At 39.3% G+C, this 59,826-nt stretch overlaps 2 protein-coding genes, 1 long non-coding RNA gene and 4 other non-coding genes across 7 annotated transcripts; 1 reads left to right on the top strand and 6 right to left on the bottom strand.

Moving 5' to 3' along the window:
- Positions 1 to 21,712: 21,712 nt before the first annotated feature.
- LOC145798439 (small nucleolar RNA Z196/R39/R59 family) lies at positions 21,713 to 21,803 on the bottom strand. Its single transcript, XR_014339296.1, has one exon. It is a non-coding gene; the product is annotated as a small nucleolar RNA Z196/R39/R59 family (small nucleolar RNA).
- A 44-nt stretch (positions 21,804 to 21,847) lies between these two features.
- Positions 21,848 to 21,931, bottom strand: LOC114311026 (small nucleolar RNA Z195/SNORD33/SNORD32 family). The gene has a single exon (XR_003646361.1). It is a non-coding gene; the product is annotated as a small nucleolar RNA Z195/SNORD33/SNORD32 family (small nucleolar RNA).
- Positions 21,932 to 22,041: 110 nt separating this feature from the next.
- On the bottom strand, positions 22,042 to 22,127 carry LOC114311027 (small nucleolar RNA U31b). Its single transcript, XR_003646362.1, has one exon. It is a non-coding gene; the product is annotated as a small nucleolar RNA U31b (small nucleolar RNA).
- Positions 22,128 to 22,320: 193 nt separating this feature from the next.
- TRNAH-GUG (transfer RNA histidin (anticodon GUG)) lies at positions 22,321 to 22,392 on the bottom strand. The gene has a single exon. It is a non-coding gene; the product is annotated as a tRNA-His (tRNA).
- Positions 22,393 to 25,880: 3,488 nt separating this feature from the next.
- On the top strand, positions 25,881 to 27,728 carry LOC114311020 (uncharacterized). The gene is made up of 2 exons (XR_003646358.2): positions 25,881 to 26,170; positions 27,370 to 27,728. It is a non-coding gene; the product is annotated as an uncharacterized LOC114311020 (long non-coding RNA).
- Positions 27,729 to 28,392: 664 nt separating this feature from the next.
- LOC114311019 (uncharacterized) lies at positions 28,393 to 32,689 on the bottom strand. The gene has a single exon (XM_028257108.2). It carries the CDS (start codon positions 30,436 to 30,438, stop codon positions 28,735 to 28,737), a length of 1,704 nt encoding a protein of 567 aa, XP_028112909.2. The 5' UTR covers positions 30,439 to 32,689; the 3' UTR covers positions 28,393 to 28,734.
- Positions 32,690 to 32,780: 91 nt separating this feature from the next.
- Positions 32,781 to 56,579, bottom strand: LOC114311021 (Transducin/WD40 repeat-like superfamily protein). The gene is made up of 16 exons (XM_082884543.1): positions 56,257 to 56,579; positions 55,984 to 56,169; positions 55,449 to 55,628; positions 51,983 to 52,391; positions 51,665 to 51,783; positions 51,497 to 51,574; positions 50,891 to 51,031; positions 50,249 to 50,293; positions 48,726 to 48,892; positions 48,442 to 48,520; positions 48,287 to 48,372; positions 47,543 to 47,672; positions 46,942 to 47,074; positions 35,761 to 35,927; positions 33,989 to 34,190; positions 32,781 to 33,447 (listed from the first exon to the last, which is right to left on the bottom strand). Exons 1-16 carry the CDS (start codon positions 56,374 to 56,376, stop codon positions 33,239 to 33,241), a joined length of 2,451 nt encoding a protein of 816 aa, XP_082740669.1. The 5' UTR covers positions 56,377 to 56,579; the 3' UTR covers positions 32,781 to 33,238.
- Positions 56,580 to 59,826: the final 3,247 nt, after the last annotated feature.

Below are 59,826 nucleotides of genomic sequence, written 5' to 3' on the forward strand. Positions count from 1 at the left end.
GTGGACTTCACTGCTGGGCATGCACTGCTCTCGTTCATGGATGGATTCTCAGGCTACAATCAGATTCTGATGGCACCCGAAGACCGGGAGAAGACTGGTTTCACCACCCCGTGGGGGACATATTGTTACAGGGTGATGCCATTTGGGTTAAAGAATGCTGGAGCTACATATCAATGGGTTGCGACCACGATATTGCACAACATGATCTACAAAGAGGTTGAGGTGTACGTAGACGACATGATTGTCAAGTCCAAGGAAAGAGAGGGCCACTACACTGCCTTGCAAAAGTTCTTCCAAAGGATCAAAGAATTTCGGTTGCGGCTGAATCCTTAGAAATGTACGTTCGGTGTTACAGCAGGGAAAATGCTGGGGTTCTTGATCACACAGAGAGGTATCGAAGTCGACCCTTCCAAAATCAAGGCCATCTTAGAAATGCCACCACCAAGGACTGAAAAGGAGGTGCGAGGCTTTCTGGGTAAAGTGCAATTCATAAGACGGTTTATCGCAAAATTGACCTGGACTTGTGAACCACTTTTTGGTCTCCTCAAGAAAGGAAAGAAGTTTCAATGGGACAGCCGATGCCAAGCTGCTTTCGAACAGATTAAGCAATATTTACAAAACCCACCTGTGTTGTCACCGCCTGAGTTGGGGAAACCGTTGATTTTGTATCTTTCAGTGACTGAAACTACAATGGGCTGCATGCTCACACAGGAGTCTGAGGACAAAGTGGAGAAAGCTATCTACTACCTGAGCAAGAAGATGTTGGATTACGAGACCCGTTACACTCCGCTGGAAAAGGCTTGCTTAGCCTTGGTATGGGCTACCAGGAAGCTGCGGCACTACCTGTTAGCTCACTCTGTAATGTTGGTTTCGAGATTAGATCCCATCAAATATCTCTTCGAGAAACCGGCACTTACGGGTAGGCTAGTTCGTTGGTTGCTTCTGCTTTCCGAATTTGATTTGAAGTATGTGACGCGTAAGTCAGTAAAGGGGAGAGCGGTAACGGAGTTCCTAGCCGATCACCCACTTGAAGGGGATGAAGCAGTTGAGTACCTATTCCCAGACGAGGCCATTCTGCATGTCGAAGAAGAATTTTGGACGATGTACTTTGACGGAGCATCAAACCAATACGGGTATGGAATAGGGGTGTTGCTGATAGTACCCGACAATTCCTGTATCCCTTTAGCATTCAAACTCCGGTTCAAAGTATCGAACAATAAGGTAGAGTATGAGGCGTGTATTGCTGGACTAGAAACGGCTCTAGAATTAGGGGCAAAACGATTAGACGTCATCGGGGACTCGAACCTTGTTGTATCTCAAGCAAAAGGAGATTGAAAAGTCAAATAAGAAAAGATGAGAATATACCACCAGACCTTGGACTTGTTGATTCCTCGGTTAGAGAAACTGAACTTCACTCATCTACTAAGAGAGAACAATAGGTTCGCAGATTCACTAGCAACTCTATCTTCTATGATAGACATCCCTTTCGGAGTCCGGATGCGTCCGATCATCATCGAACAAAAATTCGCACTGGCCTACGAGCTGATTGCTGCCATAGATGAGGTACAAGATGAGAACCCCTAGTATTACGATGTTTGGAACTTCTTGGAAAAAGAGGCGTATCCACCAGGGGCAAATGCCAAAGACAAGAGGGCAATCCGAAGAATGGCTGCTCAGTTCATCGTCTGTGAGGGTAAACTATACAAGAGAGGTCATCTAGGAATGCATAAGCTGACTGTTGATGCTAAAGAGTCGAAGCGCCTAATGGAGGCCATCCATGGAGGAGTGTGCGAAGCACACATGAACGGGGTGATGCTAGCCCGAAAGATCCTCAGACAGAGTTATTACTGGTCCACCATGGAGGAGGATTGTATTGGCTTTGTCCGGCGATACCACAAATGCCAGATCCATGCAAACCGCATGAATATTCCACCGTCGAAACTGTACAACATGACTTCGCCATGGCCATTTTCAATCTGGGGGATTGATATGGTTGGGGCTGTCACTCCAAAGGGGTCCAATAGGCATGCATTCATTCTGGTCGCGATAGATTATTTCATAAAGTGGGTTGAGGCCCAATCTTATGCGTTGTTGAAGGCATCGCATGTTGCAAAATTCATCAGGAACAACATCATCTGTTGCTATGGGGTCCCGAACGAGATCATTTCAGATAATGGTTCCCACTTCAAGAAGGAAGTGATCGACTTGTTGGAAAAATACAATGTGGATTTTTACAAGTCATCTACGTATCGGCCACAGACCAACGGAGCAGTCGAGGCCGCCAACAAGAACATCAAACACATTTTGCAGAAGATGGTGGAAACCTACCGGGACTGGCCAGATAAGCTGCCATTTGCTCTGTGGGGCTACCGGACTTCAATTCAAACTTCTACTGAGGCGACTCTGTATTCTTTGGTTTATGGGATGGAGGCTGTTCTACCTATCGAAGTTGAGGTTCCGTCTTTGCGAGTGCTGGCTGAGTGTCAAATAACTGAAGCAGATTGGCAGCAGAGCAGATTCGAAGAACTCATGCTCTTTGATGAAAGAAGACTAAAAGCACTGTACCATGTTCAGGGTTATCAACGAAGAATTGCAGAGGCTTTCAACAAGAAGGTTAAGTCCAAGAATTTGAAAAAAAGAGATCTTGTGCTCAAAGACAACCGAGCTCCCATCCACGACCCTAGGGGCAAGTTCAGACCCAATTGGACTAGTCCTTACATCATCAAGTCTATCTGGTCAGGTGGAGTTGTCGTCCTGATGGACCTGGATGGCCTAGAGTTCTCACAGCCGATCAACATGGACAAGTTGAAAAAATATTACCCCTGAGTGGCTCGCTAGGCCGAAAACCCGAAAGGGCAACCTAGGCAAAAGTTAGAGCATAGAAAAATTTGAAATTATAAAAACTGAGCTCGCAAGGTTGAAAACCCGCAAAGGGCGGCCTTGGCAAAAGTTAGAGCGTAAAAGGTGAGGGTTAATACACGAGTGAACCTGAGCTGAACTACGTAAGGCTTGATTCCCATGTTTGGGATACGTAGGCAACTTCGTCCTGAAGTCCAGCCATAATCACTTCCCCGATCAACTTTGTCCACTTGATCATCTCGGTCATCTTTGTCTATTCTACACTCAAGAGCTCGGTTGTGATCTCCAGTGTAGTGCTATTTAACTAGGGGCAACTTTCCAGTTGCTAGGATCCGGGGTTGTACATCTCAGTGACAGATCTCAGGCGTGTCCAGTTCTGATCCATATCGAAAATGGTTTTGAAAAGTTTTAATAAAAGTTGATTTTGCTCAAATTAATCTTTTTGTAACTTACACCATTTTTGGACCAAACGAAAAATTTTCAGTACCCACAATCTTCAATTATATTGATTTCAGTACAGAGTTCTCCTACTCTTGAATACAAATTGAAGTTGTTTTTATTCTTACATTCGTAAAGAAAACTTGAAAGTACTGATTAAAGCAATAACTTCGGGGCATAGTCAGGTGCTCCTGCGTCCCCTTCCCAAGCTGGTGGAAGCCTCTGATGACAAAGTGGGCCCTACCTGTGCCTCTTCATTGAGCCAACCTATGCACTCATCAGAGAGGGTGTAACTAAAAATGGGAGCGGGAGCCAGGAGCTCTCTCGTCCCCCATGCTGTGGCATACCGAGCTAGCTATGCTCCTCGGATCGGAAATGCAGCAGGATACTCTATCCCCTCTGCCAAGCAAGTCTGATCATGTCCGAACTGACGCTGGAACTGGAACGAAAAATAGAAGACACAGTAAATCAGGCTGATCAACTGAATCCCGGTCGTTCGGGACATGCTGTAGCTCATCACTGGTAGATTGAGCCAAGGGCACCGCCAAGCAATGCGGTCTGTGGACAAACTGCACATCTAATCGAACCATCATCCCTCATCAAGGGCATCGACCAGACGCCGTCGGAAGAAATAGCCGCGAGCTGAATACGCTGGGCATGAGTCCACAACCTGCAACTTATCCATCAACCACACCTGGAGAAGGATAAAAAATGAGAGATTAAAGAATAGAGAGATGTACGCTGAGAGGAAAAGTGAGAAAAGGGTTTTGAGAGAAAAATCGAGCCTGAGGGCTGAGTGATGTGAGCAATATATATGTGAGGCAGGGTGGGAAACATTACCTGCAGCAGTAGTGGACTCCCCGCGAATCTGGTCGTCTCCCGGCGATGGAAAGCGTCCAAGGCCATCAATGTCTCGGCCAGTGTCATGGCAATGCAGCTCTTGCCCTCTTTTAAGCCTTGGGTATCTTCGATCAAACAAGTGCTAAACCCTCCCGAGCCTTGGGCAAGTAAGAAATGGGACAGCATGCACAAACAAAGCTCATGTCGTCGATAACCTTGCCAATGATGGTCACCGCGATTACCAGCATCAGAAAACCGACAAACCAAGCTCGGAGTGTCCAACTCTCCATCATGAACCAATGACCGAGCGTCATGCACAGTAAGGACGCACATCCGTCCTAAGGCTTGGACGTGGCCGAACCAAAACTGAGGCAAGATTTCCTCGTCGCGCTTGGATTCCATTAAAGCTTGGAAATCCTCAAAAGTGGGACACATTTCTTGCCCGCTAAAACTAAAGACATGTGTTACCAGATTCCAAAACCTTGCCGCGGCATGGAGAAATTGAAAGTGCAGCGGGGTGCGACTCAACGTGAATAGTGCATTTATGCCGATACCCTGGAAGTTCAACTTTTCCGAGCCGTCTAAGGTAGCAATCCAAGTTGTGAGATTTTGGACGAGAAATGCCTCCATTTTGATGCAAAACTGAGATGGAATGAGAAAACCACAAAGCTGGAACCTTTATGGAGGATAAGGCACTATTGGGAGGACAAGTGTCAAAAATCTGGAGGTCACCAGGCCAACTGGTCGGCCGACCACTTTTTCTGGTTGGCCAGCAAGATTTTCTGGTCGACCGGCCATATAACTGGTTTGCAGAAAAAAAACTAGTCGGCCAGCCACTTTTGGTGGTCGGCCATGGAGAAAAACTGGTTTTCAGCCTTTTCCTAGCCTCTAGAAAAGAGCTCCTAGCCTTTCCATGTGTTGGGAGTGCTAAAGGCCCAAGTTTACCTCTGTTTCGGATGTGTTCCTTCGCTCTGCTTGTCCAAAATGCGTTTGCTTATCGAGTTGTTGCTATTTGTTTATCGAGTTGTCGCTCTTTATTTATCGAGTTGTTAAGTTTTGCTTATCGAGTTGTTGAGTTTGCTTATCGAGTTGTTGCTCTCCGTTTATCATGTTGTCAAGTTTTGCCTATCGAGTTGTAAACTTGCTATGGTTTTGTTGTTTCGTAGTGAGTTAAGTTGTTTATTTCGCTATGTTGGCTCACAACCTGACTTGGCAATACATAATGTTCAATTTCCATTCAATCTCATTTTTATGCAAAATGATGCGATGCGATGCTAAGAGTACAAAATATAACACTTTTTGAGCAAAAAGCTATTTCATTCCGACATAGCTTCTTTTTACAACATCTTACAACAGGGTACAAGTTTTAAAGAAAATAAAACTGCCTAACGCTGTACAATGTGGTACAACTACATGTAAAAAGAAAAATAAAGCAGGAATATCTGCATAAGTGATGTCGGGCACAAGATCGGGAGGCTCTCTTCATCCTCTTCGGCTGAGTAGCCTCTGCACCACCCCCACCAGCACCACCATCTGAATCGGAGCCACCGTCCTCGGAATCCTCCTCGGCATCACCTCTGCTCTCAGAATCGGAACCAGAGTCATCTTCTCTGTCTGCGGATGTCTCTGACTGAGGATGCGCAAATTCCTCCTCCTCGCTAGACTCCTCATCATCTCTAATAGGCACTCTACGTCTGCCTCAGCTGCGAGTCGAGTCCCCTCTCCCAGCTCCTCGAGAAGGCCTGGATGGCCTGGTCTGTAGTGGCGGGACTTGAAAAAGGCATTTTAAATACATCAGCCAAAGTATGTACATCAGATGCAGATGCGAGAATGCTGCATAGAGTGTGTGCATGCAGATACAGTATGGGAATGTGGTGTGTCAGATGTGCTCTACACATGCAGTCAATCAATGTAGTGAAATGTTCAATTTCAGTATGTTATCAGAAGTATGATAAATGCAAGGAAATTGAAAAGTACTAAGACGCCGGAGGCGAACAGCAGCGTCTCCCTCCGTAGGACCATACTCTCGAGTGAAGCCACCACTCTGAGTAGCCCCTCAGTATACACTCTGGGAGGCTGCAGATATAAGTGCAAGTCATCAGTGAAGGAATGGATGTCTAAATATCTGAGTGATAAATCAAGACTGTAAAACATACCGGTGGTGAGTCAAGGTCACTGATGTATCGGTGATCCGGCCGCGGAGGCTCTAGCGAGATCTGGTATGGTGTCCCATACTCCCAACCTGTCAGCTCGGTCGGGAGATCCGACCACCCAGCATACTGGCAAATCGAGGGCATCTCTCTAGCCCTGCCCCTCGATATGCTAGCCCTGCTAGTGGAAGGGATATCTGTAGCTCGAGCGCGACTCAATGATGGAACGTCAGCAGCTCTCCTCGTGGGGGTACGGATACCTGTCAATGGGGGCATCAAGTACGTATGGTGGTAGGTCACGTACTCCCTCTCCTCCAGCAACAGAACCGCATCAGTATCCAACATAAGGACCTCGACCTCCTGGGGAGTGAGTCTCTCAATGGACCGCATGTCCTCTGGAGGTGCTGAGGGGATATCCTGAGCAGGGCTGCCCATCGTCTGACGCAAAAAGCGATCCCCCAGAAACTAGGCCCTGCCAGCTGGCCCCTCAAATAAAACCCTGTATTAAGAAGTGGCCCACGCCCCAAGGAACTAGAACCGGGCATCTCCTGACAAGGGTGCCCATGGCTGCCAAGTAATCTGCGGATGGCAAGTGCATAAACGGATTAAATGTCATGAATATGCAAGATGAATTAAAGCTGAAAGCATGAAGAACTGAGAGTTCTTGATTACCTGTGTCGCCCGTACAGTGTCGAAGAACCGCTGGAGGTATAGCAGAGTCTCCCGAGGCCTCGGCCGGCACCGACCCTCAAATCTGCGAGAGAAGGGGATCTCTAGAGGTACCTTAACCTCGAGCTCAGGAGCCAGCATCGGGAAGTAGGCGTAAATCCATAGTTGTGAAAGACAAGACAGTAGCTGTCAGTATATAGAATGTATAAGGGAGTACAGAATGCTTAGTGCAAAATGTAGAATACAGAAAGTAATGTGTGTCGTGTGCAGTGTACAGGTAATGAAAAGCAGAAATGTAAATCAAAGAGGGCAGAACATACCTCCCAGGCTCGCCAATAGCCACCTATTATGTTCCCCCGCCTGCGGGAGGTCACGCTCATGTAGCAATAAAGGGTAGCGAGGCCAGCGCCACCCCAATCATACTGACTGACCTGTGATAGGTCTACCAAAGCACTAAGCAGATAAATTCCAACTGTGTTCCCCCTGTCGGAAAACAGAGTGGTCCCGATGAGGAACATCAAAAATCCCCGAGCATACTGCTGTATGGCCTCGATGGTCTCGGGCAAAGTCCTCCTGAACCGCTCAGAAAACCAGGTATACCTGACCCTACCTGATGATCTGTCGATCGATGGGCGGGCTCCCAGCAGATAAATCCAAGCGGCCTCTCACTTGCCCATATCTGCATCATAGGGGATCGGTCGGCCTGCCACGTCAAGGGCCGTTAGCATGGAGAAATCATATGGGGTCATCATCATGTCCCCAGTAGTTGAAAAATGGAACGAGTTAGTGGTGTCCCACCATCTCTCCACAAGTGCCCCCATGAGAGTCCTATTTGCCGGATGACGCGATAAGCCCGCACAGAAAGGTCCAAATCCTGCCTCGTCCACGATATGGCGAACAGTATCTGGGAGCTCCATATACCGCCCCCTAGCAATAATCGATCCATAACCCCGTGTGGAACGGGAAGATACCTGCATTTAGAATGAACAAATATATTCAGTTTCAGAATAGAAATGTGTGAGCCGCGTGTTCAAAGTGGAATATAGAGCTGCGTGCAAACGAAGTGAATGAGCTGTGTGTTCAGAAATGAAAATGTATGGGCTGCGTGTTCAGAGTTGGAACGTGTGAGCTGCGTGTTCAAAGTGAAATGTATGAGCTGCGTGCAAATGAAGTGAATGAGCTGTGTGTTTAGAAATGAAAATGAGTTGTGCGCCCGAAAAGCGAGCTGTGTGCCTGAAAACGAGCTGTGTGCCCGAAAAGCGAGCTGTGTGCCCGAAAAACGAGTTGTGTGCCTGAAAATGAGCTGTGTGCCCGAAAAGCGAGCTGTGTGCCCGAAAAATGAGCTGTGTGCCTGAAAACGATCTGTGTGCCCAAAAAATGAGTTGTGTGCCCGAGAATGAGCGGCGTGCCCGAAAAATTAGTTGTGTGCCCGAGAATGAGCTGTGTGCCCAAAAACGAGCTGTGTGCCGGAAAAGAATGAGCTGTGTGCCCGAGAATGAGCTGTGCGCCCGAAAATGAGCTGTGCGCCCGAGAATGAGCCGTGTGCCCCAAGAACGAGCTGTGTGCCCAAAAATGTGCTGTGTGCCCGAAATGAACTGTGTAGTCAGAATGAATCGTGTGTTCAGAGTGAGCTGTGTGCCAAATTAACAGAATATTGTGGTGAACTGTGTGCCAAGTCAACATCATATCCTAAATGAGCTGCGTGCCAAATCAATATTGTGCTATGTGCAAGCTGTATGCCAAAACAAGCAGAAGTACTGTGCATATGAATGTGTTCAGAACGAGCATAGCAAAAACATGAAATGTTCAAGAAATGCATAATACATTGCAGACAATGTAAAAGTGAACTGCGTACCTCTCGTGCCTAGTGAGATAGGTGAGACTCTGGCTCTCGTAACAGTAGGTCCACGGGTGCTCGCCGCGCGAAGTCGGTAAAGTGATAGAAGGTGCTAGGAGGAAGAATGTGCTCCCCCGGATGGTATACTGTAGGATCAAACGGTCGTATCCTCGGAGGCAATGACATAATGTCTGGCTCGTCCTCGGTGTGTGGAGAACCTCTGTCGTGATAAAAGTGATCCGCCATCCGAAGAAATCTGCAAAATTGAGCAAGAATGAGCAAAATGAGCCAAAATTGCAAAAAGTCAACAAAAGTCAACTCTCGTGAAGAGAAAAAGTCAACAAAAGTCAACGCATGAGAAAAAGTGCCAAACTTCAAGACAAACATAACTCAAGTGGTGAAAATGGAGAAAGAAGCACCGAAATCAAATTTTAATCGGTTCAAAACGAAAAGAATCGAAAGTTTTCGCGAAACAACTTCGCGTGGGGCATTGGAAAATGCGTATAAAGTGCAGATCTGAGAGAGGTCCAGGAAGGAAGAGGGATGTATTTCGGCCTTAGAGTTGTGTGCAAGAATGATTTGGATGTGTGAACTTAAAGGGTCGAACCTTAAAAGACAAAACTGCCCCGAATTATGTAAACTGGTCGGCCGACCAGTTTTTCTAGCTGGCCAACCACTTGCTGGTCAACAACTGGTCGGCGGCTGTTCTAGGTGATCGATGGCCCTCATGGGTGGTCTCCAAAGTCCCTTTGTTCTCCCTATGTATTTTGGTGATGATTGGAGTCCTCGGCTCTCAAGAAAGTACAAGAAAAGTACACTTTTCGGCACGAAATTGTCTCCGCGGGAACTTCAAATTCGAATCTTCAATGCGTGGCTCATCGTTACTCGTCATCGGCAAGGTGTATCCTTTTGGAATACGGTGTAACCCCTCCGAGAGGTAAATCGGAGGTCACGGTTGAATTGCTCTCTTTAAGGCATGAACTTCTTTACTCGTCATTTTGTTCCAAACATGCTATTGAAGTTGCACTTTTCTTGCATTGTTATGCACACCTTGTTTGCGTTGTTGCGCACATTTCCTGCATTTTTATGCACTTTCTTTACTTGCGTGATCTTTACTTGCGTTGTCACGCATGTTACTCGCATTGTTATGCGCGTCTGCCTTGCGTTATTACGCACGTTACTTGCATTGTCATGCACCCCTCCACTTGCGTTGTCACGCGCTTTTCACTTACCTTGCCATGCATGTATCTAACGATATTGTACCTATTGAGTTTCATCCTTTTGTAGGCACGATATTGTATGTACGGTTCATTTGAAGCTGGCACGACCAGACGAGCCGAACGGTATTGTGATACCCCTGTTCCGTAGTATGCTAATTGGTCCTTAATTTGAGTATGATTATGTGTTTAGCATGATTTTATGTGCCATTATATAAATATATGTGATTTTGAAGTTTTATCTGTTCACTGTAGGAATATCTGTTTGAATAATCTGCTTTGGAAATTAAATTGAAGGCTTTATCGGCCACAGAACCCAAAATTAATTACGCCATTGTGATTAGCGTAATTTTTAGAGCCTATGGTGAAATTTAATTGAAAAAATTGATTCGGGTCAGATTAAGTCAATTTAATTGATAAATTAAAGCCCAATTACTTTATTAATATTATTTGGCCTTAGTGGGTTTTGTTGTAAGTCTCTATACTCCCTACTCTCTCTTATTCACCTCATTTGACTGAACTTGGGACTCAAAAACATAGAGAGAGCCGGCTGTAGAGACGGGGGAGGAGAGAATTGTGTAATTGTTGGCCCAATCTTTGGAATTTGAAGATTTAGCTCAAGAATTGACTAAAGCTTAGAAGATCAAAGCTTTTAGGGTCAAGCTCCAGGGCGAATTCACAAGCCGATCACAGTGATTAATATCGATATTTGAAAGCTTATCAATGTCTAATTGTGCATTCCCTTATAAGCTTTATGAGTTGCTAATTGGGATTGTGGACAAAAGTTTGACATGAATGGATAATTGGACCAAAGGTCGTTTTGATAATGATAAATGGACCAAAGGTCGTTCTGAAAATGACAAATGGACCAGAGGTCGTTTTGATAGAAATGAACGGACCGAAGGTCGTTCTGACATATATGAATGGACCGAAAGTCGTTTTGACATGAATGAGTGGGCCGAAGGCCGTTTTGACATGAAGAAGTGGGCCGAAGGCCGTTTTGACATGAACGAGTGGGCCGAAGGCTGTTTGACACAAACGAATGGGCCGAAGGCCATTTTGACAGAAATGAATGGGCCGAAGGCCGTTTCGACATAAGTGAATGGGCCGAATGCCGTTTTGCCATGAATGGAAACCTGAATGGGCCAAAGGCCAGAATGTTTAGAACCACAGTTACTTGATTGAATTTCGCATAGTTATATATATCTGTTAAATAGAAGTATGAATTGGGCCCAAGGCCGTTTGGAGCATGTTGTTCTACATATTGTTATGTAACTTCTGTATTTGATATTATTCACTGGGCTATCACTCACGCTCATTCATGTGTTTGTAGGTGAGCCAAGGGGAACCTAAACCCAGCCCCAGTGAAGTCTGTCAGGAACAACAAAGGTTTTTGGAGAGTCAGCCGTTGTGTCTCACGCATGAGACCCATTCTTGCCATTTTGTTATATATATTGTATTTTGTCATGTTGGCGAGGGCTTGGGTATATTTGTATATATTCTGTTATGGGTTGACTCAGTTTGAGTGATCCTATCTGTAAAGAATTTTATGGCATTGTACTTTTGATGTGGGTTATTAACGTATATGTAAGTGGTTTATTTTGATGTGCATATAAGCACGGCTCTGTGGACAAAGTTTTAAATTTGTGCTTCCGTTTGGCCCCTTTACTCTGTTGAGTTACGTTTGTTTTAGTTGAGGCCTTAGGTAATCTCAGGATTACTGGCCGGTTGTGTCCTTAACCCATAGGGGCGGGTTCGGGTCATGACAGGTATTGTATTCTCCGCGTGAGACATAACGAGAATTGTATAATTCTCTCACATTCTTTCTGCATGAAATGTAGTTTGATTTGTATTCGTTTGGTTAAAACTGTCGCATTTATTGTGCATGAATGCTTCATTACAGCTCTCTTTGCATGAGCATAAGTTATGTTCGGCATCGTGCATGTCCTCTGCATTTTGCCCCTGCCTGCGGGCACATCTCTTTATTATCTTGACTGTTTGTCTAAGTCTTCGGCCTTGTCAAAAATGGGTCGTCTTTGGGCTTTGACATTCACTCACGTCACTTCTTGACTTCCGAGTTTTGTCAAAGAGGGGCAACTGTAGACACCCCATTTTTTACCGACCTTAAGACTCAGACATCATCGATTGAGCGCTAGGTGATCGTGCATGTTTGAGCTCGTTTCGAGTTTTCGGAGTTTTTGGCTGAGAGCCTTGCCTCTAGGCCTCTAAACTCTTTGTGTTTTGGCTCGGTTTGTGGACCGAACCTTGTTTTCTCTCCCCTGGAGGGAGGGAGAGGTCTTGTAGACCATCATTTTGTGGTTGTAGACCACTTTTTGCAGTCGTAGACCACTTTTCTCGCTTGGAGACTAGTTTTCAATTTTTTGAGCCTTCGGTCGTGTGCCTTGTCTCGGGACCGCTTAACGTTCTCTGTTTGGCCTGGTTTTTGAACCACACCTTGCTTCCTCTCCCTAGAGGGACACTGTGGTCCGAGAGACCGCTTTTTGTAGTCGTGTACCACTTTTGGTGCTCAACAGCTGGGTTTCGAGGCTCTCGGCTGCGCATTTTGCCTCCCGAACTCTTATTTTGCATCCGTGTTGGTTTGTTTTTGGTACAAACCTTGTTTTCCTTGCTTGGAAGGTGGTACGAGGATGGGAGACCAGTTTTTCCCCTTAGAGACCACTTTCCTTCCTGCCAGCCGATTTTCTGGTCGGGAAACTAGTTTTCTTGGTCTTTAGGCCACCTTTTCTGGTCTTCCCCCCACCATTGGCTTGCTTTCAGTGTGGAGACCACCATTTCCCCTGCCAACCACTTTTTTTCTGAGAGACCACTTGAAGTGGTCAACCGACCAGTGCAAGTAGCAGGCTGACCACTTTAAGTGATCGGCACCTCTCCCCCTGTTTTGGCAAACTGTGTGGATGCCAGCTGTGCCAGCTGGAGGGCACAGACTGTATCCTCTATACACGTGTATGGAGGGATGGCATCCAAGTTTTAGCTTCTCCAAGAAGCTTTAACCTTGGTTTTTCTATAAGAGAGGGGCCCTCTCTCCATTGCAAGGGTTCTAATTTTAGGCTGAGGAGATAGGCTTACACTCTCTCTATATCCCTCTCTTTCTCTCTTTATATTGGTGCTTTACTTCACACTTGTGCACACAACCTCTCTTACCTTGTTGCTGAGTTGCTGGAGGGTCTTGAGGGAGCTCAAGAGGTTGTTTTGGCTCAAGAAATCTACTGGTTTTGCAGTGCTTCAAGGGTAACCTCTTTTCTCCCTTTTAAGCTTAATTTTGGTTGCTCTCCTGGTCTCATTTGCATGCTTATTTAGGCCTTGCTTTCAACTGAAAAAAGTTTTGTATTTAAGTTTTTTTGGTGTTTGTTTAAGGCCTCTTGGGTGTTGAGGGTCTTCTACCCTCTTACATGTCTTGTTTGGCCTTGTCTTGTGCCATGGTTTAAGGCCTTTGAGCTAGTCCTTGCTTGGCCTTCTAGCCACTGAAATCCAGTGGATTTTCAGTGGTAGGCATGTCATTTTGAGGCCTCAAATCAGAGGGGGGGTGATCCCATCTCTTCTTGTTTTGTTTGCTTGCATTTTTGGCCTATCAAAGGAGCATGCACCTTCATACTTTCAAGGCATGGTTCAGGCAATTTTTCATGACTTTTAGGGCCATCCTTAGCTCTGTCTATGGCTGGTTTGGCCACCTTGTGTTTTCTTGTTGTATGTGTAGTGTATTCCCGTTTGTGACTCATCAAAGTAGCATGTCTTTCTAGCATGTATTGGCTCCATTTCAGTAGATTTTTGGCCATCATTTGACATGCCATGAATATTTTTTTGGCCGGTTTGGTAGCCTCTTGCATGCTCCATATGCTTGTAGTGTAAATCTTGTTAACTAGCTTTATATGCATGATGTTCTAGCTCATTATTCTAGCATATTTTGGCTATGTTCTAGCATGATTTTGTTCTTATTTTGGGCTATCTTAGCTCTTTTTTGAGGCTTCTTGGTCAATTGAGGCTTGTCATGCATGCTTGTAGTGTAATAGCCTTGACTAGCTTTGAGTTTTGAGGTCTCTTGCATGCTTAACTTGAGGTATTTTCATGTTTTGGCATCATTGAGAATGATATTTTAGAGCATGTAGGGCTGTTACACTTCCATATTTTCCACTCTTTAAGTGCTCTTGAGGGTTGTGCTTTTGTGCCCCATTTGCGAGCCATTGCATGAGCCTCATTTTCATGCCTTTCAAGCCATCATCCCAACTCATTTTTGCTACTGTTTTGGCCTGCATAGGGTCTGTTTGGGGTTGGTTTGGTCATTTGAGCATTATCTTGCAGGCCTCTAGGGTAATCCATTTTACTAGCTTTGGCACTTGAGCTTTTTAACATGCATTACATGGGTTGTTGGCATAATTCTAAGTCATTTTGTATGTCATTTCAGTGCTGGAGCATATGTCATTGTACTCCATGTTTCATCCTTTCAATGCCTTTGGAGAGTTGTATTTTTGCGCCTTGAGCTTGGGCCAACATGCATGCATGTTTGTATAGCATTTTGAGTTTCCATCTTAGCATGTATGGCCACTGATTTGGGCATGACTGAGGTCAGTCCATTTCGGTTTAAGTCCATCGAGCATTGTGTATGCCATGTGGTTTATTGCGTTGTGTATGCCATATCCATTTGCATTGTGTATGCTAGTTGTTGTTCACATTGATTACATGCCTGTGTTGCCTTGCATTGAGTATGTGCGCATGTGCATTGAGCATGCCATTAGCCTTGTTAGGTTGTTCATGTTGCATTGCATGTTTTCATGCTTGTCCCTTATATCTTGTTCACATGCTTGTTTCATTGCATTGTATGTTCGCATGCTTATGCCGCATTGTATATGACATGCCATGTCATTTGTTGCATTGTGTTTGGAATAGGAGTTAGTCCAAATACGGGAAACGAGGGACATTTCATACTCGAAGTGATGAAACGTGCCTCAATTCTCGGTCTCCGACACTCTTGACTATACATGATGGAGTTTTAGGCTTTATGTGTTCGTGTGTACATTCATTTCATATTGAGTTGTGCAATTTGGCTCCTCGTCCATCATGCATCGAGATGCGTGATTGGTAGCCCGAGAGTCGAGAACCATACTCCATTGAGCTTACGTAATGATAGGGTGGGTGGTTGTGCATACATATGTTACAAATACTTTGCCATGCCCCTTTCTTGCTCTCTGTTGCAGCAAACTGAAGTCTGGCAGCAGAAACTGGTTGGCCGACCAAATAAAGTGGCTGGCCGACCACTTTTTCTGGTTTTCAGCACAAAAAGTGGTCAGCAGGTGGTCTCCAATGCCAACAACTGGTCGGCATCCCTCCTACAGATTCCCATGATGGAGTTTCAGCCTTCTGGAGCTTTTTACAATGTTCCGAGACCAGTTGCAAACAGAGGCGAATCGGGGCATCACGATGGATTTTCGCACGAGGTTACCGGGTACACATCTTTCGTCATCCAAGGCAGAGTTGAGGCAGCCTATTTCATATAGTTTACATGCTTATTCAATTGCTAACTTAGTTAATTTGTTAATTGGTTAGAGTTGTGTAATAATTAGCCGTAGCTCGTTATTCATTTTGTTGTGTAATAACTAGTTTAATTAGATTAGCTTAGATTAGCTAGTTGGTTCTGTATTATTCATTCGGACCCTCCGCCGAGAGGGCACAACTGTTGTAAATAAGTGTGCGTGTATGTGATGCATGTCTTCCAACCCCCCATTTCTTTTTCCCTATATTTACCAACTTACGATGGTTAGTTTTAGGGCATGTTTCAATTAGCATCCTTATGCTCGCATGTTTGCATCCATTCATCTGTCTTGCATGCACCGGGCTCGATCATACTAACTGCATTGTATTTCAATTCCTGTTTGAATACATGTATCAAATTGCATTTCACATGACATTTTAGAATAGCCGAGCCTATCTTAGTTGCATTTTGGATGTGTTACATTAGGCATTCTTGACATAGCTAAGATCATGAATTGATTTCTAACATAGCTTTTGTTTTGGCTCGGAGTACTCGGTGAGTGTTTATGCTTTAGCATCCTTACATGTGTGTGAGTGACTGCCATGATAGCATGCTTGCCATGAGGCTAATTGCTTATGTAATATAACTGCCTGAATGCCTGTGGGTGAAGGTTGGATTACTTGAATTGGAACAATTCAATGATTGCGAGTTTTAAGCCCATTTGAGAGTGGCAAATCACCATGTTTTCTATGCCCACTTGTGGGTGGCAAAATCCGCATTTTAGCCTACTTGCGAGTAGCAAACCGCTTTCAAAAACAAACATGAGATGTTTTGTTCCAACTTAGGCGATCCAGTCTATACTTGTATGTTGTGCACATCACATAGTAATTCTAGGTTAATAACCGGAATAAGAGCACATGTGTTTTCAAAAACAAGATGTCATGTTAATAAAGGTCGATCTTTGATCGGGCGAGCGGGGGGTGCTCATTGCATGACCTTCCCCTCTCGTACCCAATTTCTCGAGCCGAGGCAACTTTGGTGATAACGGACACGTGGCCTTAGGCACGAGTCAAGGTTTCCTAAATTTCTCAAAAATAAAATATTTAGGTGGCGACTCTGTATCTGGCGAAGCAGTCCATGTTTGGCACTTCTTTCTAAAAATCAATTTTTCAAAACGATTTGCCGAATTTGGACTCTTTGGTGATTTATCAATCTCGCATTGCACTTTGCAAGATCAAATTAAGAACCGTGACATTTGAGTCCGAACTGTAGTGAGCCTAATGAACAAAACGGGATTTTCTCGGGACGTTCGGGCGTGTCTATAGTTGTTTATCTCTAGCCAATCTTTGCTGAGAAACATTTGAATTCTCCTCCATATGCCTTGTGTTGGTTGAAGGGAATTCATCCGATCCATAAAGGATATTGCCTATATTTCCATTGTATTCATTAACTACTGTCTCATGGCATCTACGAGGCCTCTCCATGGATTTATTGGCTGATTTGATGGAACAGTGGATGGTCCAATTCCATGGCCTCATCCAATATTTTGAACATGTGGTGCATGTTCTGAATTATTGGTCTGCTCGATCATAGGTTCTGATGAGATAGGTGCTTCCATAGGATATGTTATCACATTATCCTCTAGATCAGATACCTCTACCTCTCCTTCCACACCTTCTTCCAAGCGTTCATTTTCTCCTTGTCTCCTACGTCTAGCCATTTCAATTAGTCTCACTGGGCGTGCCAAAAATATATGTTGGCTTTTTTGGCTTTCTAAGATTAATATTATAATTTTAAGCGTGCCAGCAAGGATCAATCAGTCGTTACAGAAGATTAATTGTTAACCAATTATCAGACGATTGTGTTTTAGTTCTCTCAGCCTTAATGAAGAGGACTTTTACTGGTGATTTGTTTAGGAGAATTTAGTAAATAACAATTAATGAAGAATAATTTCAGAATTTCAATAGGTAAAATGAAAAACTTATAATGATCTGACCCAGTCTCGTAGAGGTCTACAGCAACAAACTATTTGAAACTACTCCTATGAATGAAGTACAGTGCAGAAATTTGAAGTACAAAAATGTAAAGAACTGTAAAAATTGGAAGGGAAACAAAGTAAATAAAACTGATTTTTTACTCTGAGTCTGGCTCCTTCATTCTGGGGCCTTCTTTGCTCTTCTCAATGATAACCGTCGAAATGGGTTTCTAACCGTCGAAATGTCTTGCTGAACATGCTCTCTCACAGTCAATCCCACTACGCCATATTTGTAGTTAGGCTTCCCTCCTGATTTTGAATTTGAACTTTGTAAGTAACCGTTAGGCCACATCACCTTATATCCCTTGATTGTTCCAGTGCTACGCAGATTCATTATTATCAATACAGGCTGACACGTGCCTGATTTTGATTAGCAACTTGTATTAACTCCCTAAATTGCCCTCTTCATGCACGTGTTGAATTGTGATTGGTTTTTATAATTTATATAGCCAATAATATGTATTAACTATAGCGGAGCAGAACAATTCGGTTAACGGCTTATAAATTTTAAAGTTTAAATCGAAGTTAGCGATTTGTACGAATTGATACAAATCGATGGAATTTTAGCGAATTAAGCGATATTTTACACAACCTAACAAGGACTAAGGTAGTTTGGCTTGGTATTATGTCATGCCACTTGTTCAAGTTCAATGTTTAATTTCATTTTCAAGATTCCAGTGTAAAAATTTATTAAAAAAATGGATTAATGTAAAAAATGCAGATGCTTAATTTATCATATAAAATTGACATGAATAATTTGAAAAATATTTTACAAAGTGAATATAATTAGAAGTAATTTAATTTTTTTTAATGAATTATTCAATTACCAAGGCTCGAAGGATGCAGAAGCTGATTCAAATTTGAAAAAAGAGCGTCGCGAATTTGACGGTGGTGTTATATACACCAATTAATATATTACTACATTATTATTGACCCTACTCATTAATCACATTATAAATTCTAAAAACCTCTTCAATTATGTCACATTAATTGATACACTAGTTAGTGTATCAATTGATGCATATAACATTATTCCGAATTTGCAATCCAAAACTTGAGTATCGTTTAAATAAATGTCATATGCGAGTCTGGATCCTCTGCAATCCCTTCCTGCAATCCCTTCCTGCAGTGCCCCAAAACGACATCGTTTTGGGGCAAAACTTGAAAAAAAAAAACAAACAGCATCAGGAGATAAAACACATCCACAACCAAAGCCCCATTGTTGGCCACCTCCCCCACCAGCTCCGGCAACCCCCAATCCCTTCAACGACCCTCCCTCAATCGTTCTCCTCTTCTGGCGGTCCTCCACAGCCGCACCTCCCCCTCCTTCCTTTTCCTCTTCCTTTCTTTCTTTCTTTCTTTCTTTTCCTTCTAGATCTAGACAAACATAGAGAATATATATATATATATATATATCAAAACAAACAAATATACAAACGATTTGACCAAAAAAAAATTGAAATCACAAAAGTAGATTTAGTTGAGAATAGAAAAGAGATGAGTTTGCTTTATATAGTGGCTACAATTAAAAAATGGTTTAATGTGGGTTTGCTTTGTGGGTTTAGAAGTTAGAGAAGTGGGTTCAATCAGAGAAGTGGAATTGCTTTGTAGTTTTTAGGGAAGGATTGTGATTTGCATCATCATCAACTACAAAAATTATATCTAAAGATATATGTGTGAAAATTATACACCATAGTCAGTCCAGATACTCTGCAAAAATATATAATAATTAATTATACAAGTTATATTTTGTATAATTATACATCATAGTGAGTCCAGATCTAGAAATCAAGTTATTATATATTGTAGTGAAAGTTATACACCATAGTGAGTCCAGATCCTCTGCAAAAACTTGTATAGTAATTTTATATACATCTTGTAATTTTGTATATAATTATCGTAGTGAGTCCAGATCCTCTGCAAATCAATAAGATGTATGTTTAGAATTGAAAGAACTGAGAGAAATTAGGAAGGAAGAAGACGAAAATCTCTGTGTAAACAAGAAGAGAGAAGACAATGGAGGGTTTATCTGCTACTGCTGATTATATATTTTTTTTTTAAGTTTTGCCCCAAAACGATGTCGTTTTGGGGCACTACAGGAAAGAATTGCAGAAAAGAATTGCAGAGGATCTGAACTCTGTCATATGCAGTTACTTTTACAATCAATTTAATTTGCTACAAAAATTAATAATATCACCACGGTAAATTTGATAATTTCTCATTGGTTTTTTATCATAAAATTATAAGAGTTAGATTTATCTAGAAAATATTTTGTATTTTGAATAAACTATAATTTTAACTCTTACAATTTGATTTAAGCTATATTTTATTATTTATTATTTTAATTTAAACAATTTAATTGATCAACTTATCATTCGATTTGACCATTCTAATCAATTTTGCCGCTATTTGTATTTATTTAATTTAAAACTATTTTTAAAAATTACAAAACAAATTACCAGATATTTAAAACTATTACTACACATCATCATAATAGCTCATTTTTTAAGAACAGATTTTAAGTTTTCGACCCTCAATTTCTGGGTCAATCTATGGTACAAAATCACTCTAGTTTTTTTTTTTTCTAATTCAAAAAACAATATCTACAGATAAACTATTCAAACATATCACTAAAAAATATCCCCATTAACATCTACGGCATATCTAGAGATAGCATCTACTGCATATCTGGAGAAGGCGAAGTCCCTTAGCATCTAACGAAGTCCCTTAGCATCTAAAGCAAATCTACAGAAAACTTTACCGCACCTATGTTAAGGCCGTAACTTAAGCTCTGCGTGTTTCAGGAGAAAAAATCCCAACTCTTAAAATCCTTTCCAAAGACCCGCAGAATGGCATCACAATCTGTTAAATTTTTAATGTTACTTTTGTTCTCGGCTAAGCTAAACATTTTCCTTCTGCTAAATGATAAGGTCATCACAAACTTGAATAAAATTTTACTAGATATTTAATTTGATATAAATATTTCAATGGACAATTTTAGATTTAAGTATAAATTTGAGTAAAAACTTTAATAACGGCACAATATTGGTCTTTAAAATATTAATCTTTATTGATTTGGAAAAAAAACAAGGTAAACTAGACTCACACCTGTTGAGATTTATTTTTATTATAGTTTTTCCTCTCACATTTTGGGGACTGTTATGTAACTTTAAAGCTCATGGGACAATCTATAATGAAACTTAAAACCTCAAAGAGGGAGATTACAGCATGTTTGATTTGAATTTGTAGAGTGATTTTGAAAAAAAAAAAATTTAAAACATTTGTTTGGTTTGTAAATTTTTCAAAACAATTTTCAAATCACTCTCTCTTACCTATCAATCAATCACTTTTTCTCTTAATCTCTTTCCTTCTCAATTACTTTTTTTCTCACACACATCGACTCAATTATAACAAAATAATCATTCTAAATTTCCAAACTCTAAAACTACTTTCGAAATACATAACCAAACAAATCAAAAAAATTTCTAAACTCTCCCCAAAACAATTTTTAAACATTACTCTCCCAAAACCAAACCAAACATATCCGTAATTTCTAAAAGGTAAAAAAAAAACTGTAATAAATATAAACCTCAAGGATGTCAATGTAATTTACACAAAAAACAAAAACTCAATTTCATATTAAAAAAAACCACAGCGATAATGTGCCTGTTTGGTGCAACTTAGAAGCTATTTATTTCAACTTTCAGCTTAATTTAAACTATTTTGATGTGTTTAGTTTAACTTATAACTTATAAGTTATAACTTTTTGAAAGTCAAAAATCAACTTATTTTTTGAGTAGGACAGGAAATGCTTAATTTATAAGTCAGAAATCAGCTTATATTTATAGTTATAAGTTATAAACTATTTAAACATAAGCTATAAATACTTTCCCACAACTCTACCAAACAGGCTAATAGATCAACTCTACCAAACAGGCTAATAGATCAGATTACATTAGAGTGTAAACAGGGTAAAAGTAACAGTAAGCTGATATACCTAAAGCACAAAGCAAACTGCGTCGCAAGTCCTGTTTTTGAAAAACACTTTCAATTTTTGCCCATTTAACGAGATGCATAGCCATTGATATATTATAGTCTAGGCATTAGATACCTTGGGCAATGAAAAACAACAATAGATACAAACAAATCATAAAAAATAACTAAAATTCTAAATCAGTTCTCCGCAATCTCAGCCGAAAGATGGTGAATGAATATGTTCATGCGTTAATCACTGAAAAATCAGCACAATTAACATCTTTCATCACAGATTGCAAAGATCGAATTAAAAAACAAAAAACAAAAAAAAAAATCGAGGAAGAGAGGTCAGATGGTAGTGCATGTTAGGAATCATCATCCAATATTTTGCAGAATTGATTGGGTTAAAACATCATCACACCTCTCTTTTTTATTATTGTTAATGATAAATTATACTATATATACACGAGTATAAACACAGAAAAGCAAAGTGAAAAACCAGATTTGAGGAAAATTGAAAGGAGAAGATGGAATGAGAATCAGATCATAATCAAGTGTCGATCACCATCAAGCGTCTACAGATGCTTGTAAGACTGGGGCGACAACAATAATCATCATATTCAACACCATAAACAGATCAGAGATATAGATAGATAGAGAGAGAGAGAGAGAGAGAGGGGCGGAGAAGGAAGTATTTAAAGAAGGTTTTTAGGGTTTTGCCAAAAAAAATGTTGGGTTGGATCTCGATTTGGGCCAGAGTAGCCCAACTAGATATCACCCTTGCAAGGCCCATCAAAGAGTCAAAAAGCGCTGGGTGTGGCTGCTGGGATTCGAGCCCAGGTCTCCACGGCCACAACGTGGAATTCTTACCACTAAACTACAGCCACCAGTTGTTGATACTGGTAAAATTAAATTTATAACTACATTAAAACACAGTATTAGTGGAGATTGGCAAGTATAAAGAAATAGCAACAATTTGATTAGTGATCCACCTATTAATTGACTAATAATATTTTAGTTCGATCTAAAGCTTATTTTAGAATTCGTAACGTATATATTATTTTATTTTCTCATGTGGTTTAAATTTTTTGAACTATAATGCAAATATTGTTTTAGCTCCCGTACATGAAAATCTGATGTTAATAGCTCATAAATGATAGTTGTTGGATTTTAATATTCTAAATTCATACTTAACTACTCATAAATTATTTAAAATTGTAATTTTGTAGTTTAGATAAATTCAATCTCAATCAAGAGTGATTTAGAGGGAAGCTAAATAAGTAGCTTATTTGGCTTCGTTTGATAAATGGGTTGATTTAATGGGTTGATTTTTTAACTTTTTGGCTGCATGGGGCTAAAAAGCCTTATATGGATTAAGCTTTTTGATTTTTTTTATTTTTATGAGAGAAAAAATAAAATAATTATAATTTGAATGTGATATTTTCACCTTATTTGGGAACATGCTATATTAGTAAGTTTTTGACTTTTTGACTAAAATATGAGGTAAAAAAAAAAAGTAGTATGTTTGGGGTGGCTTTTTGAATTTTTACGAAAAGATGTACAAAAAGTAAAGAGAAAAAATAATCTTTGACTTTTTGATATAGGTTATAGGTTTTTGACTTTTTTAGTAATTTTTTGACTTTCTTGTTAAAATGTTAACTTGCCAAACGAGGCCTTTGTCACATTGACTTTGTAATCGTATTTTTGTGACTTCTATAACCTGGTAGTCCCATGCCAAATGAGAATTTTATTATAAGTTATCACATTGTTTCTCTACTTTAATGTATATTTTTTTGTAAAAAACCAATAAATAAAAAAAATAAGCAAATCCCAAATCACTTACACTAGTCTAATTTAAGATAAATATTGAAGGCAGTGGCTTTGGCCCAGTCCAAGATCAAACTGGACCGTGTTGTTGGGCCTGTGTGGGCGCACCACGGGTCCCGTTTTGATAATCTGAACCGTTCAATGTGTAGAACTCGTCGAGTACTATATGCCTGTAAAAAATCACGTTGATTGAATATCGATAGCTATGTGAACAAAATAGTTTTTTTATCAACCGTTAATTGTTTCACCGTCAATTTTTTTTTATATAAAACTGATTTGATTACATAGCTATTGATATCTGATCAACGTGATTTTTTACAATTATGTAGTGCTCGACGAGTTCTACACATTGAACGGTTCGAATTATCAAAACGAGCCCAAAAAATAGACCCCATAAGCCGAACTAGACAGGTCCAGTCTTCTTCTCAACTTAAGACAAGCTGGACCCAATATTGAATGGGTTGATAAACATTTTTTCAAATGTGTGTTTGGTAACGTTTACGTTTTCAGTTTATATTTATAAAAATTTTATAAACTGGTTTTTGTTTATTTTTAGAAAAATATAAACTACAAACGCGTTTGGTAATTGACAAAATGTTTAAAAAATTTTAAAAATATAAAAAAAATGAGAAATGGCAAGTGGTGGCAAGTGGCGGCGGAAGACGGTGGTGGAAAGTGGTGACTGTGGGTGGTGGGTAGCTGGTGGTGGCGGGTGGGTGGTGGTGGTGGTGGGTGGCTCGGTGACGGTGGCGGGTGGTGGGTGGTGAGTGGCCGATGGCGGGTGGTGGTGGGTGACGGGTAGGTGGCGGATGGTGGTGGTGGGTGGGTGACGGTGGCGGGTGGTGGGTGGTAGCGAGTGGGTGGTAGTGGTGGTGGCGGATGGCGGGTGGGTAGTGGATGACGGGTGGGTGGCGATGATGGGTGGGTGGGTGGGTGACGGTGGCGGGTGATGGGTGGTAGCGAGTGGGTGGTGGTGGTGGTGGTGGTGGTGGTGGTGGTGGCGGCGGCGACGGCGGGTGGTGGTAGCAAGTGGATGGCGGGTGGTGGCAGGTAGGTGGTGGTGGTGGGTAGTGGGTGGTAGTGGCAAGTGGCTGGCAGGTGGTAGGTGGTAGAAGTGGGTGGTGGGTGGTTGTGGCAGGTGGCTGGCGGGTGGTAGGTGGTGCGGAGTGGGTGGTGGCAGGTGGGTGCCGGGTGGTGGTGGTGGTGGTGGCAAGTGGGTGGGTGACGGTGTCGGGTGGTAAGTGGTAGCGAGTGGGTGGTTGTGGCAGTGGTGGTGTGTGCCGGGTGGGTGATGGTGGTGGTGGTGGTGGTGGTGGGTGGGTGGCAGGTGGCTGGTGGTAGTGGGTGGCTGGTGGTGGCAGGTGGTGAATGGTGGTGGCAGGTGGGTGGTGAGTGGTGGTGGCAAATAAGTGGCGAGTGGTGGTGGCAGGCGGTGGTGGCGGGCGGTGAATGGTAGTGGTGGGTGGTGGGTGGTAGCGGGTGGATGACAGGTGGGTGGTGGTGGTGGTGGCGAGGGGTGGGTGGTGGCGATGAGTGGATGGGTGGTGGGTGGTAGGTGGTGGTGGCGGGTGGTGGCTGGTGGTAGCCGGTGGTGGCTGGTGGTAGCAGGTGGGCGGTGAGTGGTGGTGACAGGCGGTGGTGGAGGGTAGGTGGTGGGTGGTGGTGGCGGAAGACGGTGATGGAAAATGATGGCGGGTGGTGGCTAATGTTGGGTGATAAAAAAAAAAACTGAAAACTCAAAATGGAAACACATTTTTTGTGTTTTCATTTTTTGGCCAAATTTATAAACTGAGACCACTGATTTATAAATCAAAAATTTTACCAAACAAGTTTTTATTTGAATTTTTTAAATTTTTATAAATATAAACAAAAAACTGAAAATGTAAGTGTTACCAAACGTCACCTAAGTGATATGGACGTAATAAGCAAACTTACAAGTGGGTAGACCTACTAATCCCTACAACTATAGCCCTCATGTACAAGAGTTTTTATAATTAGAAGTCTATAATAATTAAAATTTTAATTTGTTACAATAATTAAATCATACTCTTTTTTTTTTTTTTTTTGGGTACCATTGTAAGATAGGAGATTTATTAGAAAAAAAAATTTAATAAGCCGTATTATTTGAATATTTGATTTACCAAATCTTAATTCTCATATTTAAAATATTTTATAAATATTTCTACACTTACAATTTTTTTTTAAATGATTAGTAATTTGGTGATGTGAACATTCATATTATATAATGTGAATATTCACATTGACATAGTAACATTAATATTATACAATGTGATTCACATTGTATAATATTAATATTACTATGTCAATCTGAATATTCACATTAACAGTGTGAACATTTACATTACGAAACATTCATATTGTATATGTAAATATTACTAAAGGTATTTTAATAATTATATCACTCATCAAATTTATTCAAATATAAAAAATAATATAAACTAAATAAACATAAATAGGTCCAAAGGAATTTCTGAAAAAATGCCGTCGTCAAATAGTTAAATGGACTTCAAAAACTGAAAAAGATTCTGGTCACATTTTTTCAACGCATATATTATTTTTTTTAAAAAAATTCAGAAAAAGAAATCAAATATGGCATTGTGTATGTAGCTGGACTCTTAAAAATTGGTCCACAATCTGAACTCGGAAGGCCTCAGCCCAATTGGGAGTTTAAGGCCCACGCTGATTGGAAACCCTAGTCCTACGATATGTGCCAAACCAAGATCGATCTAACCGAGTCACCTGGAGAGGGGTTCTGCGAAAGGAGACGAGAAACAGAGAGAGACGAAGAGAGACTCTTGAGTCACCATGAGGGCTAAGGTTTGCGTTCTTTCCATCAAGTCCTGATTTTTATTTCGATTGATTGTGGTGATTGAAAGCAATCAATCACAAGAGTATAAACATCTTGATTTGTTTGGTAGCCGAGAAACCATAGGAAAAGGAAACTTGGATTCAACATTAAGCTGTTCTTCGATTTTTTCAAATATTTATTTATTTTTAGCTTTAGTAGCATTTTACTGGTTTATGTAAATATTGCTCTGCATATATTTGGCTCCTTTTGGTTTATGTTTTGAAAAGAATTTTGAGTTGTATTTTGAAATATAAGTTGTTGAAATGGGTTTTGAAATTTGAAAATTTGTTTGGTTATGAGTTTTGAAAATAATTTTGGGATGATTTGTAGTTTATTTTATTTATTTAGGGTTGAATATGAGAAAATTTGATTGATTGATGTTGTAGAATGTGAGAGAATGAGAGAAAAATTGATTGATTGATTTATTAATATATATATATATATATAATAAAATAAAATAAAAAGGAGAGGATAGAAAAAATAATTTTAAAAAGAAAAACATGTTGTTTTGATTTCTTGATCCAAATGCTAATTTAAAAACTAAATCAAACACTATCTTTGTTTCTCTCTCTCTCTCTTTTTCTTTTCATTTTTTTAATAAAATGTTTGTTTAGAGAAATTAAATGTGATCATTAAATTGCTGTCTCGTATTGTTTTCTAGTCTCTATGTTAAGAGTATTAGTGACAATTTGTTCACTGTAAATAACCTTTGGCGAGACATAAGAATTAGGCCTCGTTTGGGAACAGGCTAATTTAGTAACTTTTTGGCTATTTGGCTAAAAATGTAGGTAAAAAAAACTTATATGTTTGGGATGACTTTTTGGCTAATTACGAAAAGATGTGCAAAAAGTAGAGAGGAAAGAGAATCTTTGACTTTTTGGTATAAGTTGTTGGCTTTTTGACTAATTTAATAATTTTTTGGCTAATTGACTAAAAAAGTAAGTCCCCAAACGGGGCCTTAATATATAAAAGATAAACAGAACTATCATAAATCAAAGATTGTCAAAATTATTGTGTAAATGGTAATATTAGTGGGAGTCCTCTATGCACTTGCCAATGTTGTTTTGAATTGAACAAGAAGTATCTATGTGCAGCATTAATTTATTCATCATTAAATTACTAGTTGTATTCAATGGGAAATTAACAATTGCTCACTTACTATTTATAGTGGAAGAAGAAGCGCATGAGGAGGTTGAAGAGGAAGCGCCGAAAGATGAGACAAAGATCCAAGTAGACTATGCATTTTGACAACGTGGGCTTCTCCTGATTTGCCACCTTCTTTCACAGTTGTTGGCAGGTGTTGTCCGGGGAGTAGGTGGGGGAATTCAAAGGAGGAGTGTTCTTTGTCCAGTGCAGTTTCTATATTAAACTTTTGTAGCACTATCAAGAGTTTAGTGTTAAATGTTTGAGGGTACTCGTTTGATATCTCATTTCTGTGACTGAATAACTTATATATTAACCTTCAGTTTGAACATCAAGTGGTATTGTTATCAATAAATTTGTTAGATATGCTATCTTTTGAATGCACTTTTGCTCAATGTGTTTGTTGACTTGATTGAAAATATAACGCAATTTCTTGGGTGCTTTCTGAGTTTCTTGATGCTAACTGGTTTGTTAGTGCTGGAAAATGTCCCAGATGATATCTCTTCTGTCAGTATTTTGAACTCAACATACCCTCTAAGATTTAACTTGAAGGAGACTTGAATGTAAGGTCCTAGTGCCAAAGCTTTTGGTAGTAAGTTATTATAGTTCATGTGATAATTTTCTCCTATTATCTCTAATAATATGCTTGAGCAAATGAATTGGCTATATTTTATGATTGTGTTGGTAAATTGCTCAATTGCTTGGATCTTGGTAAGCATTTTGCAAAATTTCAAGTTGCACTCGTTTGAAGCATGGTGAACACCATCCAGTAGGAATGTTGAACTGCTCTTCCAATTCATGGCAACAATTCAAGCATTTGATTCAAATGTGTATGCCCATGGTATTAGAAATTGGGTTTCAGTGGCATCAAACCAGGTTGTTGATGAGTCACAACCTACATGGTTCAATTGCATTCGGTTGGAGACTCTTACACACTAATCATTTATAAAAAGTTCTGCAATAATCCAACTTTGGATACTTGCTTTTCAAATTTCTGGTAAAAAGTTCAAGAATGTATATCAAGATAAAACCAATGGTAAGTACTGTGTTCAGCATGAAAAACAAAATCAATTTGCTAGCAGAGAACAAGTCATTTACACGAGTAACAGAATTTCACAAAGGTCGGAATTGGAAAGCAGCAATATTGAAGCAAAGGATAGTATACATGATATGCTCAATATTCATTCCTTTCCCAGTTACCACCTTTCAGAGGCTTTGAGTGCAATTTCAATTCCCATATTGGCATTCATTTCATTAGTAGTCTACAGAACCCATAATTGAGCCAAACCCTTCTGGAGCCCTCATCTTGCTTGTATTGATCACAAATCCCTCATTCCATTTTGCTTTCTTCCGTGCTTTCAATTTTCTTTCATTTCTGTCTGATTTCTGCCTATAATGATAACCCCTCAAGGTCATATTGCATGACAAGTCTCTCTACTGTTTTCCGACTCATGACCTGTCTCAGGTGCAACTCTTTCAAAACCGCTGCAGCAAGCTCTCTTTCTTCTTCGTGGACAATACCTTCCACCACAATGGTATAAGTTGTCTCAACAGGCATGTAGCCCTTCTCAATCATCATCTCAAAAATCTCCAAAGACAAATCTGTTCTTCGTGATTTGCATAACCCAAGAATAAGTGCATTGAAATTTTCGATATCAGGTTGGTAGTTGTTTTCTTCCATGATCATAAATATCTCCATCGCCTCATCCAACATCCCTTCCATGCACAATCCTCTGATCAAAGACGAATACGTCAAGGAATGAGGTGTAAATCCACACTTTGTCATTTCATATAAAAGCAACAAAGCTGAGTATGTGTTTCCTTTCCTACACAAGCTTGAGATCACAGTTCTATAGAAGTCATGGATAGATGAGTTTTGCTTATCACTCAAGCTCTGAATTATAGAAAAAGCCTCATCAACCTTCCCTTCCTCACAAAGCACGGCAATGGCATTGTATGTACCCTCATTGGGATTGCAATGTTGATGAATCATTTGATCAAGACACTTAACTACACTATCTACTTTCCCATCTTTGCATAGACGAGCAATAATTGGGTTATAGGTAGCAGCAGTGGGTGTGAACGGTCCCTTGAACATTTCATCCAACACCTTGAGGGCATGATCAGTCTGACCGTGATAAGCAAGCGAACCAATTAGTATATTGTAGGTAACGACCGATGGCGAACGATCCTCCCCTACCATCTCTTCAAGAAGTGAATTTGCCTCCTCCCAACGCCCATCGTAGCACAAGCTCCTCAACAAAATATTATGGCTCACAACATTGGGACTAAACCCTTTAGAAGGTAAATCCCTAAAGAAACTTATCGCCTCATCAATCCTACCTTCTTTGCACATCCCGGTTAACAAAACATTGTAACTAACCAAATTGGGTTTTCCACCCTTAGCAATGATCTCATCCAATAGTCTCATCGCTTCACTTACCCCTCTCTCTTTATAAGCAGCTCCGAGCAAGAAAGAGTAAGTGAATACATTAGGAACCAATCCTTTCTCCATCAACCTGTCTAAATAATGCAAGCTTTGATCCAAGTTTCCGCGCATACAGAGCCCTTTCACAAGAGAATTGTATGTAACAGTATTGGTTGGATATCCACATTCCTCCATTTTTTCGACTAATTGCATTGCATAACCAACATTCCCTCTCCTACACAAATGATCCACCAAGAAATTATAGGTAGACGGATCCAGTGAACAACCTGAATTAACCATCATCTCCATCACTCTAGTCGCCTTTCGGAGTTTGTTCAACTTACAAAGATCATACAAGAGCTGCGTGGCATGACCCACATCAGGCTTGTGTCCCTCCCCAACCATATATTCCAAATACAGAAATGCATCATTGAGTCGAAGATCCCTAGTTCTTGGGTCATTCCTACCAGAGCTCCAATTGGGCATTGTGAAAACAGTTTCTTTTGGCGATATGGCCATCTGGGTAGATGCCAAAACTTTAGAAAAACCCATGGTGAGTGAAAAGGAATGGAGATTTGGGATTGGGGAAAAGTACCCACAAGGCTTTCTTGCATTTTCTTGAGATGGGTTCTTTATAGGGGAAACTGAATTTAGGAGGACTGCCATGAATTGAATAACTTCAAAGATATTTAATGGGTAGTGATAGGGTTAATCAAGATCTTGGGTGTGTACTTGCTAGTAAGTGGTTGAATAAGGAGTAGATATGAGCAAATAGAGATATATAATGGTAGACAAATACAATAATACACTGAACTCTCAACATGAACAAATCTTCAAACCAAAAAAATAAAAAAAGATAATATAAGAAACTAGAAAGAGGGAAAAGAGAGAAAGAGAGGTGGGAATTGATTCTTACACTTGGGTCTTAATGGCTGTCAAGAAATCTTGATTCTTCTCAAACAAAGAGATGGAAATGGAATTGATGATCGATTTCCACTGTTATGCTTTACTTCAATTTTTATTTTTTTATTTTTTTGTTATTTGTTGTTTTTTCTGTTTACTAGAATGAAATTTTTTGTTAAAAAATCAAGGAACTTCGCTGCTTTACTCAGTCCATCAGTCCCGTCCACAACTCCACCCCTCGTTATCCAATTGCAGTGGATTGATGAACCTCACGCACAGCACGTGCGTGTACACTCTTTCAAAAGTTCAACTAAAATATTATTTAAAATGATCCAAATAAATGTATTTTTTTAATTTTTTATGAAAATATACACAGAAAAAGAAAAATAAAGAAATGATGTAACCTAAAAAAAATTAAAAAATTACTTGTATAACACACCCCAAACAAGTAATTAATTTTGGCCTTAAAAATTTACTTTTTCTCACTTCTTTTTTTTATATTTTAATTTTTTTAAATTTTTTTCTCTAATTTATTCTAAAAGATAATTTATATCTAAAATTAAATAAAAAATAACACATTGATAATTACATGACATAAAAATATTTTATTACATGTAACTCACACAAATATAAAATTTAATATAATAATATATTTTTTATGCTATATAATAGTTAATGTGATATGTTCTATCTAATTTTAAATAAAAACTAACTTTAAAAATAAATTGACAAAAACTTAAAATATGAAAAAAAAAATTAACTTTAAAAATAAATTAACAAAAGCTTAAAAATACTACATATATAATTCCTTGAGTTCCTTACCACACTGCCACTCTCCCACATAACCACCACTAGGGGTGTGCATAATACCACCAAAACCGCAGAAACCGTCAAAACCGCACCGCCAAGGCAAATTCATTATTATTTGTCAATCGAACCGCCGATTTTTGGTAAGAAAAATGACAAATTCTAGTGACATTTTTATCAATCCGCCGGTTTCTATTTTTCTTCCAAACCGCACCAACCCGCACCGCTATTAAATCATGTTTTATAGGATTCTAAAAATTCTTTTTTACTTAAGTTTGCTTGTTGTTCTATACCTTAGAATATAGTATTACATTAATGCTCGAGAAAAATTTTATGTATTGTATTTGATCATTGCAGCTTCCACAGATACTTGTAATGAACTGATGACATAGTCGTTGATATTATCAAGTTGTTGCTACACTTGCTGCATCAGAAGAAAGCTTCGCAAGATGCTTAACATCATGATGTCTCTCGTCTTTTTTTTACTCTTTGATTTAAGTTTTGTAATTTGAATTATATTTTTTATAAACCGCCAATCCGCCCGAACCGCCAAGGCAAATCCGCCATTATTTGCCAACCGAACCGCCGGTTTTTGATAAGGAAAATGGCAAATTCTAGTGACACTTCTATCAATCTGCCACCCGCCATACGGTTTCTATTTTTCTCTCAAACCGCACCGACCCGCACCGCGCACACCCCTAACCACCACCGCTCCAGTACAAGTGGGGAGACGTGGCATGATCTAAGAAGAGGAAACAAAGCACAGGTTTCCAAGACACGTTGCATTACAAAGAGGCAGTAGTCAACTTTGTGTTAAAGTGAACTGCCACCAGTGGTAGAAAGGGTGAAGAAAGAAGAGACACCCAACACTACCAAGAAGGTGAAATTGCTATAAATTGATGAAAAAGGAAGGCAAACAAGTAATCAAATCCCACATTTCAAGCAGTAAAACACAGAGAGAGAGAGAGAGAGAGAGAGAGAGAGAGAGAATGACGACGAGCAAGGACGATATAAAGCATGGGACAGCGCAAGCAAAGCAATCAGAAAATGAAGCTTTGCGAGTGAGGTACAAATCAGGCACCCCACTTGAAGAAGGGAAGATTGCTGATTCTCAAACTGTTGATCTCCTCTCCTGCTCACATCTCTTATCAAAACCAAAACATCTCTGATCAATCCCAGTGGCATCCTTCCTACACCAATAGTGGAGGATCCACCACCACCACCACTGGTTGATGGGGCTGCCACTGCCAGTGACTTGTCTTTGTTTTTCTTGATCAGAGCTAATGTAAGAAATGATCAGAGCTAATAAGGTTATCTCAACCATTAATAACTTGGCAATCTGTCGTTTCAAATTTACAATCAAAGATTCCAAAATTTTGAGTCATAAAAACAATTTTCTCATCTACTTTACTACCAAGGGACATTCCGCACAAGGAAAATTGGTGAGTTGGGGGCAAAACTGACAATTTCAAAACTCCAGTAGAAAGGTGAGAGGTCCACCAGCTACAACAGATCCTCCAAAGATTTGGCTGTATCAAATTCATAAGTAGCCATAGCAGAGCATAGAGCTTCATCTCCTCAAACATTCTAAATTGATTTTTCTTTCCCCTTCCAGCCAATTCAAACCTGCCTTCAATAGTTTTGAAGACACTTTGAAACTTGTACTCTTCAATAGCTTGAATAACTGCAGAAGACATCACTGAATTTTGACCGGAAAGACAACAAGAAAATGTAGATATGCATCTATCTGCAGTGATCACTCTACAGTAGCTGTTCTCTTTTCTAGCAACGACTCCAAAAATGATGAACATAATTTGGTCAGAGGAGGAAGGCTGTGAGATGATCCACTAAATATGGTCTCCCATGGCTTTTCTGATGCTACAAATGGGGCTGGCAGAGTCTGCTTTCCCGCCTTCAAGTCGAACTCTGGTAACTCCCCATAAATAGATGCATAACCGAACTGGCCTGTAAAAAGGAAAGGCGAAGAATCACCCATTAAATCTTAGGGAAACAAAAACTCCGTAGAAACAAATTCTTGTTACTTGACAGATCCAGTACAACTACAACTGCAATGTTAGTTACGAAACCAAAAGGGAATTTTAACAGAATAATTTCAGTTGTCAATTAACAGATTCAATGCAACTACAATTGCAAGGTTAATTAAGATGCCAAAAAGGAATTCAAAGAATAAAAAATTCAGCCTCCCTGAAAGAGTGCAACTACTTTCGTCAATTTTTTAGTTCCCTGGATAAATGAAGCAGCCCCAAAAGTAACCATTTCTAACATTGATTACCGACATGCTCAGCAAAATGTAAGTCGTATTTATATTTCCAATCTGATAAATCAGATGAACCAAAGGATCCAAAATTCCAATGTAACAGCACAAATTCACACACAGCCCACAAAAAAAAAAAAAAAACTGCAGTTACACAGAATCTGATTTTCTATAATATAATGTATGAATATGGATATGAAAGAAAAAAGTAGTAGAAGTCTTGACCATTACCAGTCTCCTGAAAACCAGATAGATTCTGCCGACGAGCCATGCCTTGCTCACATGCTTGTTGTTCAACATATGGGTCAAAGAGGATGTATTCATGATCACCATTTATATATGCAAGCAACACTGAGACTGGATTTTCATCTGAAATCTTCTCTTCCAAGGCACTTGGATTTGTATGAAGAAAAGCAAGCCCCCCTCCCAGTGCCTACAGTGAGAATGTTAAAATTTGATGAACGATAATGCAAACAACCGAACCATCCTACTTACCCCCCCCCCCCCCCCCACCAAAAATATATACATATATATATATTTAAACAACAAAGCATCTTGTTGACATGGTATTACTACTATTATGGATCTGTAGTTTTCCACAAAGGCTGAAAATTTGCTGTAAGAACAAATGAAAACAAAAGTTGCAACCGAACCATCCTACTTACTACCCAAAAAAAAAAAAATACTAATTAAACAACCAAGCATCTTGTTGACACACTACCTAAGAAGCACGGACACGTGACACGACATGAATACGACACGGACACGCCAACACGTTAATTTTAAAAAAATGCAGGACACGACATGTGGAGGACACGCATGAAATATATAATTTTATATATTTATTATATATTATATATATATGAATATATCATTCAAAGATAATAAAAAATGCAATATAGCACTATTTCCTATAAATTTATATGGTTTTCGTTTTATTATTGTATCTTAAGTTGTTTTGTTCAAACTTATAATTAGTTTCACATACGTATAATCAATAGACACATTTGTTTAAACAATTGACACGTGTGTCCTCCAAGTGTCCAAAGAGCGTCCGGGTCTTTAAAAATATTTAAAAAATAAGACACGTTTTGAAGAGTATCGGACACGTGTCCAAAGAGTGTCCAAAGAGTGTCGGTGTCCGACACGGACACGTCACCTTCTTAGAAGTGTCCGTGCTTCTTAGCACACTACTACTAGTATTATGGATTTGTAGTTGTCCACAAAGGCAGAAAATTTGTTTTAAAAACAAATGAAAACAAAAGTTGCACAAAATATTTGCAATGCACCAGTGATTATTTAGGTTCAGTAGCCAACATCTAGCCTTAAAAGAAGAATTGAATCTCACATGAGTGATTCAATTTGCATATAACTGATATTATTGGAGAAAGAACTATTGCATATAAGAACCAAGATTAATCCCATTACACTTGCATAGAAAGCCAACCATATTAGTCCAATCAATACAAGGAGATTTGCATCCCTACAAATTAGTTCTCTAGGCCTACGTAAGCCCATCAGTTTGAGCATTACCCATTAGTAATCATACCTATACATTCACAATTACAATTATAAACATTTATGAATAAACATGTATATAGGAACGAATTAAATGAAAGACATTATTTTCAATGGAAACCCAACTTAAACATTTACTTATAATACACAATTTTTTACTACAATAGATGCAATTATAACACCAGTGCAGAAATATATGCAAAAGCCCGTGAGTAGCTAAATATGTTCCCTGCTCAGAACAAGAACAAAAAGGGGGCAGTTTCTTACAAGAAAATAGGAGAAGAGTACAATATATCATAGGAGAACAAGGAGACTACAAGAATATAGGAGAACAAGGAGTCCTCCAAAGAAGGAAATACAAAGACAAATGAAGTCTCTTACTACGTATCATACACCATCCTCGTATCTCTAGAACATCATTGGATTGATTGGACTGGGTAAAGTACAAATATAATTTTAACAAATGCATAAAAAAAGTTTCTTACCTTCTTTACAAACCAGGTGGCCACGGGAACTGGGTCTCCAACCTTGAATAATAAAATTGCTCCATCTTCACTTGGTAATGTGGTTACATTAGATTCTGTAAGTTTAGATGATTCAGGAAGACAGGCGAGAACAGCAAAGGAAGAATCATCCTGGGTGCATGCTACAGCTGCATGAATACACAAGATATTACTAAAATGCCTGAATGAATCAAGGGATGCCACATGAGCATTACACAAGGAAACTGTGTCAGGAAAACTGCTTGGATTGAGATATCGAAAGGAGCAATTCCCCCCTCGCCTTCTCTCTCTGTGGGGGGAATCTAGGCTGAGAATTTGGAAATTCTTGTAAAGAAAACATGCAATTGCTGGCATAGCTACTGGGTATCGTACTCAATTACCAACTGAATTATAAGGCCCCTAAAATATGTATTTACTTTTAAGACCTTAATTATGAATTATTTTCTTAAAGCCCTCGTTTACTTGAATTAATTCGAATCTTGTCGGTTAGCAATTTCTTTTTTTTTCTTTTTTTTTTATCGAAACAGAAATTTCTCTAACCAGATTAGTTTCCCTAACTTAATTTAATTCTACCTAGGTTGCATGTAATTAACTTCAAGCCCTCACTCTTTATTTAAATTTTAAACTTACCCCAAATTAGTACTTGTACCTTGTACCTTGGTATACCATCAATCTTGCAATATATATATATATATATATATGTATACACCTTGAGGGATGTGCCCTTGTACCTAAAATTAATAAAAAAATAACCCCATCATCCTAGGGAGAAGAGAGGAGCCAATTTTCAATATATATCATCATGATATTCTAGAAAACCCAAACCTAGTACCCTAGACCTAGGTTGTTAATTCCAAAACTAGTTCCTTTCTAACTAGTGTTGCCTAAATCATTGACCAAACCTCCCAAATTCCTTCCATTTCCTTAGAATCCAAACAAATCCTAACCTTTCCATCCATTTCCAACTAATGGGCTTTTAAGACATTTTACATCAAAAATTGTCTATAAATATCAACCTCCCCTAGCTTACAAACTCACACAACACACTCACTCACACACACATTTCGGTTAGAGAGAGGGAGGAGAGCAAGGAAGAGAAGTCTAGAGGAGAAGAGGGAGGAACAGAAGAGTTTCTTGTGCAAAGTTTGGAAGGTAAGCCACAAACACAACCTTCTCTTCATTTCCTTTTCTAATGCATGATTTTGAAGATCCTAAATAATGTTTTCCAGATCTGTTATTATCAAGTTTTTATGTTAAAAATACTAAGATTTGAGTATTTCCCCATTTTGGCACAAAACCGTCTTCTTTTTGTACCAATCTCTTAATTTTTCAAAGGCACTCCTTCAAACAAATTTTCTGAGTTAAACATGGGATAGTTAGCATATTTTCCTCACAAAAGAAATGAAACTTTCCCATGGTGGAACCCCCTTTTTATAAATTTTCTTGTTTTGGGCATTCTGCAATAAAACCTGTTTTTGCAGTCAGCTTTCAAAAATTCCAGAAAAATGTACAAAAATATTTTGAACCTCTATTTTATGTCAAAACCTTCCTTTAGAAGTTAGCTTTCAACTAAAATTGGTTTCATCGAAAAACATTGAGCGGTTTGCAAGAAAATCAAGTTTTCGTAACAGTCGACGGATCTGGGCAGATTTTGGACAGATCCTGGACAGTGCTGAGATACTTTCTAAATCATCTAGAATCTGGAGGAACAACCCCAATTCCGAAAAATGTTCTATAAACCAGATCGAATCCTCTATAAACCATACGAAGGCCAAGCCGGTAAAGGGTCTAAAATAGCTCTTTCATCTTAATCTTTATGCGATATTAAATCTGGAAACTTTGTTAGGTGTGGATATCTTGTACCTTTGAGTTCATGAGAATGTTTGCAGCTTATAATCATATCTTGATCTGATAATATATGTGTTGTGGTTATGTTATTTACCTTTCTTATAAGAATGTTTGTAGCTTATAATCATATCTTGATCTGATAATATATGTGTTGTGGTTATATTATTTGCCTTTTCCGTCTTAAGATTGCATGCTCATATGGATATTATTATTTTATAAGTTAAGCTAGTCTTGTCTTAAAACACTTAATTCAACGGGAAACCTAATTGGGAGGGTACTGGGTTTTCGAACATTTGAGTAATGACAAGATGAGAAAATGTGATATATGGATAATTGGGGGGGCGTTCCCTTTCTGAAGGTTAAAAGTCTTGCGCAAGTGGTTTTCGGAACCCTTGAACGGAGCGGTTGTATTCGGACCCTAGGTAGTTGGTGTAAGGAGGGATTTGGACAAGACCCTATTTGTACCGTCTCTTTTGAGGCCCTGCGTTTGGCGCTACGCGGTATATAACCGTTGGTAGGCATCCGAGGTTAGTTCTGCAACAAAGCAGCAAAAGAGGGGGCATACCGAATAATCCGCGTCCGATTCTTGTGGTTGGGAGGACGGAGTTCTTTGGGGGATTTCTAGTTAACTGACATCTAACTTAACCATTTAATTATGTATTTATTGTTGGAGTATCATGCTTTACTACTTGATGTTTTATTTTGTGATTGTGTATTGGACTGGGAAAAAGGGGTGGGGTGTGTGTGTGTGTGTTTACTGGGCATTCAAAGCTCACGGCGTATCATGCCAGGTGACGAAGCGGAACTCATAGCGGAAGACGACAAGCCGGAAACCTTTGAAGACTTTTGGCTATACTTTCTTTTTGGGATGTAATGTAATGGAACAATCTTTTGAAGCAAGTATAATTGTGGCTGGTATGTATTTATATCCTATGTATGTACCTTATCGTTGCTTATGAGACCTTGTGCCAATGCCTTGTAAAATCTGTCAAAAAGGTAGTGCGCTGCCTAAGAAAGCTGGACTTAGAAAGGAGGCTATTTTGACTCCTCCAGCGATCTGAGCTCTTACTTGGTTATTGACCATAGGACTCACTAGTGACTTCCCTTGACTGCAACCTATAGTGTAGAATCGAAGCGTCACAATTTGGTATCAGAGCCTAGGTTCAACCCTTACCCACGCATTTCGACCTGCGGTTAGAGACTACCTTGCCCTGACTATGTTAAAATCTTTCTTGACCTATCTTAGGGAATTTCTTCGAATTTCGGACACGCCAGAATCAACTCATAAGGACCTACTTCAGGATCGTGAAATGGTTTTAACTTTGAGTGAGGCCTCACATCGCGCATTAGGGGGTACTACTAGTTCTACGCGTCTTCTATCGGTTGTCGTACCCTCATCTTGTATTCATAACCTTTATTCAATGTCACCCTTTTCCAAGATTAAGTCTTGTCCATCTTGTCTTGTTTTATATACTACTATTTGTAAATTCGACCTCCTTTGACCCTTGATTATTTTATTTAGCCCAAGACTTCTTGTAAATAATTTCATTTTCTTTACTCGGTGATGAATCTTGGATATTCAGTTTGAAACGCGGATGGCCAACGCAGTTTCAAGTTAAATATCTAGTTTAGTCACTACATCTATAACCATTGATCACATTGAAGTTCGAAACCATAACATCATACCATTCATCCATATTTCTGTTAATCCTGACGTTATCACCATAACTGCTTCGTATTCTTCGTCTCCACTTTAATCCAATTTTAAGAATCTTGTAATTATTATTATGTATATATGAAGTTGTGCTGTGTGAACACCCTAAGATAATCAAACTCTAACTTAAGATTAGTTGCTTACCCATAAGGAATTGCCTCTGTAGTTAGAATTTGACTTGCGTCTCACCCCATTCAAAGAAAAACAAATGGTGGACCATACTTCGAGACAAGTAATAACATGAGCTTGCAAGCAACAATAGAAATGCAGTACCAGGAAATCAAAACCTTAAGAATGGACTAGTAACCGTGGCTAAAACCCCGAACCCTATCAAGAATCAAATTTTGGAAGAGTCTTACCATCTTTGTGGAAATAATCGGCATAACATTGACCTCAGAATGAGGGGAGGTAGAATCCAAGAGGACTTGGAGCTTGTGGAAAGGAGACCCAACTTCATGAGGGACCAAAAAGGAGCAACCGGCAGAATCTTCGCCCTGCAAGAGAAAGAAGCGGACCCGTCTGTAATTCAGTACTACACAATTCTTGGGTGCATGTTTTATTTGATACTAGTGCATCACATTCTTTCATACCCTCTGCTTGTGCTAAGTCATTAGAACTTGAATGTGAACCTTTAGAAACTACCTTAAGTGTAATGTCACCTATGGGAGGATGCATTCGGGTAGGATTGATCTGTAAAGATTGTAAAATAGGAATGTCGAACCTACGCTTAACTTGCGACCCTCGTGTCATGGAAATGTCGGACTTCGATATCATTTCGGGCATGGACTGGTTGTCTGCCCACCGAGCAGTGATCGACTGTCGTCAGAGGAAAGTGGTAGCTCTTATGCAAGATGGGACACATTTCCTGTTTAAGGGGGATAGACAAGACCCTATGGCTTCGACAAAACATCGGACGCAGTGGCACGATCAACCTGCAGGTAGAATAGCAAGTCTGATTCTAAATGAGGAGGGCCAAGGAGAAATAGAACTTCCGCGCATAGTATGCGATTATGCAGATGTATTTCCTACGGAATTACCAAGATTGCCGCTAACCCGGGAAGTAGACTTTAGCATCGAGCTGCAACCTGGAACTACCCCAATATCCATGGCTCCGTATCGCATGGCACCAGCAGAACTGCGAGAATTGAACACACAACTACAAGAATTGCTCGAGAAAGGATTCGTTAGGCCAAGTACTTCGCCATGGGAAGCACCCGTGTTGTTTGCTAAAAAGAAAGATGGGTCGTTGAGGCTATGCATCGATTATCGTCAACTCAATCAAGTCACGATTAAAAACCGATACCCACTCCCAAGGATTGATGACCTTTTTGACCAACTTAGAGGCTCAAGGTGCTATTCAAAGATCGATCTCAGGTCGGGTTACCATCAACTACGAGTCAAGGAGGAGGATATACCGAAGACTGCCTTTCGTACTAGATATGGCCACTATGAATTTGTAGTAATGCCCTTCGGACCAACCAATGCACCGGCAGTACTCATGAGCCTAATGAATAAGATTTTTAGACCATACCTCGACCAGTTTGTAGTAGTGTTCATTGATGACATCTTGGTATATTTAAGGTCTAGAGAAGAGCATGAGCAACATTTAAGAATTGTCCTCCAAATTCTTAAGGAAAATCAGTTATACGCCAAGGCAAGTAAATGTGAGTTCTGGTTGAATGAAGTAAAATTCTTAGGGCACGTAGTATCAGAAAATGGGATTGCAGTGGATCCAACCAAAGTGGAGGCAGTATTAGATTGGAGACAACCAAAAATCGTGTCGGAGATTCGCAGCTTTTTAGGATTGGCCGGTTATTACCGAAGGTTCATCCAAGATTTCTCCAAACTAGCTAAACCAATGACTCGTCTGACGCAGAAGGGAGTAAAGTATGAGTGAGACGAAGCTTGCGAAAAATCCTTCCAAGAGCTGAAGAAGGGGTTAACTAGTGCGCCAATTTTGACCATTCCAGAACGAGATGAGGGGTACACTGTGTATTGCGATGCGTCTAAAGAAGGGTTAGGATGCGTGCTAATGCAAAATGGAAAGGTAGTCGCATATGGATCCAGGCAGTTGAAACCTCATGAGCGCAACTACCCCACCAACGATTTGGAATTAGCAGCCGTGGTTTTGCCCTAAAGCAATGGCGACATTACCTGTACGGGGAACAATTTGAGATTTTCACGGATTACAAGAGCTTGAAGTATCTATTCACACAGAAGGACCTTAACTTGAGACAGAGACGATGGATGGAGTATCTTGGGGACTTCCAGTTCACTCTCTCATATCACCCCGGTAAGGCTAATGTAGTAGCAGATGCTCTAAGTCGTAAGAGCAGAGGGATGGTGGCTAAGATCTCCGTCAAGGAATGAGATATGGTTAAGACACTCAGTGAGTTCAGGATCCAAGTAGAATCTCAAGATACAAAAGCATGTCTTAGTGCGCAGAAGGTGATGCCTAAGTTGAGGAATGAGGTCATGGAGGCCCAAAAGCACGATCAAGAGGTAGCCTACATCAAGGGACGTCTGGAATCAGGAGAGCCCATGCCCGATTAGGTAATTCACCCCGATGGAAGTTTAAGATACCAGGGTAGATTGTTTGTACCAAGTGACGAGTTACTTAGAGAAAAGGTACTGAAGAAATGTCACCATTCTGCATTTGCGGTACATCCAGGAGGGACTAAAATGTACCAAGATTTGAAGAGGCAGCATTGGTGGAATGGAATGAAGAAGGAAGTGGCTAAATTCGTAACAAAATGTTTGACATGCCAACAAGTAAAAGCGGAACATCAAAAACCAGGAGGAATGTTGCAATCTCTACCAATAGCCGAATGGAAGTGGGAGTAATGTGACGATGGATTTTGTGACAGGGTTGCCTAAGTCACCTAGAGGGCACGACGCTATATGGGTAATAGTGGACCGTCTTACCAAGTCAGCACATTTCTTACCTTATAAGATGACCGACACCTTAGAGTCTATGTGCAGACTTTACAATGGGGAAATCATTCGACTACATGGGATTCCGATATCTATTGTGTCAGATCGTGATCCACGATTCACCTCTCGATTTTGGGGAAGCCTGCAGGAAGCTCTTGGTACGGAGTTATGTTTTAGCACCGCCTTTCACCCGCAGACAGACGGACAATCTGAACGCACTATCCAGACGCTTGAGGATATGCTGAGAGCTTGCGCAATGGATTTTCAAGAAAGTTGGGAACGATACTTACCCCTAATTGAATTCGCCTACAACAACAGCTTCCAAGCTAGCATCGGTATGGCACCCTTTGAAGCATTATACGGACGACCTTGTAGATCGCCGATTTGTTAGACGGAAGTGGGAGACGCAAATCTGGTGGGACCCGAACTTGTCCTAGAAACTACTGAGAAGGTCAAATTGATCCGATAACGGTTAAAGACTGCTCAGGACCGTCAGAAGAATTATGCAGACCGGAGGAGGAGACCGTTGATGTTTGAAGTAGGCAGCCACGTGCTCCTAAAGGTGCAACCCAGGCGTGGAGTTGTACGTTTTGGGAAAAAGGGGGAAGCTGTCACCACGATATATTGGGCCTTTCGAGGTATTGGAAAGAGTGGGCGAAGTAGCATATAGACTAGCCCTACCCCCGCAGTTAGCAGGAATACACAACGTCTTCCATGTATCTATGTTGAGAAAATACATCGCTAACCCGTCACACGTCCTCAAATGGGAAGGTATCAGCCTTGACAAGGATGTTACATTTAAAGAAGGGCCGGTAGCAATACAGGACAGTCGAGAGAAGGACCTCAGAGGCAAGACGGTTCACTTGGTGAAAGTGTTGTGGCGTCACCGGGGAATTGAGGAATCTACTTGGAAGCGCCATGATTGGGTGAAGGCAAATTACCCCGAGCTTTTCGAAAGCAGTATGTAGCTGAATTTCGGAGACGAAATTGTTTTAAGGGGGATTGGTTGTAAGGCCCCTAAAATATGTATTTACTTTTAAGACCTTAATGATGAATTATTTTCTTAAAGCCCTCGTTTACTTAAATTAATTCGAATCTTGCCAGTTAGCAATTTCTTTTTTTTTTTTTTTTTTATAGAAACAGAAATTTCTCTAACCAGATTAGTTTCCCTAACTTAATTTAATTCTACCTAGGTTGCATGTAATTAACTTCAAGCCCTCACTCTTTATTTAAATTTTAAACTTAACCCAAATTAGTACTTGTACCTTGTACCTTGGTATACCATCAATCTTGCAATCTATATATATATATATATGTATACACCTAGTGGGATGTGCCCCTGTACCTAAAATTAATAAAAAATAACCCCATCATCCTAGGGAGAAGAGAGGAGCCAATTTTCAATATATATCATCATGATATTCTAGAAAACCCAAACCTAGTACCCTAGACCTAGGTTGTTAATTCCAAAACTAGTTCCTTTCTAACTAGTGTTGCCTAAATCATTGACCAAGCCTCCCAAATCCCTTCCATTTCCTTAGAATCCAAACAAATCCTACCATTTCCAACCATTTCCAACTAATGGGCTTTTAAGACATTTTACATCAAAAATTGTCTATAAATATCAATCTCCCCTAGCTTACAAACTCACACAATACACTCACTCACACACACATTCTGGTTAGAGAGAGGGAGGAGAGCAAGGAAGAGAAGTCTAGAGAAGAAGAGGGAGGAACAGGAGAGTTTCTTGTGCAAAGTTTGGAAGGTAAGCCACAAACACAACCTTCTCTTCATTTCCTTTTCTAATGCATGTTTTTGAAGATCCTAAATAATGTTTTCCAGATCTGTTATTATCAAGTTTTTATGTTAAAAATATTAATATTTGAGTATGGAGTCCATCTCTCTTGTATTTCCCCATTTTGGCACAAAACCGTCTTCTTTTTGTACCAATCTCTCAATTTTTCAAGGGCATTCCTTCAAACAAATTTTCTGAGTTAAACATGGGATAGTTAGCATATTTTCCTCACAAAAGAAATGAAACTTTCCCATGGTGGAACCCCCTTTTTATAAATTTTCTTGTTTTGGGCATTCTGCAATAAAACCTGTTTTTGCAGTCAGCTTTCAAAAATTCCAGAAAAATGTACAAAAATATTCTGAACCTCTATTTTATGTCAAAACCTTCCTTTAGAAGTTTGCTTTCAACTAAAATTGGTTTCATCGAAAAACATTGAGCAGTTTGGAAGAAAATCAAGTTTTCGTAACAGTCGACGGATCTGGGCAGATTCTGGACAGATTCTAGATAGATCCTGGACAATGCTGAGATACTTTCTAAATCATCTAGAATCTGGAGGAACAATCCCAATTCCGAAAAATGTTCTATAAACCAGATCGAATCCTCTATAAACCATAGGAAGGCCAAGCCGGTAAAGGGTCTAAAATAGCTCTTTCATCTTAATCTTTATGCGATATTAAATCTAGAAACTTTGTTAGGTGTGGATATCTTGTACCTTGAGTTCATGAGAATGTTTGCAGCTTATAATCATATCTTGATCTGATAATATATGTGTTGTGGTTATGTTATTTACCTTTCTTATAAGAATGTTTGTAGTTTATAATCATATCTTGATCTGATAATATATATATTGTCGTTATGTTATTTGCCTTTTCCGTCTTAAGATTGCATGCTCATATGGATATTATTGTTTTATAAGTTAAGCTAGTCTTGTCTTAAAACACTTAATTCAACGGGAAACCTAATTGGGAGGGTACTGGGTTTTCAAACATTTGAGTAATGACAAGATGAGAAAATGTGATATATGGATAATTGGGGGGGCGTTCCCTTTCTGAAGGTTAAAAGTCTTGAGCAAGTGGTTTTCGGAACCCTTGAACGGAGCGGTTGTATTCGAACCATAGGTAGTTGGTGTAAGGAGGGATTTGGGCAAGACCCTATTTGTACCGTCTCTTTTGAGGCCCTGCGGTTGGCGCTACGCGGTATATAACCGTTGATAGGCATCCGAGATTAGTTCTGCAACAAAGCAGCAAAAGAGAGGACATACCAAATAATCCGCATCCGATTCTTGTGGTTGGGAGGATGGAATCTCTTTGGGGGATTTCTAGTTAACTGACATCTAACTTAACCATTTGATTATGTATTTATTGTTGGAGTATCATGCTTTACTACTTGATGTTATATTTTGTGATTGTGTATTGGACTGGGAAAAATGGGTGAGGTGTGTGTGTGTGTTTACTGGGCATTCAAAGCTCACGGCGTATCATGCCAGGTGACGAAGCGGAACTAATAGCGGAAGACGACGAGCCGGAAACTTTTGAAGACTTTTGGTTATCTTAGGAATACTAGAAATTTCCTTTTTGTTATTTTGTAAGACTCATATGAAGTTTAAAACTTTCTTTTTGGGATGTAATGTAATGGAACGATCTTTTGAAGCAACTATAATTGTGGCTGGTATGTATTTATATCCTATGTATGTACCTTATCCTTACTTATGAGACCTTGTGCCAATGCCTTGTAAGATCTGTCAAAAAGGTAGTGCGCTGCCTAAAAAAACTAGACTTAGAAAGGAGGCTATTTTGACTCCTCCAGCGATCTGGGATCTTACTTGGTTATTGACCATAGGACTCACTAGTGACTTCCCTTGACTACAACCTATAGTGTAGAATCGGGGCGTCACATGAATACCAAAATTCCTAATTCTTTCCTCCAATAATGAGTTGGAGAGAATTGTCAACTATTACTGAGCTTGTTTTCATGCCCAAACTTGATTTCTTAGAGACAATATTACAATTCAAAAAAAGTGGGGCATTTTTGTCATTTAAAAAAGCTAGAACTTTGCGATAGTAAAACTAGCCCTGTAAAAGTGTATCTTTGAAAACCAAGTACATTTGACAAAACCAAAATCTCAAATCTTTGATTGCTCTAAACTGGTTTGAACTTTAATCCAAGATGTTCTGAATTAGTAATAACATGGGACTACTATGGAGTGAATACTAGGGCTCAGATCCCATCATGCATTGTTTAGTCACAATCACAAATAAATAAATATACGAGTGAGTTAAAAAAGAAAAAAAGGAGTCTAAACTTAAATCTCTCAATATGCAAAATCACAAAAGTTCTACTAATCAAGACCCATAATCATTATCACTTTCAGTCACATGCATTTCTTACATGCAATCAACTTGTAGTGGAATCCAATAGTGTGCATATAAGTGAAATGTACAAGGTAAGAGGGGCAAATAGGCAGGCAGTAAAAGATGTTTCATAAGTGAAAGACAGAAGAAAATGACTGGCTGACAACCATCTGCAGAATAACTGATGGTCAGTTAGTAGTTCTGATTTTAACCCACTAATTTTTTTCTTCCAAAACTCTCTTAGTAGCATAGAGAATGAGCCACAAATAACACATTGATTGATCATTCCAACATTAAGTAAAGGTTTCAATCAGTAGCATAATTTCAATTCTCTAAAGTGCCTGATAGATGTAGGGGACGCACAAACTAGGTTACAATATAAAGATGTACACACCAAACTTTCTTCTTATTCTTTTTTTCCTCTCATTTCCCTGGGTGTCTCAAAGAAGATTTGGAAACTAGTTTAACATGTTCATCAGTTTCAAAATTGAACTGTTAAGAAGATAAGAATTTATCCAAACCTTCTGCATGAAGCTTATATGACCACATTATGGAAAGCTTTGACATACTCCAAACAGATACTTGTGGGTTTGAACCATGGCTTAAAGACACCAGATACTCTGACTTTCCAACAAATGACAGGATCACAATTGCCTGCGAAAAGATACAAAATTCATTGTGTGAAACGCACAGAGTTGGACCCACATATTTCTTTAAAAATATTCAGGGTTGCTATGCAAAACTAGGAATTATGCTGTGGTGCCAAGCCAGTGCATGAGCTCAAAGAACGCAGAGTTTAGTGGTTGCCAAAACAAAGCATGAGCACTTGGTGCACCAATTTACATCTTTCTTACATGGTTTAGAATGTCAATGTCAGCAACTATGTCAAGGTGAAAAATCAGCGATTATGATAGACATGTATTGCAGAAAGGAAAGCAGAAAGGCATAAAACTTGCAAGGGTGTACAGAAATGAAAACACAGATACTAGCAGGAGACATATAGAAATTATGAATGATACAAAGATTAAATAATAGAAACAAGAATAAGGTATATGATATTTAAAAGGTGCATGTATTTGAGCATTCATAGACCAATGACAGTGAGCTTATTTAGAGAATCACCTCTTGACTATCTCCAATTACAGCCACAAGAACATTCTTCTCATGATCCCACAATGTAATTACAGTTTCGGCTGCAACAGCCAGAATAGAGCCATCGACAGAAAATATGGCAGCTGTCATGGGCTTTTTCCTGGAAGGAACAAGTGATTCATTAAAACAACAAAGATAATAATTAGCAAAATAAGTAAACGAGGTTTTAAACTAAATCCAAGATATTGCAGCATATCAACATTTACATTATTAAGTGTTTACATGAACAAACTTGTAGAAAATACAAAGTTTTCATAAAATCAAGATGCCACTTAAGTCATGGTACACACTCTGCAAAGTAAGGCCAAGTTTGGGAAGACTAAATAAGTATACTTTTTGACATTTTATGAAATATGGGTTGGATTTGAGTTGGGTTTGAAGTGATGTGTTAGAGAGGTGATGTGACTTAAATAAGATGATGTGACTTAAATAAGATAGTGACTTTTTGACTTTTTGAATTTTTTGGAGGATGCCAAACTTGGCCTAAATATCCTGCTGACTAACAAAGCCCATCCAACTAAACATGTTATGAGATAAAAGTAGATTCTGGCATCTACACCGCAGACACCTTGGCTTCTTTTGAGTAATATGTCCCACTTCTATGTTTAACTCTTACACCATTCCATGGTAATCTTCTAAGCTACATGTTGTATGTTCCTCTTTGCAAAGATAAAACAGTCATGGCCTTTGAATTAGACCAAAGTAAGATCATACTTATATGAACCAACAGCATGGCATGTCCACCCAGTTTTCTGCAGCATTTGACCTTTCCGCTGAATCTCATTATTGCCAACCCAAATCTGCAACATTGAAAGCATTAGAAAGGCAATATCTTATTGAAAAAGTTACGATACGATTGGCCAAACTACCTTGAAGTCACCACCATAGGAGCTGCTGACAGCTATATGACGGGTAGGGTGGAAAGCAATAGCTGAAACACCAGATACCCTGTACAGTATTAAGCAGGTAGCATGGTGTTCATTTCTCTATTTTTGTAGGTAATACACTCTACTCAATATTTCAGCTGCAGTATATTCAAAAGAAAAACAATGATCTGGTGGCAAGCAAGATGTATTTTCCTCTAGTGGCAAGCAAGATGTATTCAAAAGAAAACAATATTTCAGTTTCTGAACAAATAAAGCTAACACCAGACCTGTGTGGTTCATATATGACGGTGGACAAGCTGAAGTCTTTATTCTGCGATTCACTTGTCCAAAACTTAAGACTGACAAGGCCTCCTATTCCTTCTTCTGGTAGCCTAGTTTCAACAGTACTCATAACACAGCCATCTAGAGAGAGGGCTACCAAATTCACTACCACCTGCATTCGAGGAATGTGAAGGCTTTAATTTGGTAGTGTAATTGACGGGAGAATGTATAATGAATGTGACTTGAGACAAAATAGTATAACAATATACATAACAAAAAATCAACCCATGTGAGTAGGTAACACCAAAAGGACCTTATGATAAAGTTGGCTTTCTAGTGGGAATATATTTAAATATGCAAGATAAGATGTTAGGCTAAGTAAATACTATTTTGCTTTTAGAAGAAGTAGCAACCTAAATCCTCTTGCATGGATCATTTGCACCTTTACCCTCACACTAAACAATTTTCATATTTTCATAGTTTTCTTTAGGGGTGCATGCATATTTGGAAATAGCGTAAGAAGAGAACATTTCTACAAAAACATTCAATCACACTGGCATGCAAAAATTATTTGAATAATATATAACAATTGCAAAATGATATACATAATCAAGATATAAAACTTGATAAAAGCATGATCACTCCAAATCCTACTATTTTTCATGTTCACACATTGAACTATGGGGAGATATGAGAACCACATTCATACTTCTAATAAATTGATGTGTAGTCCTCAATAGAAACCATCACCTTACAACCCAACCTTTGAACAAATTCAAGACTTTACTAGAATACTAGTTTTCAATCCAGAGAATCAAATGAACGAAAGATTAAATGAACTTAGAGCATGAAGAAATCCTTATGTAAGTTATTATAAATCAATAAATAAATAAATTGTTCAGTATCTGGATGCAGAAATATCCAGATAGATTATCAATGTAAACTAGAGAAACATAATAGTTATTGAGCATAAACAATATTGGTTCTGTAAAAATAACAGATCTTAATAGTAGTATTTTTTTGATAAGCAAATAGGCCACTAAAAAGATCAAAAAAAGAGGGGTACACGCCCATATACATACGAGTACAAGAGAAACATGTTAGAAAAATTGTTGGTCAACTTTTACATAGTAGTGTAGTATACTGCCTTGAAATAACAAGAAATTATACTGGAAGCAAAAAACAACAAAACAAAAAATGTGGAATGTTGTACCACCATTCAAAACACAAGGAGCATGTAGTATAGAATGTAAACATTGGACAAACAACATTAAGACCCTATAAACCAATAAAATAAAAGGCTCAAGAAATATTGAGCCTTACAATCTATAGGTTAAATAAAGAATAGTTCCCAGTGTTGGTCACATTCAACTGAGGGTGTTGAGAGGGGTGGACTGAGAATCAAGTTTATGCAGCAGATTCATTTGATTATAGACTCAACTGCCAAATAAATCTTAGAAGTATGGGCTCAATCCACAAAGAGCAACTATTGGGATAGAAAAATTAGTACTAAAAAAATTTCTTTTACCGTGAGCTCATCACCTGGCTGATGGTTTCTCTCACAGATTTGAACCTGCAAAAGAATGAATCAAGAACATTTCAACTTCCACACATAAATGGCTTGCAAGAAAATAGAGACAACAGTTAAGAATATTAGAAAATTCTCTACTGCAAAGAAACAATATGGGGTTGGACCACCATTTGATGTATTACACCGAAGAGAGCTAGCAGCTTCATAATTAAACAAATCAAGAAGAAATGATTATATTTGTTAAAGAGGGTTTATAATTTCCAAAAAGGGTTGTTGGGGGCAACCCAAAGGAAAATATACCACTTGAAATGATATGCACATGAAAATAAACAGAAAACACAAAATGTGTTCATTACAAACATAAATAAAGATGAAAATTGTTTCCTCAAGAAAAATTGTTTTCAGATTGGTATATAAACCTAAATGATGAGAACAAATTCAACTGCCTAAAAAAATGTCATACCCAGTGCATAAGGCTCCATCCAGCCTCCTGCTTATAGCAGAGTCTAGGAGAGATGGTAGATAGAGAGCCTTACCTCCACTTTTCATGGAAAGGCTGATTCAACTGCGTATATAGCTTTAATTGGAAATCAACTATGATCAAATGAAGCAACTACTTGAAAATTTTAACATGCTCACCTCCGAAATTTCGCGGTCATCAAACAAGCTGTATAATTGAATGCAGTAGTTCTCTGCACATACAGCAACTAACCCGGCAGTGTAATCAAAGACAAATCCACGACATGAATCTTTAGAAATCTCTGGAATTGAACAAGGAAGCTGAAAATACAGTGTAAGAATCTTCTGAAATATTCATCTTCCAAATACACAAGAAGCATGAAACTGAATACAAATAGTACAAAAACAGTAAAGAATAAACATATCAGAGTCTCAGACACGTGCATGTATGATATGTAAGTAAAGGAAATATAATACATAGACCATTTTTAACATGCAATAGCCAGGGCTGAGGTTCAACTACAAAAATATGAATAGACTGCTCATATTTGACGTTAATACAGGAGATCAAGTAAGACATAGAGGCATATTTTGGATATGCAGTGTTTACAAAGCTTTGAGAGCTCATCAGCAAAGTAGGTCAGACCCATCAACCAGAAATATGTGTGCCCATGGGTTTCAAATTTCAGTGGCTAACAGAAAGTTTAAAAAAAATACTTTTCTAATTTCCTTTCCTAAATATTTATTTTGCCAGAATAAAAGGGAGACAAAATGATTGACCCAAACCTTGATACCAGCAATGGACTTCAAAATTGCCATTGAAGGCATTTTCAGCAGATGAATTTGATTATCTGCGCAAGATATCTGTAGAAAAGTACAAAAATAAGAACTAGAATAGTCGAAGCAGACAAAGTCTATGATTGATTCTATGTTTAGATAGAAAATAGATCTTACAGCGGAAAGTGAAGGATCTGGAGAATTTATAAAAAATAAAAGCGGGGATCCAATTCGTGGTAGAAATTTCTTCTTCCCGGTGTCTAGCTGCCAGACCACAAGAACTCCTTCCCTTCCACCTAAATGTGGGCAAGGAGGTAATATTAAGTAGCAACCATTAATTAATAAAACCAGAAAGAAAAACAATGGAAGAAAATGGTGAACAAAATGTGTACTTAAACCATGTTCTTACATCTTCTATAAATTATATAGTCATTGCAGAATTGCAATCTACAAAACAAATCAGGCTTTGTACAGGAAAGAGCAACTTCTGTATACCTGAATACAGATAGGCTCCATCAGGAGAGAAAAGGAGAAGCTTCACTTCAGCAGAATGCCAATGCCACATAGTACACGAATCAGCATCATCATGGCCCCTTACCCCAGGCCTATCATCCTCATTGTTTGTCAATCCTCCATTTATTAGTTTGCTGCCTAAAGAGAATGCTTTATTGCCAAAACCCCACCAAATTAAGATCCTCCCAGTTTCATCACCTGCTGCTACAATTCTCTCAGTTGGATGAAACGCAAGAGTAGTCAAGTTTTTAGTATGATGCAACCTTATCTTCTTAGATTCAGTACGTTCAGCATCTTTTGCTGGGGCATTCCATATACAAAGCTTGTGCTTGTCTCGGATACCAAAGTATTTCCCGGAAGAACAAACAGTTATAAATTCAGGTTTTTCAGTCTGCAAAATAACACAAAACATATTTTCATCTAATACATAATCATGAATGCACGATATTAAAGCACCACAATCACGATTCACTCATGACAACAGACCACCATAATGACTCCCCTGACCAAGGTTCTGAAAAGCGGTTGCGGTCGCCGTAACGGTGACAGTGTTGCGGTTGCGGTTGCGGTTGCAGTTGCAGTTGCGGGGTGTAAAAGCCGTAACGTAACGGTTGCAGTAACCGGAGCCGTGAATTTTTTTATTTTTCGCACAATTTGAAAAAAAACTTACCGATGCGCACATTTTTTTTTCATAATCATATTTATTGGGTTTTTAAATAAATATTGATCAATTTTTATAAATTTTTAAGTTTGATTCAATATATTTCATATTTTCAAATCACTATAAATTGAGTTTTTTACATTTTATTTTAATAATTAATGACTTCATATTATACAAAAAATCAATCACTAACTATTATATATAAAATAAACAATGACAAAAGTAAGAGAATAAATAAAAGCCTAAATATATATATATATATATGAAAAATGCTTGGGAGCACTAATTAGTGCTCCCACTAATTAGGTGACAGTAGGTCCCGCCATTAATGATGTGATGTTTTGGTCTTGGAGTTGTGTTTTTTATTTTATTTTTTTATTTTTTTAATGCATTAGTGCTATTAGTGGTGATGTTTTTAGTGGGATGAATCATTGTTGATATATATATATATATTTTAATCAAGCCAAATAGATAATAACCACACTTATTATTATTATCATTATTATTTTCAAACAATATATAGATAGACACACACAAACAAAATGGTTGAGTGATAGTAGCTGAATAAAATAGTATAGGTCCAGCTTCAACAAATCAATAACATGATTTTCATCTTCCCTCTTCTCTCTCTATCTCTCTTCCCCCATTTTCAGCTCTTTTTTTTTTTTTTTTTGTGTGTGTGTGTGTTTTTTCGAAAGAAGCAATTCGAAACCATTACGTAACGGTGCGTAACAGGCCGTTACGGCACCGTTACGACCGCTATATCAGTCGCTACGGCTGACACACCTGTAAATCTTAATCACATTGCAAAAGCGGCCGTAACGGGTGGCGGTAACTACCACAACCGTTACGTAACAGTTGCGGCCGCTTTTTAAAAACTTGCCCCTGACTAATAGGTTTATCCTAAATATTACACCTTGTTTTCTTCAGGTTTTAAATTCACACAACAATTACCCCTTAGTCATGTGGGATGAATTATGTAATCATTTTTTGCATTGAAAGTGTCAAATACCTATATCGCCCTCAATTGACTGACATGAGATCATGAGATTGATATACTTACACATGTTGAAATTGTTTTTGACAAAATTGCCCAAATTTAGAACTACATTGCATTTAAATAATCTAACATTTCTCGCACAAAAAACAAAATCATGAAAAATTTAGGGTGGTCTACACTAGCCGACCCACCACATTCTCTCTCATCTAGCCACCACACTCAAGTACTCTCACTGGTGCATACCTCTAACTTCCTCTCTTCTTTCTTCCACTTTAGCTTAAACCAGCCACTACACTCATTTTTCTCTCTAAAACCACGACACGCCACTACACTAGCACCTTTCACCCAACAAACCCACCCAATTCTTTCTCTGGAAAGCTTACTCCTCAACCACCAAATCCACATTTCTCTCTAGAAACCTCTCTCTGCCCCCTACAAGGGGTCTCTTAATTGGATATATATATATATACAAGAAATCTCCAATTCTTTGCACCTCAATGAAAATTTGACAACAAAATATCACCTTCAAGACCAAGGAATCGTCATAAAATTAAGCAACAGAATTGGTGTCAAAAAGATGACAGTGGTGGCAGCGTAAGAGACATTAGGGGGGAAAGAGAGAGAGTGAGGTGGCATTGACTGTGGCAATAGGGTGTGGGAGATGAGAGAAGTGGGAAGAGAGAGAGAAGGTGGCAATAGTAGTGGTTGCAGTGGTCGGGTATGGGAGATTGGAGATAAGAGATGAGGTGGAGGTGGAGGTGGAGGTGGAGGTGGAGGTGGTGGTAAGAGGAGTGAGGGAGATGAGAGAGGGGCAAGAGAGAAAGAGAGAGGGAGAAAGGGTGGGAAGACAAGAGGGAGGTGGCAGTGGCAATGATGACGTGTGGTGGCAGTGGCAATGATGACGTGTGGTGGTAGCAACAAAAATGAAAGAAACAAAAAGAATAGAGGAGAAAGATGAATGAATAGAAAAAGAAGGGACAGAGAATCTATGGGAGAGAAAGAGAGTGAGGGCAATTGGGTAAACTCAATTTATTTGTTATAAAAGGATTGTGTTAAGGGTGATAGCAATTAGGTGAATTCAAATTTTCTGTAAGGTCCATTATTAGACAAGCTCAAGGAGGTTATTGTAATTTCACAAACTAAGGAAATGCATTGTAATAAACCCATTAGTCCGAGAAGGATAATGTAACTTACCCTAAATTTAAATATATGCATGGTAATTTGAATTGAATAATACAAAAATGAGTTAAAGTCCATAACTTTTATACAATCAAACTAGTAAATATAATACTTGCTGATTAATTCATCATTTTCTATTATGCATCAGTGTAATTATATATGTTTTATTAAGTCCCTTGTCAATGAATTTTAGGATAGATATCGGCTAGAATATTAAAAGTGCATCATATAGGATAGATATGCATAATGTTCGGGTCAATATGCAGTGGTATTATGCAACATTTTGCACTATCAAATAATGCCTGGAAATTCATTAAATATTATGCATCTAATAATTTTTATCCTCATACCAATCTCCCAATCCATGCTTTAATTATCATCAAGATATATGAATCTTTGTAATATCAATTTACATATTATCTTGAGACAACACTTTTCAACCATTACTTCCTGTATGCACATATGTACCTGTATACATTATTTAACTGCATACAAAAGCATGGGCATTTAGATCACATAAAACAATATATATATATGATTGCACATTTAGAAAATAGAAATGTATTGTTAAATAAGTATATGTTCATCAGAATGTTATTGAGATGCACCTCTGCCAAAGTCACCCCGCCAGCTAAACGAGACTTGGCTAAGTTACACTTCCGAATTTGTCCATGTAAAGTGTTAGGCTGCTTGTCTTGTTTTTTTGTACCTCCAACAGACACATATGCAAAAAGATCAGGCGTTTTCTCATTACTCTCCACAGGTTGGCCTGATAAACTTGGAATCACCTGAAAAATCCCAAAAGAAAAAGCTACATTTTTAATTTATATGACAAATAGAAATAAAGCAGAAAAAAAAAGAACATTCAGAAAACAAAGGCCTCTGGATCAATTTACAAATTCACTGTTTGTGGCAGTCAAATCAATCAAGTATTGTGATGATTTTCTACAATCAAAATCTGGAATTGAATCACCATTATCAAAAGTTTCCAAACGGTTTACTTCACAAACTAATCATTATAATCATTGTCATGTGGTCTCTGCTGTTAAATTAGTTCAATTAACAACAAACAAACACTATATAACACTCAAATTGTCCACAATTGATAAAAAAAAAAATGACTAAAAACAAAGGCCAAACTACCATGTAGAATATTGGAACCCTAATGTTGATCGTCTTCATCAATTCAGGCACAGAAAAGTCCCAGTTCCGAATGGTGCCATCGAGTGAAGCGGTCCAACAAAAGCACAAGATTTTACTTGCAGGTGTGGAAGCTGGTACGACTATGACCGAAGTAACGAGCGCTGTGTGACCTTCCAACTCTGATGTCTGAAAAAACAGAGAAACATGAATTGATTGAGCAAAAAAGAGTGTTTGTAAGTTATTGCAAATGCATAAAACTTCATTGAAGAAAACCTGTAAACCAGTGGAGGTGCTGAATATGGAGACGGTGTTTCCGGTGCAAATTAGCAGTTTTTTTGCGTCGTTTGAGAACGCCGGCGGCGAAGAAACGAAACTTTTTCCACCTCTGATCATTTTTTTCTCTCTAGGTTTGTCTACAGATGCGAAGACGACGGACAGAGAGAGAGAGAGAGAGAGAGAGAGAGATGGATGAAACTTCAACACCAGAGTTAGGGTTTAGAGTACCGGCCTTGGCTTTCTTCATTCAAAGCCCTAAACCCTACTTCTGTTTTCGTTTTCTTTTTCTTTTTTTTATTACAATCATATCCCAGATAATTGCTCGAATTATAATCAAAACCTATTTGTATGAAGAAAAAAAAATTACACAGCCATTCATAATCAATTTTTTTGAAATTACAATGATGTCCCGATAATTTCTTAAATTGTACAAAACCCTACTTGTCTGAAAAACAATTACAATTTACATCGCCTTCACTAATCGATCTTTTAAAATTACAATGATGTCCACGATAATTGCTTAAATTATACGTAAGCCTATTTGTGTGAAAAAAATTACGCCGTCATCTCAAAAACGCTCGCAACCACAATAAGCCCGTGTCTGCTACGTATGAGTTTTTTTTTTTAACTAACCACGGATAGGGATGGCAATTTGAAACCGGCCCGACGGGGATCCCCGATTTCGACTCCGATTTTAGCGGTTTTTCCCCAAAAAATACCCCCGACGGGGAGGGGACGGTATTTGAAAATCAATCCCCGATCTGTTCGGGGCTGGGAACGGTGATCAGTGTTCAAGCCCCGCTCCGGCCCGACCCCGGCCCCGATCCCCGATCCCGATCCCCGCCCCGATTCCCCGACATGAAATTACTAATATACCCCCGTTTATATATATAATATATGTTTGGCACACTCATTTACACTCATTCACACAAACGGTGATCAGATCAGTGTTCAAGTCTCCTCTCCTCTCTCTCATACACAGTGCCTTTCCTTGGCTTCTCTCTACTCTCTCTCACTCTCGCAGATACACAGTGCCTCCTCAGTGCCTCCATCACTGTCTGCGATGCCTCCGCGATGCTTCTCTCTACTCTCGCACCTCTCCACCGTCATAGATCACAACCACCGTCGCAATCGCAGTCACCACTCTCTCTTTCTCAGATCTGTGTTGATCTCAAAGATACACAGATCTCAGATCTCATATCTGGGTTGATCTCCGTCATCGCCGCCGATCTTCGCCGAGCTCCTCCGTATCTGGGTTGGATCTAGGTTTACATATATGTATATTATATATATATATATATATATATCTGAATGAGTATATAGATCTGTTTTTTTTTTCTAAATTTATAAACAGATCTGTGATGTTCATTGTGTATTAGTTCATTGTTCATTATTGAAGATGAATAATGATAAATTTACAGATTTTCATTGTTCATTAGATGATGTTCATTGTTCATTAGTTTATTGGTTCTGTGTAGATGATAAATTTATTTATGATGATCATTGTTCATTATTTACAGATTTTTATAGATAAAAAAAAAACCGGGGATTTTTCGGGGTCGGGGGCGGGGATGGGACCGGGCTATGAGTCCCCGTCGGGGATCAGGGCCGGGGCCGGGGAAAATTCGAGCATCGGGGATCGGGGACGGGGAGTGTGATCCCCGGCCCCGCCCCGCCCCGTTGCCATTCCTAACCACGGATGTGTTTGTAGCGAGTAAAACCCAAACGAGCCTTGGCAACAAATGATTGGAATAAAAAAATAAAATAAAATAACCTTGACAACAAATAATCAGTTTTTTTATGAAACTAATTATAAATTAAAAATTAATAATCAGAAATGACACTCCTCGCTCAACTTATAAATTATTTAAATTATTTTATTTAGTAAGTTATAAATTATTTTTATTTTAAATAAATTGTACCAAACAACTCTAATGACTAACATTATTGACATTTATCACTATAGTTGATACCTAATCCAATATACAAAAAATACAATCCTAATAAAATTATTCATAATTTATAATTGGATTTATAAGCGCTTGTTTGATATAACTTATTGAAAGGGTAATTTATATATAAATTGGGCTGAGTTGGGTAATGGGCCATTCTGTGGGCCATAGTAAGAAGGGCTGAGTAAAAGGGCCTTTTAATTAGTCCGGTCCAGAGGAGCCTTGCAGATAGCCCGGTTCGAAGGAGCTTGGTAGTTAGCTCGGTCACCACGGTTGGTGCGGTGACAGTTAGCTCGGTCGTACTATATTGGGCCGAAGCATGTTGAGCTTTCCTCAGAACCTTGCTATTGGTTAGCTCGGTCCAAGCTCGATGTGATTAGTCCGGTCTCAGACAACACAGTTAGAATATGTCAAACCGAGGTACACAGTGAAAGGAAGAACCGAGCTAGTGGCAGCTCGGTCTAGTCTATGGCTTTAGCATGGCCATGTTATCTCGGTCGTATTGACATCCAACCGTGGTAGAACCATCTCACTTGGTTTAAGCAGTGAAAGGGGTGTTAAAGGATAAGCATTATCTTTCAGGAAGATGATTCCTTGGAGGACTTTACATGGAGGAGTAAGAGTCCTACTTGGATTGTGTCACACGGAACCTATAAAAGCTCACAACATCACCTATGGAGAGGTAACACAACTTTGATTCTCGAATACACAGAGCTTTTGTTTATTTATCTATTTTGCTGACTTAGGCATCGGAGAGGTATCCGGCACACACCCGCCGGCTAGTTCACGTTTGTGTTTTCAGGGAGTAAAGCGACAACGTTTTGAGGAACGCAGACTTGATCAACAGGATTATATGAAAAGATTATTTATTGCTCGTACAATTGGTGCTGTCTATGGGAATCACAGAAAGAACAAAACCTCTTGATCAAAATTTACCTCGCTAGATTAGACGCAATGGCACACAATGAAGATTTGCCGCAGTCCGCCATTGACAGGCAAACTCCAGAGGGAGGTGGAAGCCGCGAAGGTTTGCCTTTCATCCCTCCCATGGCAAATCTGGAGCCCCAGCAACAGAATCCCCGGAGGGATGCAAGGGGAAGGCGGGGTAATAGCCCCCGTCGCTCATCAAGTCCCGATAGGCAGAAGCGAAGGATCGACCCTCAAGTTTTGGAGGATCGAGTGAAATAGCAGGACGAGTTAATTAGGAAGATGGCGGCGGACATGGAATTGATGAAGCGCCAGATAAAAGGGAAAGGGGTGGCGACAGGAGAGGGGCACAAAAGTAATACGCCCCCTCGCCACTCTGAATATCGCAGTAGGCATACCACGTCATCGCAGGCAGAGAGTAAAAGCCTCAGAACATGCGATACTCAATCAAGGACTTCCATAACTCGTTACTCCAGGTCTGAGAGAATGAGATCATTGAGGTCTTACACTGAGGGAAGCACCTATTGGCCCTCACATATGCATCAGACATCATCCAGGCAAACGGAGTTGCCTAGATCGCCCGACTTACGGACTGTGCTTGTAAAAAGGGCACGACGGAAGGAGGATACCAGGGCACGCGACCCACACAGAGTTTCAGCCCTTCAGCGGTTGACTCCTCGGACGCATG

Source organism: Camellia sinensis, chromosome 8, assembly GCF_055761805.1.
Source record: "Camellia sinensis isolate YWXY chromosome 8, ASM5576180v1, whole genome shotgun sequence".
Classification (NCBI taxonomy): domain Eukaryota; kingdom Viridiplantae; phylum Streptophyta; class Magnoliopsida; order Ericales; family Theaceae; genus Camellia; species Camellia sinensis.

Coding starts and splice junctions, on each gene's coding strand:
- LOC114311019 (XM_028257108.2), bottom strand. CDS start 30,438: ATGGCAGTCCTCCTAAATTCAGTTTCCCCTATAAAGAACCCATCTCAA.
- LOC114311021 (XM_082884543.1), bottom strand. CDS start 56,376: ATGATCAGAGGTGGAAAAAGTTTCGTTTCTTCGCCGCCGGCGTTCTCA. Junction 52,392..55,448: donor GCGGGGTGACTTTGGCAGAG/GTGCATCTCAAT, acceptor GTTATTTTGCAG/ACTGAAAAACCTGAATTTAT. Junction 48,373..48,441: donor CCTATGGTGGTGACTTCAAG/GTAGTTTGGCCA, acceptor TCAATGTTGCAG/ATTTGGGTTGGCAATAATGA.